At 48.3% G+C, this 69,866-nt stretch overlaps 3 protein-coding genes across 4 annotated transcripts; 1 reads left to right on the top strand and 2 right to left on the bottom strand.

Annotated features, from left to right (window-relative positions):
• Positions 1-295: 295 nt before the first annotated feature.
• Positions 296-7,944, bottom strand: PPP1R14D (protein phosphatase 1 regulatory inhibitor subunit 14D). Its single transcript, XM_050897703.1, has 4 exons — positions 7,762-7,944; positions 3,367-3,462; positions 3,098-3,130; positions 296-435 (listed from the first exon to the last, which is right to left on the bottom strand). The coding sequence occupies exons 1-4, from the start codon at positions 7,942-7,944 to the stop codon at positions 367-369; spliced, it is 381 nt and encodes a 126-aa protein (XP_050753660.1). The 3' UTR covers positions 296-366.
• A 9,618-nt stretch (positions 7,945-17,562) lies between these two features.
• Positions 17,563-37,688, top strand: SPINT1 (serine peptidase inhibitor, Kunitz type 1). Of its 2 annotated transcripts, XM_050897598.1 has the most exons (11): positions 17,563-17,582; positions 17,766-18,238; positions 26,908-27,059; positions 28,566-28,704; positions 29,827-29,997; positions 30,705-30,731; positions 31,697-31,822; positions 32,738-32,788; positions 33,603-33,773; positions 34,495-34,551; positions 35,705-37,688. In XM_050897598.1, exons 2-11 carry the CDS (start codon positions 17,809-17,811, stop codon positions 35,899-35,901), a joined length of 1,521 nt encoding a protein of 506 aa, XP_050753555.1. In that variant the 5' UTR covers positions 17,563-17,582; positions 17,766-17,808; the 3' UTR covers positions 35,902-37,688. The 2 variants fall into 2 exon arrangements, with proteins under 2 accessions (XP_050753555.1, XP_050753554.1); XM_050897597.1 differs by lacking the exon at positions 17,563-17,582 and having other exon boundaries at positions 17,713-18,238.
• Positions 37,689-56,699: 19,011 nt separating this feature from the next.
• RHOV (ras homolog family member V) lies at positions 56,700-64,158 on the bottom strand. Its single transcript, XM_050897052.1, has 4 exons — positions 64,059-64,158; positions 63,279-63,500; positions 59,814-59,872; positions 56,700-59,603 (listed from the first exon to the last, which is right to left on the bottom strand). The coding sequence occupies exons 1-4, from the start codon at positions 64,156-64,158 to the stop codon at positions 59,163-59,165; spliced, it is 822 nt and encodes a 273-aa protein (XP_050753009.1). The 3' UTR covers positions 56,700-59,162.
• Positions 64,159-69,866: the final 5,708 nt, after the last annotated feature.

Raw genomic sequence — 69,866 nt, forward strand, 5'->3', positions numbered from 1 at the left:
TGTTTTCCTTGCAGTGGATGGAAAGAAAGAAGTCTTGATGAGCTCCTGAGAATTGTATTCAGTACTCCTCAGCCAGCATGGAAATTCCTAGAAGAAACTAAAGGAAGGACATCTTGTCCTGTTCCCCAGGTTAACATGCCCTTTAAGAATCAGGAAAATGTACAATCTAGCTCCCTGCTGTGTGTGTAGATGTGGAAGGAGTGGAGACTTCAAACCACTGGTACAAAGTTCACAAACTTGGTGATGTTTCTCAGTAACAGTAAGTCCTAAACATATTCTGAAGTGATGTTTCTGATCCTGGTTTTTATGGGGAAGATAGATACACATTTCCTTGTGACCAGAGCTGGGTGTTCCATGTGGGCAAGGTCATTTCTTCTGAGGATTGGTGACTCTCCGGAGACCTTTCAACCGACTAAGCAATTCCGTAATGAAGTCCTACAATGAGAATTGGTTGAAGAAGGATGTCATGTTAATTCCAGTGCTCACCAGCACACAGAGTACTATGGCACTTGTATCATTCCCACATTTGCCTTCATGTTGAGCAGAAACCAGAATTTTGACATGTATTGAGCAAACCTATCTTTTAGCTTAGGAAAGAAGCCCTTTTGGTGGATGAGAAGGGTCTAAACGCCCCTCTGCTTCCCTTCCCCTGTCTCCCTCTGGAGCAGCCATGTTTACATTCTCCCCAGGAGCCAGCCTGCCCCTCTTCATCCCAGATACCTGCTTTTTTCACCTTGAGATGACCTCAGGATGCTGTTGTTCTCTGTTAGGTTCCAGTGCTTCCTGTTGCCACCATAACCTCCTGCCCACTTCTGCTGCCCTCCCGATCTGGGGCAAAGCAAGCTGTCCCTCTTGTTGAACCTGTAAAGCTCCATGTTGTGGATTGCAAATCATCTCAGAGCTGTGCCAGTTCTACAAGGAAGTGGCTGGCAGAGAAGAGGTGGAGCAAAACACACATAGGACTAATGATAACCTGGAGCAGGGGTTGAGGACAGGCAGAGCAGATAGATAGAGGAGCAGTTAATGGAGATAAACCCCGACTACTTTGCTGACACAGCCAAGGACTATGAACTAAACTGGACCATCTGGTTATTCCAAACAGAAGTCAGTGTGACTAGTGCAAACTTTACCCTCTGCATGACGAGTAACATCACCATAAAGGAGTGTGCAGCCTTTCTTCACCCAAAGATATAGCTACATGTCCTTGTAATCAGGCAAGGTCACTGGAAGTATTGCAGCTTGTTACCATTTGTGCTGTGTGGAAGCCCAGCTTCCTCACTTGGGTGGTCACAGGTTGCCTGCCACAGCATGCTCTGGAAGTAAATGCCTAGGATCATACATACCTTTTTAGTCAGTCCCTTCAAGAGGAAACCAGTTTGTTTCCTCTGTCTGCTTTCTGCAAATAAGCTGCTGTGATCTTTCAAGGGAACTGGATTCAAGATCACCAGGGTGAAAGTACATATTTTTGCCAATGGGGCAGCAGTATCTGTTTGTAGTTAGCAAGTACCGTGCTGTCCACAAGACACTTTCATGGCTTATGAATCACTAAAGCAAACTCTTTTCAGTTATCTCTCTGGGAATGTGAGGTTCTGGACTAAGATCTGAAATTCAGACACTGTGAAAACTATTTCCCTATTGCTAGCCTTGTCTGCTGAACCCCTGCTAGGAGACTATCTGTAATGATTGCTACAGCCAAGTTAACGTGTCCTGATTTCAGCTGGGACAGAGTTAACTCTCTTCTTAGTAGCTGGTGCAGTGCTGTGTTTTGGATTTAGTGTGAGAATGATGTTGATAACACACTGATGTTTTAGTTGCTGCTAAGTAGCGCTTATCTTAAGCCAAGGACTTTTCAGTTTCCCACGCTCTGCCAGCAAGCAGGTGTGCAAGAAGCTGGGAGGGAGCATAGCCGGGGCAGCTGACCTGAACTAGCCAAAGGGGTATTCCATACCATGGAACGTCATGCCCACTATATTAACAGGGGGGAGTTGGCCGGGAGGCGCGGATCGCAGCTCTGGCATTGGTCAGTGGGTGGTGAGCAATTGCATTGTGCATCACTGGTTTTTTCCCCCCCCCCCCCCCCCTTCCTTTTTTTTGTTATACTCCTTTTCATTACTATTATTATTATTATTATATTTCATTATTACTATTGTTAGTATTATATTTTACCTTAGTTATTAAACTGTTCTTATCTCAACCCACGAGTTTTACTTTTTTTTCCCTTTCCTCCTCCTCACCCCACTGGGAGGGGGGAGGGGGAAGTGGCTGCGTGGTGCTGAGTTGCTGACTGGGGTTAAACCACGACACAATGGTAGTCGTGCATCCACCTTATTTTCTGTATGTTCTTCACTGTACAACTACATAGGCTCGACAAGATATGGAGACTGATGAATGATGTCCAAGCACAATGTTCACATGCAATGCATGTGACTGAAGCAGTGATGGGGGACGCTATTTTGCACAGGTATGCAGTGCAGTGAAGGCAGTTGCTGTGTGCTGCATGCGCTACACCGCAAGTATTGGGCTCCACTCCTTCGGACATTGTGACAGCTTGCAGGATTTCTTTAACTCCGTAACTCAAAACCAGTACTTGCAAAGTTCATATGGGGAAAAAAAAACCGTGTAAAACTAACTTACGTGGCCACTGCTCAGAAATTATCCACCCAATCCAATCTGAGGGCCATCCTACATTCTTGTCACTCATAACACTAGAGCGGTTTAAGCTAAGAAGGCATTTAGTTAACAGTGTGCAAGATGGTTATGTGAGCTGTATCACTGTCTATGGCTTTTCTACACTGAGGACCAAATAGCAACTCAGCCTGGTCAGCTTAGGATGTCCAAAGCACGGAATGAACTTTCTTTGGTTGTAAAGCGTAATTCCTTATTTGCTCCACTGCTCTGGCTTCAGCTCACCCATGTAGATTTACGTGTATTTTTCTAACACAGCGGAATAAAGTGGCAAACAGCTCCCATTGGGAATTAAACAAATCTGTAGTGTCATGTTAGGCACAGTAATATCTTGACTATTCAGCCAAGCAGCAACAAAGACACACTCTTACAGCACAGTGTAACGTATATATTTTGATGGTGCTTCACTCACCTCTGTTGGGCTGGAGCACTCATGGAGGATTTCCTAAAAACCAAGGAGGAGTCATTTTAGTATTTTATGAGTTGACCTGTTCTCCCCTCCCTACAAAAAGGGTACATAATCTTACTACATTCGACAGGCTAAGACACTGGGAAGCACACTTCCCTAAGACAGGGAAGCACCATGCAACACTGTATACACATATTCTGTACCCCCCACACCACTACTTCCCTTTATGAAGGAAGTCTTGAACTTAAAGTTACCAAGTCCCTCTATCTGACCTGTAGTTTTAATTTCTGTTCTTCATTAGGGACCTCCAGGAGATCTTCAAGATCAATTTGTGGTTCAGGAGCTGCTGCCTCTGTTTCCTCTCTTAGCTAAAAAGAAAAAAAAACAAACCCATGGTTAATAAACCTTCAAACTTCTAAGAACTCTAGAGGCTATCTTTAAAGAACTGAGCAGCTGAGAAGGAACTAGTTACAATAAAAATATGCTGCAAAGTTGAGGTCAAGATATAAATCGTCTCAAAATAAGGAGGTTCTTATAAGGAGGGCATGGATTCCAGCCCCTCTGTGGTGTCTGCTACAGCCACGTATCCTGATGTACACATTCTTCATCTTTTCCCACCTCAACACTTGATACCACTGCGCAGGGATCGCCATCCATCATGGGAAGACCCTTTCAAGAATATCCAACTGTAATTGCCAACTGCAATGCAATGTAAGCCAGATTCGGACAACCCTCATCTATGAAGAGTGTGCACAAGTGTTCACCAAACAGAAATCCAGCGGGCTTAATCTTAGAGAGGCACAACTAATACAAGGAGATTTTAGGCTAAATACATTCACATAGTTGCTATTTATATTAAGGCTTTTTGCAGTAATGGAGAGAAAAACAATTACGCTTTTGAAAGGCCTAATGATACTTTGCCAGCTTTCTCTAACAGACATGAGAGGGATATAATAGTCTCCTTTAATGTAAGAGAGACCCCAAGCTTTGGTGATTGGAGTAATGATCTCGTAATGCACGGGGGTGTTAGTTGGAAACATTTGTAAACTTGATCAGAGACACATTTTAGCTCCACGTGTCTGTATAAGACTGTAAGGAAAACAGGCTGTGGTTTCCAATGTATTTGCAAAATGAATCTTGCAACACTAGTGATATTTTAACTTAGTAATCAGCAGAATAAGGATACTGAGTAAACAGCGCAGTACCTGATTGCTGCGTAGCATTTATGGATGTGTATGTAAAACATTAAACATTAAACAATAAAGGCAATACTTACGGGAAAAAAAAACTTGTTCTGAGCAATCTTTGACACCAAGCCAGAGAGGAAGTAGAAAACCTTTGTTCAGCTTTGTTACCCAGCTGACTTGACAATAAGTAATAAAACAGAGTTAAATATATTGTACTGTGACCCACACAGCATTTCTTCTTAAAAGTAATAGTTTTCATGTGACTGTTTAGACAACAGGTGTTGATCAAGCCTGACTTTGTCTCTGGCTAAGACGCTAAATAGGCCAGGCAGGTGAGACAGGGTAGGAACTCCCTTGGCTTTCTGGTCCTAGTATGGATGGTGCTCTGGCTTCCACGTGCAGGGAATCATCTTGAAAATCAAAATTGTCTCCTGAGTCTTAGTTTTGTTGTAAAAAGCCTCATGACAGTAAATAGCATAGCGTTCAGATTATCTGTACCAGGAGGCAATGTTTGAACTAACCTTGCTTGCATTTGAATCTGCAATGCTGTTTATTCTGACTCTGTCACATGGGTTTCTGGAAGACACTGAGGAACATTGCACTGCCAAGGGCAGGTGGAGCAAAGGAAAAAGCTGTCAGAGACCATGTAATGGAAGTTGATGGATCCAAGGAAGCCCAGACTAGCAGGGCTAACTAAATAGTCTTGCCACAATGCACAGAGGAGGGCAGGAGGACTTGCTGGACACCTGGGTGATTACAAATAATTTACTGTGGCACATGTATTTATTTGAAAAGATCCTATGTAACCCCCGTTGTACCCTATTAACAGTCTCTGACCTGGCACGGCATCATGTTATGTAGTTCCTGGTAGCAAATCTCTTAGGTTGGCCCAAATACACCAGGAAGCTGGGAAACCTGTTGTGCTGGAGAGGTGCTAGCAAAGGCAACCCAAGCTAGCAATCTGTTCCTGTAAGGGGCATGGCTGGATTTCTCACTTGTGCCTGCTTGGATTTTGTAGTAGGGAAAAAAATATCCCCTTTGGGCAGCTACGCTGATGACCATAAACAGCTCCTAATTCTCGGAAAACCAGAAGTGATAACGTGACCTGACTTATTTTTCTGACACCTTTACAAGTGTACATCTGTAGTCTTGGGCAAGTAAGAGTAGCACACAGGGAGCCTCATCTTGGGTCATGTTACTGGTAGTACCAAGTGCTTCTCATCTATCTCTCTCAAAAAAAACCCCCAAGCCTTCTCTTTAAAACTGCAATAATTCCCCAAAGGGCAAGATGTTCTGTTACTCAAAGCAGTAGCCATTCTCCTTGCTTATCTCTGGCAAATCTCAACAGTCAGGCTAAGGGCTCTCTGAACTGAGCTACCAACCCCAGAGACAGTCCCTTAAATGCCGGTGCCGGCATGGCTGGCAAGCGACACTGTCACTGCTGCTGTTCTTTTGAACAGCCTTTGCTCACCAGGACCACCACTCTAGCACTTCGCAGACACACTGAATTTTGCCTGTCTGACTAGGTCTAGTGATAACATCTGCTCCTATGTACACTATATAATATTTCATAATGCATTATCAAGAGGCCTAAGATACAGCTGAGAATTTATTACTATAATTTTATAAACCATAGAAAACAACTGGAAATTCTCAATTAAGTCTTGAAGAGATTATGAGTTTTTATCCTTTGTCATTTTTACTAAAAAAGCTACAAAATTGGGAAGTCTAAGAATGTTAAGTAACAGAACAGGAGCAGTAATATAATCATTTTCAGAGGAGCCATGCATTTGTGACAGAAGGAAAGACCTTTTTCTCCATATTTGTTTTCTGCTGCGTGTTCTTTGCATATGGCATAAATTAAAAGAGAAATTAACTATTTTTCTCTCCCAACATGGCATGAGAACCTGGTACGTTCCCACAAATATCAAATAGGAAACAGTCACACAGAAAATTATTATAATGATGATGATAATTAATGATAATAATAATAATAATAATAATAAACAGCAACAAGAATAATAAAGACAGCCTCAGAGACAGTTCCTGAAGTCTGGCTCTTCAGCCATGGAGCTGACACCATTCTATGGCTTCTCAGGCCCAGAAAATCAGCCTGGGCAGGCAAAAGCTTCTCTGTACCATCATGGCATATAGCACAAAAATCGCCTTTCGTGGCCTGTTCAAACATGTCCATTTCCACTGTTGATTGCAATTTGAAACTGCTGATGCTCAGAGTGGAAGACTCTAAGCAATCATCAGTGCTTTTTTCCTTGTATCTATCTCAAAAATGTGCTTAACACTGTGCTGGGGTGCAAATACAGAAAACAGGGCAGAAAGGGCTTGACAGTTCATTTAGTCCATCCCCATCCAGGACATGAATAAGCTGTTTTACACAATTTGTTAAACCCATCTGTGTCTTCTGTTGAAGGTGTACTGGGTTGTGAGTCAAGAAAGCTATGTTCTCTTACTGCATCAGCCATTGCCCTACAAATAAAAGCAAAACCCTTAGTCAAGGTATTTAAATGGCTTTAAGACCATGATGTATAATGTGGGAAATCCTTTCACCTTTTCCTGTACCACACTCCAAAGGAATTATCTCAAACATGGAAAAGCACTATCCCTTCTGAAAGCTCCCAGTGTAAGTGCCATCCATCTAAGCACAAAATATGAATAGAAGCGATACTACCAGGTTAGGATTTCAGTGTACCCAGCCAGTGCTGGAACTTGACTTAAGTGTCACATCACCCTGAAGAAAAAATGTCATGTACCCTGCAACAGCTCAAGTAAAGACTGGTACCATTCAGGTGCTGGACCTAGGCACTCCTGGATCTTTCTTAGTGGGACAGCTCTCAGACAGGCAGGAAGAATTTACGAGGGACTGTTCCTGGTGCAAAGGGAATTCAGGCAAGGAAGACAGCTCTGGTGATTTGTGAAGATGAAGGCTCTACATTTGAGCATGGTTTTGTTTTTTTCTCTCTTCCCCTGCTGCCAGTAGTGTGTCCAGACTCTGCAGCTACAGATACAGCATTATCTGGAGTGTCTCATTCAAACAGCAGCTACAGCTACGCTGTTGTGACCAAAAGGAACAAGGATACACTGATAACTCTAACCCAGCTGGCTTAGATACTGCTTGCAGCAAAGCCACTCACCGCATGGAGCTCAGCAACAAGAAGCATCCCGGGTTTGTTGTACATCTCTCTAGGTTCTGCTACTCGTGCTGAGCAATAGCTACACCCCCCCCAGCAGATGCAAGATCAGGCAGTTTAAAGCTACTTGGATTATATCGGTGCAAGCTTCTCTGACTGCAGACGCACTAGTCAGAGAGAGTGCTGTAGCAGGTGGCAATAAGATAACTAATGAAGACTGAAGATAAGAAGCTATTTCCAGTAAGGCAGAGCAAGCAAACTTCTGTCCCAGCACACAGGGCCCCTAGCCCCATTCACCTGACGAGTTAGGGGCTGATTTGCCCCAGCTACTCACCCGGCATTGGTACAGCTCCTGCAGCTGGGTGTTGATCCATTCCTCCAGGTCTAGCCAGCGCTGTAGGTCTTTGCGGTTGTACTTTATGGTTAACTTGCCTAGTTTCCTGTGTGATGATTCCTCCCCAGGTTTCTCTGGCGTCTGGAAAGTCACCCGAGGCAGTGCGCTGGAGTTGCTGGCCATGCTCACTGCTTCCTCCTCCTCCTCCGACAGCAGGAACTCGCCTTCCTGTGGGCTCCCTCACTCCTTTTCTCTGTCTCCTTTAACCAACGCCTCTCTGCAACTAGTGGCTCACAGCACAAGCTACTCACAGATGCCAGAGGCAGGCATCATTGGTGATCCCAGGGAGAGAAGTGGGGGAGACCACATGGCTGAGGCAGCAGCCAGGCTCTGCAGGCTGAGTTACAGCAGCAGATTCTTGGGTTTCACCATCCGCTGTGCTGACAGGAGCAGGGAGGCAGGCAGAGGAGTTGTTGTAATAACATCTGTTGTTAAAAGAAGCCAAGTGAACCAGGGAATGGATGAACCAAGTTTGTTAATATTTAACGCAAGTCAGCTCCAAGAGGTGGGGAAGAAGGAGGTTTTAAATGACTCTTTTCCTACAGGCATAACTTCCGTGCATATGCAATTCCAGAGGGCTGATCCATACATAATGCATTGAATCCTGCTGTGTTCAAGCTCCACCGGCCTCTGTAAACTACTTTGCCTGCAGCTACAGGGTTTAGCTCCCATTGAAATGCTGTATTTGGCATTTTCCGGCTAAAGCACTGGGCCCAGCACAGATAAGGACAAGTGGTCTGGAGTCAGGGGGCTACATCCACTATTTTACAAGAGTGGGAATACTAGGTCAGTGACACTGCAAGCCAAACTTGGGCTCAGCAGTCCCATTTTACATTGTTCTACAATCTGTAAATTTATTCCAGCTTTCTCAAAAATTTCTGTAGAAATCCCAGTGGCCTGAATTTGAGATCATTTGAGCAAGGCACTTCTGAGATAAAACAAAATATCTGTGCTTTTCTTAAAAAAACCCCTACAGTATTTGACATGATGACACTGGAGGGGAAGGCCTGTCTAGGGATACAGCACTATCTCCTTCCCACAGAAAAGTATTCATAGTAAACAGGTTCACCTCCCGCAGCATCATAAACTGTTATCGTACTATATATTATCATTGCTTGATTTACAATCTCTTTCTTACTGGAAGACAGGTTAAAAGTCTGCAGCATTATTGCCCTATGACATTTTAGAAGGATACGCATGAACAGCGCTGTTCAGGGGAACAGAAATCAGGCTGGCTGTGTTTACGGGGTGCCAGGGCATTGCAACACCTGCGTTCCTTCTAGACGCTGTATCACGCCTCTTTATTCATCTGTTCCCAGAGCCCTCCGGCGACCTGCCCAGGGAGCTGCCCTATCGAATGGACAAACCAGCTGAGACCCTCCATCATGAAGCAGATCCAACAACCCCAGTCCCATGATTTACGTGGAAAAAAAGCAAGTAAGTCTTTGCTGCTACTGGCAGCCAAGGTACTTCCAGTTTGGAGACCAAGAGCTAGATAAACCAAAGGAAAAGCAACCAACCCTCCTCCCACTGATAGCGGCTGCCGGGCAGCATGGGGCAGTCTGCAGGGGGACTGGTCTCCTCTGGAAGTCGTACCCAGTCCCCCTGCCAAAGCCACATTCCTATGCCCAGGGGGATGGTGGTACAGCCAGCCAGCAACATCTTGTACACAGGGTGATAGAAAAACAGGCAGGGCCATTCCAGCCCTTCTTTTCATCCTGAATTTGAGCAAAACATAGAAGCCTTTTCTGACGGAAAATTCCGCAAAATGCTGATCCTGAAACTTGCTTCCACATCAGTGAGGGATGAAGTATTAAAGTATACCTGAAACTGATATAATCTCCTCTGCTTTTCAGACAGCCTAAAATTTCTATTCAGAAGACAGCTGTCAGCTATTTAATTTAAGCAGCTTTACCCATTTTTCCTCACTGCTTGGCTGTATCCTCCCTCTAATCTCACTCCTAAAACTGTCTTATTTAGACAAAAATTTCCCAGAAAAATCCATGTTGTGAGAGGCTCAGAGCATACTCAGTGAGTGCAGATTCTTCAGAGATTCTTAACTGTTAGAAACCTTGCAAAACCCATTGAACATCCTATAATGTGTTTACAGCTATTGACTTTTCAAAGGTTAATATGCTAGCCCAACACAGGCAGATTTTTACAAGGTAACTCTGGATGAAAGGACACACACTGCCAGGTGTCAAGTTCCCCTCTCCAAATAGAAGTGCTCTATTTTGGTGTTCAAGGACTGACATTTTTTAACAGGGGAAAACAACCTGTATTTTCTTTGGTCCCAAGGAACTCCAGACAGGCTGGCATTAAGACCAGAGAAAGAGGACCAGACTTACAAGAGAAGTTACCTGGCATCCCTGAGTCAGTTAAAAAATTTGCAGCGGCTGAAGGGCTGGCAGGGAAGTTGCCCCCTTCCTCCATCCCCTGTGCTGACTCTGGTGCTCTTCGTTGAGCAGTTCAGTTCAACTCTATATGAAAGATGGGGGTTGCCCTGTTAATCTTCTGCCAGCATAGTTGAATTTATGAAGCACAGGATCCAGAGGTCACAGGATAGGCGTGAGGAAGAGGGAAAGGGGAATATAACCTGCTCTAATGGCTCTTCAAACAGCTTGAGCCGCTGTTGACTTGTAACTTCACTTGAGTGTGAGCAATGTGCTGAGATACCACAACTGAAAAGGTCCACAGGCAGACTCACCCCACCGTCGGTACTCTATCGACAAAGTAATAACCAGACCCTGGTGCCCTCATGCTGCTCTGTCAGTGTCACCCTACAATGGAATAAGACATTCAGAGGGGGATGTCAGAGGCCCTCTCAGGAAAGCTGTAAGCCAGAACGAGCCAGATTACAGGATGTTCCTCATACTACTTTGGTTTATATGAGCTTAGTCATGAATTCTTTGTAATGAGAAGGTGGCAATATAGAAATAAATGTTTACAGATAAAGTAGGCCTACTCCAGTAATAAACTATTGAAATCTATCATTAAAGCAAGAGGAAGAAGCAAAAAGTGTGCAAGATCACTCCGTGAGGGTGTGGTAGAAGTTTCTGCAGGCACAGGATTGGGTGCCTCATACAGGGTAAGTGGTATCGTCCCCTTTGAACGAGGCAGCACCTCCTACGGGTGCACCAGCCACCTGCCAGTGCTGGTAAGTGCCAGCTGCCACCAAACAAGAAGCAGCTGCATGACTCTTTTCACAGTGCTGCACCCCATCCTGTCCTTTCCTCGCATCACAGCAGATTCAGGTGGCCAAAGGGACAGAAGGACGTTCACCATTTTGTTTGGACATGCACAGCAGGGGGATCTCGGAGATCTCAGGCATGACTGGGACGTAAGATCTTATTTTCAACCTAGTTATCTCTCATAGCCTTGGGCATACAACCTGGACCAAAATTTCAGAAGTGAACACACATACTTAGGCAACTAAGTCATCTAATCAACCTGGTTTTTCACAAGAGCTGCGCACATGTAAGCTCCAATGGACCTCCTGCTGCAGTTGCTGGTGAACATGTCCTCTGCAAATCTGCTTATCATTTATGTAGGTGAATAAAGGGGGTTTAAATGTGGCCAACACATCTGAGCGTTAGACTGAAACACTGCGCCTCAGTTTCCACGTGTGTGACCTGGGGTTGCTGTTGTTCCAGGCCTGCCCTAAGAGTGAGGTTTTGCCTCTGAAAGGAGGGGAGGATTCGATACTGTGGAGTTGGGCTTTTGTGATTGTCTATGGCCCCAGAGAGGGCCACCAAACCAAGCTGAGCATCTGTGTCGTAGTGCCAAGCAGCTGTGACACTGATCCAGGCAGCAGAGCAGCCAAGTGCATGAGGCAGATCCGGTTACGCTCCTCTGTTCTTGAAGCTAATAATCTCCATCCCACACCTGTGACCTAAGCTGGTGTGTCTCTTTCTCTCCGAGCTGATGACTGTGGTGCATGCTCAATAATTCAGCAGGGCCCCAGCTCATCTTTCCAGAGAACCAGGCCGGTCCCTTTCCCTTGAGTCCCAGCCTAGAGAGGAACGTTTCCCTTCAAGACAGCCAGAAGCCACTCTCCACCTGTTTTAGAAAATAATCACTTTCCCTGTGGTTGCAAACATGATAGTTAACACAAATTAAACCAGAGAAGACAGCAGAGGTGACTGTATCCATACTATGTTGACACCACAAGGTAAAGAGGTTCTGCACCCTCCTGTGAGCAGGAACAGGCACAGAAAAAAGTTGTGTGGAGCAGAAAATGTAGCCAGAGCTGGAGATTTAAAAAATCCAGAGACCTAAGTGAGCAACCCGAGTACATCCAGCATCTTGATGTCCATCATCCATTTCCCTCATCCTCCAGTGTCTCCACAGGAGCATGGAAACTAAAAAGGCTGCACCATTGCCCCAGAGCACTAGCAAGAAGAGGGAGAGCGCATCATCTCTCGCCTTCAGCTCCTGGAGACTTAAGGAAGCAGCCAGGGGTTTCCAGCTCACACAGTCCCCACCTCTCACCTGAGCAGTACTGCTGCCTTCCCACCAGCACGCGGAGAGGAGTCTATGTATTCTTCAGTCAGGTGATCAGTAATCAGTCTTACTCCTCTCCCCTGATAGTCTCGCCTTTCACAAGGCAATGAAAAGGCAGTGAGAAGGAAGAATGGTGAGAGACAGAGGAAAACATTTCCCAACTTAGTATTTGGCTGTTCAACCCAAAATTGCACTGTTTAGCACTGCCTCAGAAAACAGACAGGTCTCAGCAATAAAGATAAGAGGTCAGATGAGCTAACCTGCCTGCCTGCCTGCCTTCCCTCCTGCCTCTGTTGCTGGCAGCCAAGTGAAGCGTAAAGGCTAATGGCTCATCAGCAGCTGAGAAGGGTAAATGAGAAATAGTTGTACTTACTGCTTTGGCACACCAGAGGAGCAACAAGTCCTGGACTCTTTCCTTATTTACGCAATTAACTCTGCCTATCTGTGTCCATCCTCAGACATCCCGTAGGTAGTGGGGTGAGTAAGCATCTCCATTGAGGAGGAAGCCCCCCCTCCCCTTGAATACTTAGGTGAAGCTGACAACAGGAATTAGATGCCACATGGATTATTTGGGGATCTTTGAAAACCTGTCCATGTTGTTTTGTTGCCCTCCCTCTTGTATTGCTTTGCTGTTTCCCTACAGAAAGAGGCCTGCGGCACTGAAAGCATTATCAGAGTTTTCCTGTGGCACAGAGGTTTCAGCACGTCCTTGAATGGTAGAGTTGGAGACAAGAGAAGCACTGGCTGAATAGATGAAGGGGATCTTCCTTGTTTTCCAGTCTGCTTTCAACATTTCAGGCTTGCAGAGGCCACCTGTGTAGTTCTTGCACTAAGAAATTTATTGTGACCCCATCCCCTTGAAAGGGTGCAATTACACTTGTAGGGACTGTACTGCTCACACCTGCAGGGAAATCGCCACCTACAAACACAGGGGAGAGCAGCCTTTCATGGGAGGCACTGGCAGCTGGCCTGAAGGTGTGGAAAGTCAGAAGGTTCCCGGGGATGCAGTCACTGTAGGAAGTGACGGAGAAGGAGAGGCCGTGGGGAACCCCACGGCTGATCCTGTTGCACTCACAGGTGCCATAAAGAACAGCTCAGGTTGCCTATGGGGACTTCAATGGGAAATGTGAAGTTTATTCTAGTTCCTGCGAACTGAAGGTTCTTTGCTTCACATTTCCATACCTATCTCCCTGTAAAAGCCTAGCGTAGACAAGACAAAAATGCAGATACTTTCTTGGTGTAACTAGTCTCGTCACTATTTTCCCTTCTTCCTTTCCCAGGGCTCCTGCCCTTAAGGGTTTACCTTGATCAGCAACATTAAAATAAAAGCCAGTGCCATGCAGGACTGTAGACAAGAACTTCCCCAAAGAAACAATACACCTTTATTGTAACTCCCTTCCCCAAAGCTACCCTCGATGCAATGGGAACAGCTCTTGGGAGGACTCAGCAGCCTGTCATCCTTTCCCTTGCTTTGTTCCACAGGACCAGTGGTTAGTCACAGCCTGATGAAGTCCCTCCCCGTCTCCTTCCTTTGCCACATCTTTGTGCCGTCACTTGCATCCGGGTCTCACCCCTAAACCACACCAGGAGGTTTAACCTGAGGCAAATACAAAACAAACAAGCAAGCAAACCTGTCTCCCAAGTGTTAATTATACATGGAGCAGTTCCCAGGTAAAGCGCGGCAGAATGGATTCATCTGCAGCAGCCGGTGGGACAAGCTGCTGTCAGGAAGTCATTGCAGACGGTGATGCCATGGAGCTGGGCTGCACAGCAGGGCAAAGGGACCTGGATCAAGTCTTCCTTATTCTTCTGCCTGTTGGGGTCACTTCCTTCTCGAAGGTGGGCATCCACCTGCCAATGGGTGCTGGGGTCTCCACAGCAATCACAAGAAGGCAGGCGACGCAGGCTCCTGCACCAAGTTCGTTACAAGCCATGTGTGTCTAAGAGCTCTTATAATCTTAGTCAAATATTAAACTATGGTGCGGTTTACCCGCCCTGAGTCATCTCCTGAATAGTTATTGCCAGACTGAGAGCAGATACTTCTCAAAGACAGACAAACGTTAATGATGACTCACTATTTCAGGACCCCTTAAAAACACTCCCGAGTCATAAAATCACACACCCTACTTTCCCTTCACGCTAATATGAATAACACACGGCTCAGCTGAAGTCGTGTGAAATTATTCATTTGGCAGAAGATGAGGGCTGCGATGGGATTTCTAGGTTAGGAGGGCAAAGAGTAAGTTACTGAGTTGGAAGGAAAGCTGCTGCAACAGAGAGGTTCCTAGTAGAAGTCCTTGATCTAAGGACTAATCTCAACTAAAATTTTAATTACTGAACCTCTCCAGAAGAAACTGGACATATTTAGAAACTGTGCTACTGGCACAGAGGTGGGATGCATCCCTGCTACAGTGGAGGGCCAAAAATGTGATCTTTAAAGGTCAAATAAACAAGCCAGACCCATCTGCTAAGCAGAAAAAAATGCGTCAAATTTAAGAACATGGAGAATATAAAAAGTAAGATCACATACTTAGGAAATTGTCACAAAAACATTTAGCTGGGGGCTGATCAGCTGAAAATGGCAGAGAGAACAAGACCAAGATCCATAAAATGTACTGTTCATAAGATGGCTCTGCAATGAGCTTATGAATGATACTAATATGATCCCAAGATGTATTTAGCAACTTATGTCCAGCACAGAGAGAGAAGATTAAATACTTGGTAATGGTGATCCATTCTTTAGACTGTGGCATAGAATTCTGTAACACATATTTAATAATAAAAAACCTGAAACCGGAAAATGTGCAGAAAAAAGGCCATTAGGATAACAGAGGGGAAATGGAGACTCTACCATAAAAGAAGTGATTGAAAGATCATGGCTTGCTTGCACTAGCAAACTGAAGACTGAGTTAGGATATGATTTCACTAAAATAAATACAGCTGAAGAAGACAAAAGGAGAGAAGATTTTGAAATGAAAGAACAGTACTGTACAAGAAAACTGAATATAAAGTAACTGAATACATCAGAAAACCTTGCAGCGGGACATTAGCACAGCCTTCTGCTGAGAGCAAAAGCTATTAAAACCCCCTACTCTAAAGGCTAGGCTTGATCTGCTTATGAAGGGCCTCATCCCTTCATAAACATTTTTTTAAAAGGGGGGGGGGGGAGGGGAGGGGCTAGAGATGCCAATCAAGGAGTCCTCCCAGCTCTGCATTTGTAGGAGTTATGTTACCTGGCACAAGCAGAAAAGACGTCATGTCCTTCAGGTTTGCAGGAAACCCTTGACAGAGATTTTGTAACACAACACTACTGCTGAGGTAGATTGGGTTATTGCCAGTGAGACAAAAATACCAAACCAGACTGTTTAGAGGCAGTTCTGCCAGTGCGGATATCCAAGCACAGTCGCTGGTTTGCCAAGGGGATGAGGCCAACTGCTCCCTGAGCAGCACGCGCCTGTGTCGGGGAACTGCACTGAGTCTCATGTGGATCCAGACTGAAGGCTTTAAATATTTATCCAGGAAAAAAATCTCGTCCAGGTTGAATACAAGAGAAAGCCCCCAGCAGAGTGCCTCAGGCAGTGCAGAATAAAAGGAGACAACCTTGTTGTCATTTTTATTTGTCCTGCATGTGTTTAGAAGATATGGAGGACAGCGAGGACAGCTCTCACTTTACCACTGGCACGCTCTGGAGGCAGGTCCCAAAGACCTGGTATAGAGATGGGTCTGAGTGTGGAGTGGGAGACATCCATGCTTCTCTGACAAAGCTTTGTATAGCCAATAAGGAAAACAAGTATCTCTCTGCTCTGCAGACATGCTTGTTTCCTATGCCCTACCATCTGTTTTCATGGTTTAGGCTTTACCTATTTTTTTTTTATACCCTACCATAGCCAGATCAAAGCGATTCCCTTTTCCAAACAGAAGTCAGTACTACACACAAATGTCAGCATCAAGCCATAGAAAGTCATGAGAGGTATTGAAAAATAATATTCCCACAACGTTATGTTCCCATAGTGTTTGTGACAGCCAGGAGGGCGAAACATGTGTCTAAGGACTCTCAATAAATCCCGTGAGGCTACATGAGGCTGGATCAAAGGTACAGGAAGAAGCAGCAAGAATTGAAACACTGGACACCAGAATGGTCCCCAAAACCGCAAAGCCAGCTGCTCTTCAAGGCACAGCTGCTGTCCACCATCTCTTTTTGAAGATGTGACACTCAATACCGTCTCACATTTACTGCTGTTGTTTTAAGTGATGCAATATTTCATTACAAATAATATCCAAGCAAATTATAAGCACTCCCTGCTCTCCTAAGAACTGTGACGGAGGGATAAGAACAGTTTACCGAAGGGCTTTAGGACTGTTTCCAGACAGAGGCGGTGGATGACACTGGTGAATCTGTTGAACAGAGGAACTTGATCATGGATCTGCAAGTAGAAGCAGGAAGGGAGAAAACACATGGAAATTATGGCAGGCAGCCTTTGTGTTCCCGTGGCCCCAAACAGCACCGTCCTGTGAGGCGAGGGCACTAGAAATGGACTGCGACTGACCTATATGAGATTGAGGAGAGTAGTGAAACGTTGCTCATCAGTGGGGGGTGATTACTAAAATTTTTCACTGCTGTGGTGGTGGGGCTCCCGCCACGCAGGCAGCCTCCAGGCATACTACCAAGTGCTTTCACTCAAAAGGAATATTGTGTCCTAAGAGCAGGGAATTCATGATGTCGAGATGCCTGCACTGAGCACGAAACCTCTCGCAGCAGCGATGGCAGCGGGCGCTGTAGATGCGGCTGCAAGTTTGACTCATTCGGGTTAGCGAGACCTGGGCTAATGGTGCTCCGCACCACGCAGCTGGCCACGCTGGAACACGAGGGCTACTGCCGGAGGACACAGACCACATGCTCCCCGGCTTTCGGTTCCTTCAAAGCATCCTAAGCACGGGTATGGTGGGTGCCCTTGCACCTGCGCGAGCGAGGGTACCGCTCCAGGCTCCCACGGGGAGGGAGCCTTCGCTCCCTTCTCCAGAGGAGTGGAAGATGGTATCAGCCCAGCTCTCCTCCCCTTCCTCTTACGCAATTCAGCACGCAGGGGAGTGACTTGATTTTTTTTTTTCCCTCTCTGAGGGAGTTGGTTTTCACTTCCTGCACTCTCTGTGCCTTTGTCTCCGCTGGACGCAGCTGAAGGCACACCTGAGGGGTGAAGGCACGGGGGGACGAGGGGGACACTCCACTCTCAGCATTGGTTTCACCAGAGACCACCCAGGTGGGGGACTGAGAGCGCGTGCCTGGGGATGAATTGCAGGGTGGGGGGACACATTGGCCACCCCGGGGCGAACGGGGACCCGGAGTGTGGCCTTGGCCTCTGTCTGGGTCCCCGCTCACCCCGGGGTGGCATGCACCTGGACACCGTCCCTCTCAGCTTCATCTACCTTCTCCCTTCCTTTAGGAAAGGATTAAGGTCTCAAGGCGGTGAGGATCAGGGCGCCAAGATGGCCAGAGGGAGTTCGGGTCCATGGTTTGTGCTCTGGGTCTGCTTGGTGCTGGCGGTGGACTTCGGCGAAGGGCAGGAGAAAAAACCATTCGGTGAAACGTGCCTGGAGGACTTTACGGCAGGGATGCCAGATTTGGTGCTGGATACAGACGCCTCCGTCCAGAATGGAGCCACCTTCTTGTCATCCCCCATGGTCCATCGGAGTAGGGACTGCATGAGAGCCTGCTGTAAGGACCCTGCTTGTAACTTGGCTCTCGTGGAGCAGGTCCCGGGCACAGAGGAAGACCACATCCAGGGCTGCTTTCTCCTCAACTGCCTCTACGAGCAGGCTTTCGTCTGCAGATTTGCCAGGAAGATCGGCTTTCTCAACTTCTTGAGGAAGGATGTGTACGATTCCTACCTGGCGATGCAGGATCACAGATCTAGTGGTAAGGTGCCCATAATGGATCTGTGCAAACCAGGGCTGGAAGAGCACGAATGGCCACTGGTGCCAGCTCCTCCAGCTGTCATTTGTGCCGCTGTGCTGCCGAACAGTCAGGATAAAGCAATGTTAAAGATGGGGTTTCTATATGTCCCTCTGCTGCAAAGGTTTTCCCTAAGTTTGATAAACTCACGTAAGATCTGTGCCTCAGTTTACCTATTAGCAAATAGAGAGGGAATCATTCTCTAACCTATTTGAAGCAGGTGGAGCGAGTGTTTACCAAATGCAGGCTGAGTTTTTTATATTTGACAATGTAGAGAAAAAGGTATTGTTTTTCTTCTCCCTCCCCTCAGGCCTTTGAGGTTGGAAAGTGAAATCCTCTAAAAATCTACACATCACCGCGTTTTAAAGGGCTGCATTAATCTCTTAATTGCTCAGGGGCTGGAGGCAGGACGCAATCCACTTACCTTTCATTTTGCCACAGCCTGAATCTTGTGAGCAGCAGCCTGGATGGTGAGGTGTCTCGGTATCGCTCTGCTTGTTGGGGCTGGTCCTTGCTGCTGGGGGAGGAAGAGGGAGCGGCTAGGGGAGGCTGATTAGAAAAATCCCCTTTTGGAGGTGGGTTTCTCTTCCCCACTCCCTGGTTCCCTGCTCTGAAAGATTGCACCTGGACCCAGGTGGAAAACAAACTAATCTGGAGCTGGCCGCCTGCCACACGCTCTGCTGTCTCCAAAGGAATGCAGTGTGTTCAGAAACACTGGAAACACGGCAATTCCTCCTTTTGCCTCCTTCTTCCATGTTTTGGAGGAAGCCTAATGAGGCTGGGACATCCCTAGCCTGGCTGGGTCTTTGGGAACCATAACCAGTTTATTATATGTTGATGCCTGGGCAGGACTGTTAGTGGATATCTGTACGTGTAATCCTCCTCACCCCCCCTCCCAGTCCACCCGTGGCGGGGAAGGAAAGGATCTGTGAAGATGACAAGGGGAGCGTGCAGGTGGGCGCGTGGGCTTGGGCTCAATGGCGTGAACTGAATAGGTCTTTGATCTTCTGCTGGGATGTGCCAGCCTGTGAGCCTTGTCGGTGCTGGAGGTGTGAAATGGTACCAAACCCCACACTGACCACTTTTGTCCATCCTAAGTAGCAGTGCGGGGGTTTCGGAGCAGGGCACGGCTCCTCTGGAGCAGGCCTTGGGTGTCGCTGGTTTGAACAGCGATGTGGCAGAAGTGGTCCTCCTGTCCTCTGTCCCTCCTGGTCGCTTCCCACTGCATTTTAGGGCCTTCTGGTAAATCTCTATCTCACTGTTGCAGTAGTTGTCCTGCGTCTCCATTCTAGGCTCAAAATCCTTTCCGCGGGAGCTGCAGTTAGCAAGGAACTGAAGCCCACATCACCAGGACTGGAGGTGACATGCTGGCAGCTCTCTGAACTCCTACATGCTTTGTTGTAGGAGGAAAAGGGAATGCATCATCTCCAGTACATCCTGATTTCACAAGATTAGATTAAAATACAAGGTACTGTTGAGCAATTCGGTCTCTTCACCTCTGTGGACCAGCGCCCCATACAAGGAGACTGCAACCCCCTCCTCCCTGGGCTGGTGGCAGGCCCTGGCATTGCATGTGTGCGGGTCTCTAGAAAGTGTCCCTGGGTCACTGAGCTCTCTGTGCCACCAGCAGTGCTGTGTTTGCCACTCCATGGCACCTAGCTGGAGCATCCCAGCCACCCATACGCAGGTGCTGCCTTGCAAACCATCCCTAATGCTACTTTCACAGATGCTGGGATGGCTGCGGTGGAGCAGGAAGACCCAGGAGGGCTTATCAGTGAGAAGTGAAAAACATGCCAGAAATGCTGTTAGGGATACTCTGCCTGGTGAAGCGGGCATGCCCCTCCTTGCTCATGTGGGGCTTGCGCCATGATACCACTGCGGGTGTTGGAAGGGCTCAGTCCCTTCTACACGCTGTGTTTGCACTCTCGGGGGGTGCAGCGTGGCGGGCAGGTCTCCAGCTGTAGCGACAGACACTGGGAAGCTCGCTACTTCGTGTTTGCATCAGGCTGCAATGTTAATGCTGTGCTTTGATAGAAAACGTGTTTCCCTCCTCTCCTGAAATTTTTAGGCATTGTCTTTTGACTGATAGCAAAAGCTTTCTGAATCACCGTGAATGATATCAGAGGGCTGGCAGGAAAAGAGATGAAGGACTATTACTATTTATTAATCCAAGCTGAAAAGGAGTTATTTTACTGGAGAAATAGCAAATAATAACAAGGGCTAAATCAGACCATACAAGCTGGGCCCTCCTCCCCACAGCAGCTGATGAGACACTTAAGAATGCAGATCTTGATTTGGTTCAGATCCAAACAAAAAAATCCAAAACAAAACTCCAAGCCCCTCCAGCCATGATGCTGGAATTGTGGTGCCTGGCTGCCACCAAGGGGGACTGGGGAAGGGCGCAAAGGTGCAGGTGCAGCAGGCCAAATGAAGGAGCCCCTGGGCACCGAGCATGTCCGCCTGGCAACATAAGGAAGCTCTACAGCATTTTTGCTTCCAGGCCTTTGGAGGATGCCTGAAGAGGCCAGATGAACCAAGTGTTAAGGAAGCTGTTTTCAGCATGTCAGGTTTTCCTCTCAAATGTTTATAGGCAGAAAATCTTGGCCCAGGTTTTGCACTGGAGACAAAACTGTCTAGTCCCCTGTTGTGCTGTACCGCTGTATCGCTGTGAAAAGGCTCTGTGGCTGCTTTGAAGCCCAGGTTATTGTCAGCCCCCTGAGACTGGCTCTAAAGGTCTGCAGGAAGCTTATATGCTGCTTTATCATCCATCCCTTTCCTTTATGTGCTGCTGTCAGGTGTCCTAGGAGCCTCTAGCGTATGCCCATGTGGCAATCTTCAGACATTCTCTGCAATAATGAGGATTAAAAGCATGTTTTGTCTGGTGAATAGTGAAATATATATTTAGTGATCCCAGTGGGTGACATTAAACAAAAAAGCCACATGTTGCAAGACCCACACTACTACTACAGGGAGCAGACCTGTTGAATTAAGAGGTTTGTATATGTTCAGGAGGAGACTAGATAACACTTGAAAGAGAGAGCACAGCTCGGGGCTGCTGAATGGGCAAATTTCATCTTGGAGTGTTTCCGGAGCCTGATGGAGGTAGCTGAAAGCTGGGAGAGTATTACAGGGGAAGCACTGTGTATGCTTGCCCTGTTCGTGCCCTTGCTCGAGCATCCACAGTGAGACTGTTGGCAACTGAACACACGGACAGAGGTGCCCTTGCTCTAACCCACTGCGGCCACTCTTATGGTGTTATGACTTCAGAACAACCTGTGGGTACAGGCAACAATGAATACAGCTGAAATCCAGCTTCTGCACATCATCTGAGTATATTTTCAGTATTTTGGAGAACAAGAGCTTCTGAGTCCTTTATAAGCTGGTGACAACGGCTTGGCTCTGTCTCTCGCCTGTTCCAGCTAACGTACAGCCCGAAGTCTCTGATGTTATTGTTAAAAGGCAGTATCCTCTTAAATGATTCCCCAGCCTGAACTTTGGTGCGAGTTTTCTGCCTGGCTCATTCGGGAGGGGCAGGCTCACCATGCACTTTATTGGTAATAATGGAGCCCAGTGTTTAAGTAACTACCCCGAGCTTATTCTGGTCTAGGCAAACCAGTTCTGGGTGTGAAACTGGAAAATAACCTCCCTGAACCTTTGTCCGTTTCTTGAACTGAATCTTTTGTGGTGGTTGTGAAATGCTCGGTGACACTCTCCTCCTCCTGTTGAATTCAGGGCTTGTGAGTGGGAGACGGGAAGCACTGGGGAACCGCAGGGTTCAGGATGTGTCTGCTCCTGCCTCACCGTGGAGAGAGATTTGCAGGTTAAAACTTCGGTAATGCATTCAACAAGAAGAGCTCCCCAAGTTTGAAGCTCATCCATCTTCAAATGTTTGGTCCTGCACTGGTTTCCGTACTGCAGGCACAGTGCAACTAAAATAAGCGGTGCTGGGATCCCGTGCGGGGCTGAGACGGGTCCAGTCACTGGTGTCCCCTTGGCTGATGCTGCTCAGCCCTGAGCCAGCTGCTGATCCTCCAGCGCCCAGGTCAGGCCAGGAGAGGGGGAATTGCGTGTTCAGTACCTGCATCACAGATTCAGAGGCCAATATATACTGGCAGGGCCCTCGGAGACCAGCTCAGCAGGCAATGAGCAGCTTCCACTCACTGTGAAACTACTGTTTGTCATGCAGAATTTACTGAAGTGCCACGTGTCGTGGCTACCTCATGTCGTGGCTACCTCATGTCGGGGCTCTGGAGCTATCTAAGGAGACTGGAGTAACAAACTGATCTTTATCAAAATGGCACAAAGACCCGTGGGAGACTCTTTCCCCCTGCCCGCTAAAGCAAATCAGACTGGTTTCCCACAGCCTGAGGAAGGATGGAAGGAACCTGGGGCAGCAGCAGATTGCATTAATCTGAAAATATAATCCTTTCAGTCGTGCTGTATTGTTTTAGAGAGGTTAAGTTGACCTGCTGTGTGCACCTCTTAGAAACCACTACAGAAACCTCTAGAAATTAATGCTGAGAGCTGCTTGGCTCTGCATGAGTTGTCCATAAACTATATGGCTTTATCATGACTGCATTTGCTGCCTAGCCAGAATGAATCCCTACAGAAAGAGCCTGTATTTCTCTTTCTCCAGGCAGTGTGTTGCATTGCCTTGTTCTCTTCTCCCTCTCCCCCTCCTCACGCAAATTAACACTGTGGCAGCAGCATCTTCCTTCCTTACCTTTGCCTGTTACTATGGAGAGTTTTCTAGTGTCGATAGGCGAGATCTGAATGAACCCTCCCTGAAAGCTGTTCACTTTTGAATGACTTCCCTGGAAGCAAGGTTAGAGCAAAGCTTTAGCGTTTGTGGGGAGAGCTGCGCTGCTGCCCACCCCTGCCCACCTGCTTTTGCAGCAGGCAGGCTCAGCTGGCTTCTGACGCTTGAAATCTCCAAGGTTGCGTGTCTCATGGACGCTGGAATCTGGGTGGCCTCATTTCTGCTCCTGTCTCTGCTACTGGCCTGCGCAGTGGCTTTGAGCAGTGACTTCTGTCCTCAGCGAGGTCCTTCCCTTCGCAGTGCCTCAGTGTCCCCAGCACAAGCCGCACTTGACTCATTTGTAAGCTGCTCCTGCCACTGCAGACAACAGCAGGCTGTAAGAGCCCCTCCGTGACCATGAGAAATCTTTCCAGCTCTTTCTAGTGGCAACCTCAAATCATTCTGAGGTATTTTCAAGCATTGCTTTATAGTCTCAAGTACTCAGGCTGTATCTGCATGAGTGCTGGAATGGAGGAAATCTGGTTTTCTGTGAATTTGTGTCTCCAGGGCAAGAGCTGATATCTGAGCTTGAAAAGAGAAATCCCCAAACTGGGATCTTTGCAAGTGCTTTCTGCTACAGGATTTCACTGGTGCCTGCATGTTCGGATAGCGAGGTCCCTAGTGGGGTCTCTCCTCCCACCTAGACGCTTACTTTTGCAGCCTTGTAGGAATTTTGTGTCTTTTAGACTCCTGTTCCCCCATCAACTTTGGTTCAAGTTTACTCATTGTTAGAGGTGAATCCAGACGAACCACTGACTGCATAAGCCTTAAAATTAGATGAAATTTTTGAAAAAGCAAGAAACAGGGACTGAGGCATGAATACACTGTGAGCCATATAAATTTGTTTTTAAGCATTTTGGATTTACTCTATCAAGCTTTTCTCCAGGATCATAAAGAAAAGATATTTCACTTTCCGACGTATTTTATAAATGGAAGCAGAAGTTGTCACTTAATGATGTGACTCCAGGAGCATGTATTCCACAGTAAAGAGTACGACACAAACCAGCATCATAAAGCTTTAATCTCCCTGTTAATTACAGAGTTTTACAGCAGAAACTTTCCATAGTCAAAGCAGAAACTTTCCATTATAGCAAAGGCAACTTTCATTTTTCAAACAGACTTTCAGAGCAAAACAAACTGAATGGAGAATCTCCCTTCTACGAGCAGTTTGTTGATAGTCACTCTGGGTCCACTTGGTTATGAAGCTCAGGTGGAGAAAAGCCATGTTGCCACTGAAGGCTTCATATAGTCAGTGTAGCAGAAATACTCCAAAGTCACTGAGCTTTCAAACATCCTAAGGAGAAAAGGGAGAGACTTGAAAATGAAGTCCTTAATTTCTAGTGGGAGTTCCTCCTTGGCAGTCACCGCAGATAAGCAAATACTCTGACTATTTCTCTGGAGGTGAGGAGGCTCAGGGAATTTGGCTAATCAGAGATGGGGTCTGGAGAAGTTGCTGACCCATTGATCAGAACTGAGCTTTTACTTCACCATGCAATCCACAACCCAAAGTAACTAAATTGACCTGTGGAGAAATGTTTGGCCTGCAATTTTTTTTTTTTAAGTGTACGTGCTTAAAAATGTCAAAGAAAAATATGATTTGGAGTTGTGAATTAATGATCAGCCTCTGTGTTGCTGAAGAACTGGTCTTTCCCTTGTGCAGTTGCACCCATCTACTGGGCTCATCCTGGCAGGAGGGTGGCAGGGAGCAGGCTGCATTTCTCCCTGGGAGGCCCATGGCATTTGCCTGGCAGGAATGGCAGGAACATGCCCCCTTTCCAGAGCTTGTAGTGCCGTGTACAATGTGCTTGTGGGGCTGTTTTTCCCTGTTTGGTTTGGAAGGTGTTGCCAGCTCCAGTCATGGCTTTTGCCTATGAATGTTCTCATGGCACGACCACTTGAAAATAAAGCAAAACTTCATTTATTTGTTCTACTGGCCCTGCTCAAAACCAAAAGGTGCCAGGCTCTCTTGGCCCTGCTTGGTGTCTTTCAGCAGTCCTTGTGCCTGAGACAGGACCCATCACTCTGGCATGCAGCCCTGAGGAAGGAGTGGCAGGGAGGTGTGCCTCATCCAAAGGTGAGAGGACACCAGGGTGGGCATCTCTGCTTGCGTCGTCTTCCTGGCCTCTTTCAGTCCAGCTGGGTCTCCTCTGCCTATTTTGGTGGTTGGATCAAGCTCAACAATGTGAGCTTGACCCCTATTGTTCCCACCCAATACTTACATGAAAAGATGGAATAAAAGGTAAAACCGGTGACAGACTGCAGAGAGCACACAGACTGGTGCGGTAAATGTAACCAGAAGCCCTGCAGCTCCACAAGCTAGAAGTGGCTGACCTTTTCTCATACAGTAAAACAGCAGCCCCGTCAGCCCGGCGATGAGGGAGGTAAGCTGCAGGGCTGCAGCTGGGGAGCAGGCTGCAGGGGGAACCTCAGAGGGCTGGTATGCACACACCCTCCCCGATTCTGCAGCCGAACAGGCTGAGCGCAATGCTCGGACATGTAAACAAGGGAAGGTTTGTTTCCCCTGTGACTTTCTGGTGGCAGCAGCATTTGTAAGACTGGGATAGAATGAATATGTCTCGATTTGGTAAAAGATACTAGAAAATAGAAGACTCTGGGTGGATTTGTGGTAACTGATCTGGAATACGTGTTGCAAAGCCCTCTATCCCACTGAATTTAGTGATGAAAGAACTAAAAAGTAGCTTGTTTTGAATGTCAGGTTTGTTTGTATATATAACCTATATTAAATAGGTCCCTTCAGTAGTCTCTAGCAAGAGTCAGCAGCTGGGACCTGAATCCAGAAACACTCAAGCAGGAGATTAGGAGCAAGTCTACAACAGGGAAAATAATTAGCTGATGGAGTAGTTTTCTAAGGGGTTTGGGCACTAATCTTCTTCTTCAGTCACAGTCGATATAACAGTGTAATGGTAGAGTGATTTATATCTAGCTTATAAATGACGATCAATGCCTTTACAAAAGACTCAGGTTGAACTTGAACATTGAGTCTTGGACTTGGTACAGGCGCTACCAGGTGGTGTTTTATGGGCTGAGCTATGCAGGAAGCCTGTGATCAGAGACGTTCAGGCTGAAAGGAGTTATGAGTCATATGAGTCAATGGTGTCATTGTATAGGCTGTTCTTGCTGGCACGGGCAGGGATCAGTTTTCATCTCTTACACTTACAGTCTGGAAAAGTGTTTAATGGATTGTGGAGGCTGCTGGTAAGCTAATCCATGGAATGGCACAAAAATAATGATCTCATGACTGGCATTTGTGTGCTTTTTTTAAGGCATGCGTGTCAGAGAGTGGGGTGGAAGATGAGGTGGAGGAGGGATATTTCCCATCCAAATCCTGCATTGCATAGCTCTGGTTAAGTACGCTAACATAGTGCTTAGAGATGGTGGTAGGAATGATGAGAGTCCTTTCCACATTCTTCAACACCTACACAGGTCACCTCCTTAAGTGAAGGGTGGAGATTGCTCTGTGCTGTTTTGCGAGGATGTGGTCTGACGGTCAGAAGCACAATGGCTGTAGCCACAGGGACACCCTCTTACAGTGGTTCCTGTGGGCAGAAGTGGCCAGGGAGCCAACTGGCTCAAAGGCACTGCCCGAGTGGGTTGCAGAGTTACCAAATTAGTGAAGGCAGTAATAACGGTATTAATTGCCTGTTGCCTGCTCGAGCTGCAAGAAGCACAGCTGTATAAAAGTGTTTTCCTTTCAGTGGTTGAAGTCTGTATTGATTTAGCCTGGAAGAATCCCCCTCCCTGTCTTCCTGTAATGGAGACAAGGACTGGACCCTTCAGCCTCTTACCCAAGCTTTGTTCTGCATTTCTTCTGCAGATGACCATCCTCCAACAGCCCGCACTGGCATGGACATGAGGGTACAGCCAGGGGAGCCAGTGATGCTGAGAGGCACAGAGAGCACGGATGACCGAGGGATAGTCAGCTATGAATGGAAACAGATCCTTGGCGACCCCTCCGTGGAGATGAAGGTAGGGAGCTGCAGGAAGGAAGCAGCTTGCTCAGTGTCACCTGTGGTCTGCACTAGGTTGGGCTCTCGCAGCCACTGACTGAGAGGTCACCTTGTCCTTCCCTCCTCGAGCCAGTCCACCCACGAGCCTGTTCCCAAAAGCTATGGAGCACTCCTTGTGGTTGCCCCGACCCTCTCGCACACTACTGGGACGTGGCATTTCTTGGCCTCATCAGGTCTCAGGCTCCCTGCACCAGGACACCATCTCAGACCTTCCTGAGCAACACCTGATGTGCCTGGGTGGGAACACCCGAGAGGGCAGCAGCTTCGGTGCAAGAGCTGCCTCTGCTCCCAAGCTCCCGTAGTTCAGTGAAGGGCCTGCCCTTAGTTTTGCTCGGCTCCACTTTGGTGCTTCGCCTCCTCTGACTCTGAATAATCCAGTCTCAGGCTCTGCTTCTGTACTCCTGGGGCTTTTCCTGGACTTTGCCTCTCTTTAGAGCATAGGTTCCTCCTCCTGTTTTATCTGAGCTGGAGCAGAAGTCATGTCTCCTGACTGGCTCCCAAGATCTCTGGGGTGTGAACACTGCCTATCTGATAGATGTTAAACGCGAATTGTGGCTTTAGAAGAGCAAATGATCACTGTCAAACTTCTGCAAAATGCTCTGGAAAGTCTTGTTGCTCCTATGGAGCTCTTGTGGCACCTTTTGGAAGAATTAGCAAATGAGTGCATCAGGCCCACAGCTGATTTTGAAGACCAGCAATGACTAGCTCTAGGGTGCTGAGGGGGCTGTGGAAATCTGGAAGTGCTCCTTTCCTTTTCCCTTCCCCCTAGCCAAACCAAAGCAACTTTCGGGGCCCAGGGGGGGCGGAATCCTCTAGTATTACGCTGTGTTAACTACATTAAGATGATATATGGCAACACTGTGTTCTCTTGAAACCTAACCAAAAAGGCAGATAGCATGGAAATGGAGGCCCAATATTGTTAGCAAATATAGGGAAAAAGTTTGTATCAATAACATCACAGCTTTCTATTCTGAAAAAATAATTTACTCTCTTTTAGAAAACTCTCAGCAGGCAAAGAAATAGGCACTCATTTCCATCTCTAAAACTAAATACACTTGTCCTATTCAAAATGAAAGAGTACATATTTCTTAAACACACCTAGCTTATTCCCTATGTACTAAGTAAATGATTCATAATAGGTTTTATTTTTAAAAAAGTAAAATAAAAGCTACAGGTATTTTAGTCCTTTCCAAAGATTTTTATTTTCTCTTGTGCCTTCACAATGCCCCAAAATATGAAATATCTAATTACACTTGTGGTACTCTTTCTCTCTGCTATTCCAGCTGGGTGCCAGCCCATGGATTTGGGGGGATTGTATAGCACTTTTTTCATGCCAGACATCTGCTTGGGGGTTTCCAGCCAAGCTCCTTTCTTCCTAATGCAGGAACATGGGCGTTGCATGGCTTCACTCACTCCCTCATTAGAGGTACCTTCTTCTGCATAAGCCTTTCTTTTGCATTCTCAGAAGCACGAAGAAGATCAGGTAGAAATCTCCAACCTACAGGCGGGGACTTACGTCTTCCAGCTTACTGTCACAGACACTGCACAACAGCAAGACTTCACCAACATCACCATCATGGTGCTGAATTCTGAGCAGACTGAAGGTGAGTCTTAGCCCACGGATGTCTAGCTGGAGTCCCCAAGCCTGGGTACTGCTCTGGCATTACTGGTGCTCTTCTCAGAGGGGTAGATGGGAAAAGAGCACAACCAAGAGACCGGACTTGCATGTCAACTTTTCCCAGTAAAAGCCTGCACTTGATCAGTAGTAGAAGGTCTCCGCATTCATAGTGGTCTATGTTAGGGTTTTCGCATCCTCTTGCAGAAGAGTTGGCCTGCAATAACCCCATCCTCTCTGCATGTCATTGCCCTCTGCTGGGTGACGCCAGAGTGGCTGAAGCCCGGGGTGCAACTGAGGGTGTAAGACAGGAGAACCTGAAAGGTCTTGTTGACTCCATGGTTTTGCTGTGAAGGCCCTAATTCCCTTAAGCTGCAGGATAGGTGGAGCCATCTGCATGACATTCAAAGTGTCTCTGGCTTTATTTATATGTTTTACTTTAATGGCCTTGTTTAATGATCAAAATGTTCAGCATTACAAGTGCATTAGGAGCAAGGAGTTCTTGGACAAATGGTTGACTAGTAGCGAAGCAGGGAATTTCTCCTCCTACCACAGGTACCATAAAAATATAAGAATAGCCATGTCAAGTGACGCTAATGGTCTGTCCAAAATCCAGTACACTGCATCCAACAGTGTCCAGCAGTTGACACTTTGGAAAGAGTACAAGAACATGACATGCTATCAGTAAATCCCTACTATGCTTGGCTAGTCCCCAAGGAATTTGCAGCTGGGAGATTTTTTTAAGCAGAAGACAGTATCTTTGTATTTAATAGCCATGGATGAATCCCTTTTTGACCTCATGTAATTTTTGCATAGCAGCAACATCCTCACGCAAGGAGTTTCACAGCTTAACTATGTGCTGTGTGGAGAAGCAGCTCCTTTTGTTTTATGGATGTGGCACCTTCTAATTTGATTTTGTGACCCTGCCTTTCATGTAAGAAAATATATACTATGATTCCCTACTCACCTTCTCCATGCCGCTCAAGATTCTATAAATCTTTCAGACAAGTGTCCACACTGTTGACAAACTTCCCTTTGGCAGATTTTCTCCTTTGTATATGTGAAGGCAAAGCAAGCTGACCAGAGCCTTTTATGTTAACTTTCTTGATAGAGCATTGTTTGACTCCTAAGAAGGTGGGTTGGTGTCGGGGATCTTTTCCACGTTGGTTTTACAACCCAAGCCTTCAGCAGTGTGAGGAGTTCATTTTTGGCGGCTGCAAGCCCAACAAGAATAACTACTTGCAGGAAGAGGAGTGTAAACTCGCCTGCAAGAATGTTAGAGGTGAGCCTTCTTCGAAAATCAGCCCCTTCTTTCTCATAGAATTGGGATGACCATGTGGGCGGTACTGCAGCTTCTTGGCTGGCAGCTAGTTAGAGCCCAGAGAGCTGAGGAGACCGGGCTAATTATGGATGGGGAGTGCTAGTCTTACACTGCCAACATATCTGACCCAGCTCCTGGAGCACTGCTCCCCTGGTCAGTGTCCCTGGTGTGTCTCTGGCTGCAGAAACCCTCACCAAATCTTCCTGTCACATCTCAAACCTAAATTCAGAGGGTAGCGTTGTGCTGTGGGGTAGCCAGAAGTGCTTCACTCCCAAAATGAAATTAATCTTCCTCGTGGCACCCTCTTAGCCAAGTCTGAGAATGACTTAGCGCTGCCTCAGATAAATGGGCTGAGCCTCTGCCAGGCCCTTTGTGGCGCACAGCTTAAGGAAGAGGCAAAAGCCTTGGAAAAGAAAGACCATTTAGGAATGGTCTAGCTAGTGGTGGGAAGTTCCCCTGTGCTCCTCCAGGCCTGCCTCACATGGGTACTACTCATCTGGGGTCTCTGGGTGGTGGGCATCCATATTTCCCCTCCCTAATCCCTACAGGGCTTGCTTCCAGAAAATACACACTTCTTAGGTGAGATATGAAGGCAAGATAAAGCTGATCTTGAGCTGACAAAATGATGTGGTGGTAAATTTATTTTATTTTTCCCCTTGTCTCTTCAGGCTCTGTTGGTGGGCGACAACAGCCAGGTAAGCCTCCTGTACCACTGTGTAATCCTGCTGTGAGCTCAGGTTCAGTGTCTCACGTCCATTCCTGTGGCTTTTGATTAGCACTCAGTCAGTGTGGAAAGTGAGGCACTGGAGACTAATTTCTTTACTAAGCCTTTCACTTCCATGTCATAGGATAATTCAGGTTGGGGATTACCTGTGGAGGTCATCTGGTCCAACCCACTACTCAAAGCAGGGCCAGCTTTGAGTCATATTGAGTTGCTCAGGACTGCATCCAGTCCAGTTTTGGGTATCTCTGATGAAGAAGATTTTACATTTTTTCTGGTCAAACTGTGCCAGTGTTTGATGACCCTTGTTATAATTTTTTTCCCCTTATATTGAATCACTTTCCCTTGTTGCAACTCATGTCTGTTCCTGCTCATCTTATTACTGTGCACCTCCAAAATGAGTCTGTCTCTGTCTTTTCCATAACCTCACGCTACATCTTGTGCTCCAGCCCCTTGCTGAGTGTCTGCTGGATTCGCTCCAGTATGCCAATGTCTTTTGTGCACTGGGGAGCTCAGAACTGGGCACAGTACTCAGCACTTAGGACCACCTCTGGAGCAGGGGGGAATAACTGCTCTTCTCCATTGGCTCTCGTAGCCCAGTGTGCAGGTTTCAGTTTGGCTTTCCTAATTTAATCCCCCATGCTTGGGCAATGTCTCCATATTCTTCCTGAGTAGCTCATTCTTGCTTCTACCTTCTGTGTACTTCTTTTTTGAGAGGAAGCACAGCTGTTCCCAGAACAAGGTTTTGTTTATAAGCAAGAAATTACTTTTTTTTTCTTTTTTTTGAGTCCAAGGTGGCACTGAAGAAAGACCTTAGCCAATCTGCCTTGTTTCTTGTTTGCCAGCCCTATCAGCAGCTTTTAAGTCCTTCATAAAGCATCTGTGTGGCAGGGAGAAACAATGACTTCTAATGAGCTATCTGAACTGTTTCTGATGCAGTGTGCAATGGGAACTGTCAGTCCCCCTTCTTCAGATGCAAGGATGGCTGCTGCATTGATGCTTATCTGGAGTGTGATGAAACTCTCGACTGTGCTGATGGATCAGACGAGATGTATTGTGAACAATGTAAGTACTTCAAATTCTAGTTTAGACAACTTAGTATCTGCCCAGGGATGAGTGCAGTGTAAGTTACAGGTGTTGACTCAATGCTTTTTGGTGCCTTCTGTTCTTATCTTCTGACACTGCGTTATCTCCTTCCGCAGTATTATATTTGCAGGTTCTGCCATCTCCCATATCTCTGCTGACTGCAAGAGCTAATCTTCCTTCTGGGATGTTTCCTGCCTCTTAAATACTCTTCGACTCGCTTCTCTGCACCTGTCTGTAAGACTTCAGAGGCTATCCTCCCCTCCCCTTCCAATATTTTTCTCACTGAATGACCTTACCTGCTCTCCTAGAGTTGTGAGATGGGAAATGAAACCATTTCTCCCAGTCTGTTCAGTGTCACAGTCCCCTTAACATCCTCACATTATGCTAATGTAAATGGACAGTGGCAAGCTGCCCAAGTCCGCAATTGCTCCTCCCTCCCTCCTTCTGACAGAATTCCCATAATTTTTTTCCTGTATGTGGGTGTTTTGTTGCCTTTTTAGGTTGCAAGCATACAATTCATCTCTCTTGCCCTCTCTTATATCCTACGCTAGTGCTCTTTCACACTTCTTAAAACCTGTAGTGACAGCAGTTTCCCCATACTTCTTGATGGGGAAGAAAAAAAAAGGCAAGCAGCCTTTGTTTTCCTTAATTTTGTCTCTGTATCTGTGGAACAGAAATTGGGAATAGTTTCTTGTTATTACATTTTATTTTTCCCACGTTCCTCTCATAGCTTTGAGATATTTAAGAACCTCAAATTATATTTCCCTTTCCCTGGCTTGTGATAGCAAAGGAATGTGCAGGAAAGCCCTGTCTGTCCATGTCTGCATGGATGGAGGCATTTCTTTTGTATTCAACTGGTGAGAGAAGTTTTAACATGAAATGTTTCTCTCGCAGATGCTCGTGAGTTCAACAGACTGCAGAAAATCAATGTCACACGTAAACAAGGTACGTACCGTCCAGAGCACCTAGGCTGACATCTACCAGCTTTGGTTTTTTTCTTCAGTCTGTTGTTTCATGGTAAAACTGCTTCCCTGTATAATTCAAAAAATGGGTGTAGCATCTGGGTAGTCCCTGTACTAAAAATGAGCAAGGGCCTGTTCTCTGACCTTGAAGACAGCTGTTTATAGCAGGCTTTCACTCTCCTGCCTAAACTTTTTCCACCCAAGCAGGTCTCATGCATATTGCCTGGTGGGCACAGTACCTGGCCTGTATAAAACTCTGCAGCACTTTTTTGGAAATAGTGCAAACCAAAGCAGTGTGGAGGACACAAGAATGGCATAATACGAGTAATCATATGCCTGTGCTCCATCCCATACCTTTGCCTTGTTTGTACTAGTGTAGACAGTGGCACTATCACTGAGCTAAAAGAGTATATCCCCAGTCAGCATAAATGCAGCCTGCTTGTGGAGGAGACCTGAGCCAAACTGTGGTTTCTGTGTGTCCAGGCTCTTCATGTTCTCTTCTGCCTCCCGAGGAGGGCAGGTCGTTTCTGTAGGGGATTGAAACCAAGGTCTAGCATGATTGCACGCTCTGATATTCCCTTTTCCTCCTTGCTAGTTGGGTTTATGGGCAGGTGGCAGCTCACCTTGGCAATGCCAATTTGAGCAGCTGGCAATTGGGCAGTGGGGACCCGAGAGCCACTGCTGTGGCCATGGATTCCCTCTGCCACGGTGCTTGTGCTCTTCTGTTGAGAGCAGAAAATGTTGCTGCTCTGGGAACACACTGCTTGCGCTAGAGCACCTCTCCCTTGCTTTACCAGATCACTGTGTGGACTTGCCTGATACTGGACAGTGCACCGAGAGCATCCCCCGCTGGTACTATAACCCATTCTCTGAGAAATGTGACCCCTTCACCTATGGGGGCTGTGGTGGCAACGACAACAACTTTGAAGAAGAGGAAGAGTGCATGAAATCATGTTCAGGCATCACAAGTAAGCAGGCATAGTGGGGGATGGAGTTTTACTGATCAAACTATGAAAATCACTTCAGATTAAATTCTTTGGTCCCAAAGAGGCAGTGCCTTGGGAGCTTTCAGCCAAAGCAGCTCTGCTCTCAAACCCTGGCCATGCCTCACAGCGTTCTTCAACATGACCGATGGCTTACAGGGAACCGTGTATATCTACCGCATCTTTCTGCAATGCAGCCTGTCATTTCTCAGAGCTGGAAAACATTTTGGGTGCTGATGTTGAAAAAGGGACAGAGGAGGATGACAAAACTAACCAGAGATATTGTATGGCCTCTCTAAAGAGAATCTAACTTTCTAGCTTGGGTCCAGTTCTCCCCAAGTGGGAGGGGAGAAATTAAGAAAATCCTTAATGACACATACTAGGCAGAAGTTTTAAACAGAGGGAAAGGTTTACACTGTAGAGCTTTGTACGTGTTGCTGTGGAGGCCAACAGCTGAAACAGGAGGAATTCTGCCAAACTGTATCTGTTAAGAGGCAAACTGTTGCTGCTTTTCTGATGTGCCTCCCTCAGCTACACTGTGCCTCACAGCCTGCCCTGAGAGCTCAGTACCATGGCTGTCAAGAAGGATGCTGTATGCATTCAGTCACTTCAGAGACCTTGAAATATGCTCCTCAGAAACCTGTCTTACCCCTTGTTCCCAGCCTTCTTTGTAAAACTTTTTTCCCCCTCTCTGCTCCCAATTCAGAAGCAGATGCCATTGGCCGCAGATGGGAATCATTTGAGTCTCAAAGTGCTATCTTAAGTGAGTAACAGTTTTTCCTACAGATCTCGCTTGTTGCTTTTACCCTGTCCTGAAAAAGATTTTGTCTTTCGTTGCAAATAGTAGCGTTCTCTCCCACCCCGCTTTTGAAGCTGAGGGAGCAATGTGGGATTTGTGGGATGCTAGCAGTGGCAAGAGATGCTTCTGTGCACTGTGCGTGTGTGGTCCAATTTCTCCTTTGTCTGTGACTCAGTAGCTCATATCAGAGGCTCCTGATTTTCCTTCCATCAACTTGCATTAACGTTCCACTGTTCAACATGAAAAAATGGCAAGTAAAATTATTCCTAAGGGCCAAGTTCACATAAGGACCACTAACTTCTGCAAGAAAGAAGGCCCAAGTGGGTATGTGAATAATGTTGGGTGCTAGACTGTGGGGAAATCTGATGACCCTATACACCCTCTCTACAACTGTAAAGAACTCCAAAGCTATTGAATTACAAGTTCTTAAAAGAATATCACATTAAGGTTGGTGTCCTTTCACCGCAGAGCTGTAAGGCCTCTTTCTTCAGTAGAGAACTCCTGAAATTATACACTTCTGTTCTTCAACCCTAGAGATCGATTTAATCTTCAAATTCACACCAGCTTTCAAATGCATCATGTTTGACTGTCTCCACTGATGATGCAGGAGTTTGGTTGGCTGTAGAAGACGAAGTGCTCACAGCACTGCTACGAGCTCTTTCCCCACAAACTTAGCCTATCCACCATAGCTCACTCCGACAGCGTTATCCCAACCAGGAGGTGCTTTCTGCAACCACCCCTTGGTGGCCTCCCTGTTGACATATGAAGCAAGGCCAGCATTGCAGAAGGGCTTGATATTCATAGGGGTGTCAAATGGCCAAGCCTGCAGAAGTCACCAAGTAGCCTTTAGAGGGCGTGGTGCATCTGGGAAATGATGGGAACCATAGTTGCGGAGAGGCAGGCTGGATATACCCTGGCCGTCCCTTTATGCCATGCGGTTGCCTTCTTTCTTCTTTCCCAGTTGTGCAGTGACGACCCTGCTGTGAGGTCAGCTATTGCCCACCTCTTTACCAGCACAACTTCTGCAGTGGCTTTTGTGCTTGCTTCTTCCTGACTGCTCCTGTTGCATCAGAGGTCATGGAGCAGCCCTTCTAACGTGTTCGCGTATCCCCCGCAGGTGCCTTTGAGGTCGTGATTGCCGTGCTCCTCGGGATCTGCATCATGGTGGTCCTGGCGATCATCGGCTACTTCTTCCTGAAGAACAGGAAGAAGAACAGCCGCCGCCGTCAGCCGACCACTGCTACCAACTCAACCCTCTCCACCACAGAGGACACTGAGCATCTGTTTTACAGCAGTGCCACAAAACCAGTCTGACCTACAGCCTCTCTCTCTCCAGCCCAGCACTGGGCCACTCCCCAAAGCTTCTGGAGTTCTGTTTTTAGACACGGGCCTGTGCCTGAAGGACTCTTTCTCTTCGAAGACATTTGTAGCACCAGGCCAAGATCTAGCCATGATTTGGCAGTACTAGTGTTTGTGATTGTCTTGGCTAAATGGCTGCTCTGGAAAGTGAGGATCTGGGAGCATTTTGATGCGCTCTGATGTCTATCCCTTCCTAACCTCAAACAACCCAGTGAACCTCTGAATTACATCTTTCTTCCTGCTCAAACCCAGAGCACAACTCCACTCAACTTACTGAAGGACCCTGGGACTGGATCTGTGTAGCATTCACATTGGTGAATGGTGCAAGCTGACCAGAGCCAGCAATTTTTTATTTGCAGTGCCACTTTCTTCTACCCAACCTCGTATTTTTCTCCGTTTCCCCCAGTCCTCTGCAAGGTGGCCCTGCCTCCCAGCAGTCCTCCTGGTCATGGTGAGCCTCTTGAGGACTGTGAGATTCACATAACCATCCAGACCTGTTCCAAGGGCTCTGTGACACCCTCCGGTGGTTCCTGTTTTCGAGATGGAAGGAAACAGAAATACCTGCTTTAATCACTAGGCTTTGCTTTTTAACAGAAAAGCACACCTAGTTTTTTTTCTGCCTGGCTGACATGTTACAGCCTCCTATGTACAGTACGTGTCCACCATTTTCTCTCTGTGAGTTGCCCTGGTTGCTTTTCCAGTGCTCAGTCTGAACCCAAACACATTGAGAAAATATCTATTTATTCTCACATGAAAGGAAAGGAAATGTCCCTACTTTCCCTGCTGATGGTGAGGGGAGGGTGGAAGGACCCAGCTCCCTCACAGTTGGACCTTTGCTGCAGCTTTGATTTTACTGCGCTCTCCTCCACGCACGCAGCCTGACCTGAGTCCCTGGCATCTCCCAGAGCACAGGAGTGGGCTGGATACCACCAGCTAATGTCCTCGGGCTTCCTTGCTCCTGCTGGCCCGTCCCTCCCGGTGCAAGATGAGCCCAGCCCTGGGAGGCCCAGAGCTCATCCCTGGCCCCATGGCAGTGTGTGACATCCCCACTTCGATGAGGTCCCCTGTGTTCCCCTGTAGGCTGTTTGCAGTGAGGTGCTTCCCAGATCTGTACTGCTGCATCTCTGTTGTCCAGGCTTGTACCTCTGGGAGCTGAGGACTTCTGTTGGGGGCAAAAGCTGCTATTTCTGAAGTGCCTGGTACGCTTTGTCGGCTGTGGGGTTGGCACCAATCCCCAAACTCCCAGTGCCTGCTGCTCTTGGAAAACTGCTGCTGTGAAGAGAGAGGAAATCAGTGCATGTGTGTTTGCGCGTGTGTGCGCGCGTATGTGCGTGTGTGTAAGAAGCATAAATCTATGTACAGACTTCAGTTTAAATGCTTGGACCCTTTCAGGGCCGAGGGCAGAGTGGCTCTGGAAGGCTCTGGTGAAGCCATGCCCAGCTCAGGGCACGGCTCAGGTCCTCTCAAGTGCAGCTCCAGGACAGCTGCCTCGTTGGGCTGATGCCTGGGCTGGAAGGGAAGAAACTGCTGCCCACAGCCTGCTGGCAATCTGACTGCACACTTCTCCCCATCATGGGCATCTGCCTCAGTATCCCTGGGGCTGGTCAGATTCCTCCATGGCTTTTCATGATCTGTCTCGTATCATTTCTTCCATCTCTTTGTTTTTCCCACAGCCTACCATGGCCTATGCAATAAACCTAACATCTTGATTTATTTTTTTGTGCGGTCACTCTGATAATAAAAAGGAATTGTTTGTCTTATCTGACTTGGGAGTGGTGTCTGAGGAGCAATGACCCGCAGAGGGGGCAGGTACCGTTCCCATGCCTGCTATCTCACACCCTTTCATCTGCCCAGACTGCGGTAACTCAGGGGAGAGCGCTTGGGTGTTGCTGCAGCAGCAGCGGTCCCATGGCTTGGGGAGGGCTGGGAGTGGGGGATGCAACGTGTGTGGATATCTGGAGAGGCACCTACCGCGTGAGGTGTGCTGGGAGTGAGATCATTACCCACTAAGTCACCCAGAGAGCAAGGCAGGGTGTAACCTGAAACTGGGTTCCAGCTGGTCAGACTGGTTTGGGGTTTGGGCCTGAAACCAAAAGCAGACACTATTCTTCAAACAGGAGTTGCTCTAGCTGTGTCTCCAGGCTGATGATCGCTCAGGCACTGCAATGTAAAGTTAGCTAAATGTAAATTTGGCTAATTGGCAATGGATATGTATGGGAACCAGGCAAACCTGCCCCTGCATCACTGATCTGGCAGCGCTGGGCCTCCAAATGCTGCTCCACAGCGGGAAGACTTTCTCCCTGCGCTCTGCTCTGGACTGTGGGGTTTGCTCTGTCACTACCACTTCTCTCTTCCCCTACTCTACACCAGCTCTCCTGTCCTGCCGTTTCCAGCTACTTATCTCTACGTTATCCCCCATGTCCCCTGAAGAGCTGCCCCAGGAGCAGCTCTCTGCTCGACCGATGGGGTCACCAGTCCCAGCACAGTGCGGGTAACCCCTGGCATGAGACTGCTATTTGAAACCAAGGCTGCTTCTCTTGATAGTCTCCAAAGAGAGGTGGCTATGTGTATTACAGTCTCTTTCACTTAAAGCACATCTTTGCGTCTCCTGGTGTTAGACGGGGCCCTGGTGGAGTCCGGCCTGAGCCCTCTCCTTTGCTTTGCAGCTTGCAAAGCACTTTATCCTTCTGCCCCAAAAGCCAGAGGGCAATGAGAGGGGGCGTAGCGGCAGGTGAAGGGGCCAGACCCTGCTCCCGCTTGGCACCCGGCGGGCACCCTGTGCTGCAAAGGGAGCTGCTGCTCCTGCTGCTCCCGGGTGTGGGGGAATGGGGGCTGTGAGGAGTGCCACCATTTCGGTACAATGCGACCCAGGGAGGCTCAGACACGCAGCTGGCACCGGGGCCAGACCCAGGCAGCGACAGTCGTGCCGCACACCCACACCTGTAACCGCGCACACCGGGCGTCTGCATTCCCCAGGTTTTACCATGTGGGGTCACCCGGGCTGCGCCAGCAGCTCCTGCGTGGGGCGACTGGGGAAAGGCCCTGCACCCCTGCGCCCCGGGGCGTCCCACCCGCCTTCAGCCTTCGCACCCCCTCCGCGGGGGGCGGCTTGCCCCCCGCCAGAAACAAGGGTTTCTGCTCTCCGGGAAATCCCACCTCTTTAAAATGGGTTTGTTTTTCAGACGGGAACGGGAGCCCAGATTTTGAAACTTTCTGCAAAATGAAAATCCCCCTCTTCAAAAAGCAGAACTGAAGACTGCCTTGCTGTCACCTGATTAAGAAGCATTTTTCAGTGAAAACTGAGCTGCCTCGTTTCACTGGCTGTGCCTGACAGTGAGCAAATCCTTGCTATTCCCCTGGCTGTGGCCAGAAACAAGCAGTTACGTGAAGCGTTGGTCCTTTTTGGGCAGAGCTGCTCCTCCTGGTGTGGAGCTCCCCAGCATGTCCCCCCTGAGCCCATCGCTCCAGTGCAGCCGCTCTGTGGTATGGGAGGCTCCTGGGGGTCTGAGGTTGGCCCCGTGCCCTTGCAGTGGGTGCTGGCAATGTCTTCCCCACCGAGGTCAGTGTTTTTGAGGGGGTTGTTTGTACGGTTTACACAGCTCCTGCCAGGTCCTGGGAGCTGCTGCCCACTGTGCTGCTCCACCGAGGGAAACCAGCTGCCTGTTCACAAGTGCCTGGTCTGATTTGGTGGTGGGCTCCACCTCTGCAGAAGGAAGACCATCAAGCCTCTCATCCCTTCCTGACCAGCAAAGCTTTTGACTCAAGTTGTTCCGACCATCAGGAAGGACGGCTTGCCCGAGCTTTTGGCTGAGTTAATCCCAGCAGGCTGGAGGGGACCTCTCAGGCTTTGTGTGGCTGCCGGGCTGAATGCAGGAAGCATTAGCTCACAGCTAAATATCGGGTGTCTCCGACTTCCCCGTGGCACAATGGCTCTGCAAATAAACACAGCAGCCGCCCCAGCACGACAAGGGATGGCTCCACAGTGGCAGGCCAGAATATTGTCCCCTGCACAAAAGCCATGGTGATGTAATTCTTTCTGATAAGTTACTTTAGCTCTCCAGCCTAATTTATTGCTTAAGGAAGAAATTATTTTGGCTTTGAGGTCAAAGAGTTCATTCAGGTTAGAAAGAAAGCTCTAAAGCTAGGGGAAGGAGGAATGGGGCTGTCTGCAAGCTCTGCATAATGTAAAGAGAAATCCTGAATGTTGTTTCCCCCCCGCTTACTGCAAGCATTAGGAATGACCAGACTTGCTCCTGCTGAAGTGTGCTTTGAGCTCCCAAACGGAGCAGATGCAGATTTGAAGTGCCATGGCTAGGCCAGAACGTAGTAAGCAAACATTGCTCACTAAAGTAGTACCCATGTGGGAAACAGGCTGTGAAAACTTTCCAGACACTCTTTTTTTCTCCTTGAAGAAATGGAGAGAGAAATTGTAAATACTCTCCCTTGGTCATCAAGCACAGAACTGGATGTTACTGTAATAGCTTATAGTCACAGAAAAACGCAGCCAGCTAGAAAAATTATAGCAGATCCGATCTCTTCTGCGGCATGTAAAAGGGCATGGAGGAACCTTTCTGCAAGGCAGCTTGGCTAACCAGTGTCATGGGGAAATGTGTGTTTCCTGGGCAAGGTGCCACCTGAGGCGTGACAGAGTTTCTGTGGCCCTTAGTCAATGGTTGCCTCTCTGAGATGTCCTCATCTCCTGCTGTGTCAGGAGTTTTGAAACTCACCATCAGTTCCTGTAACAGCTCTAGGAGATTTTTGTGGAGACCAGACCAACATTTAATTACCATCTTTGCTAAGTTGCCCAGAGCCAGCCTACATGAGAGGATATACAAGATGACAGCGAGCATTTGACAGGAGCTGCAGAGGCCAGGAGCCCTGCTGGAGCCAGCCAGGCGCTCCAGCAAGAAGACGGGAAATTTTCCACAAGTCTCGGTGCAGACAAAGTGTCTGTGTCTTTGTTCTCTGCCCTGACACACCTGACCCACATGCCAGCTGCTTCAGGATTGTTAAAAAATATCTGTGACCGGTCTCCAAGTGAAGCACTGGCCCAGGAATTTGAGCTGCCGGGACTCCCCCAGCCAGAAACTCTTCTTTAAGTTAAATGATAGCGTCCCTCTCACTTAAGCATCGTGAGAGCCCTTCCCTCCCCCAGCTGCACCCCCAGGGGGGACCCGAGCTCTGCTGCCTGCCTCCTGCCTGTGCCTCCACCACCGGCTGCGGGCTGCACTGCTGCATTTTTCACTTGTTATGGGCTTATTGTTCAGCCAGAGCAGCTGCCCAGTGTGGTTTGCCAACTCCTTTGAGATGTCCACAAGAGGGGGCAGCAACATCTTAATATCCCACCCGGTGTTGCCTTGGACACTGTACCGTCAAACCAGCAGGGACATTGTGCACTCTTGGAGTTGGGTGCTAAGATGTGACATGCTCTAGGCCTCTATGAGCTCCATAAGATGTGAGGTACTGTTCCCTTCCTCCCTGTCTATGGTAATGTTGTGGTCCATATTACCATACTCCCTCTGGTCTTGAAGCCTCATAGCCACCTGCAAGGCAGGGGAGAGCTGGTACAACCTTCAGAAGAACAGAGAATTGACCTCAGGTCTCCCAAGCCTCTTGTGAGTCCTCTGTGCCCTGGGTCTGCTTCCCCTTTGTTTTTTATGGGTTATACAGAGCCAGCCCCAGCTCCTGGGGTTACTAGTCCAGCAGCAAAAACTTGTCAGTGAGACTTTAAAAAAAATGCATGTGGGTGCTTCTCCCTCTTGTTTTTTATCTATTTGGATCAGTTTCCCGGATTTTTTTGCTGACTTCTACTCCTCCCCCCAACACACACACTACGTTTTGAAAGAAATAAGAGATTTTTTTCCTGTAATCAGAGGACTTCAGGCAGTAGAGCCTTCATTAAAACCAAAGCAAGCCAAAACAGTCCTTTCGTAGAGTGTCATCAAATTCGGAAGGTCGTAGCCGTGTCTTCCAAGCCTTGCCACACAACCCTTTTCTCTGCCTTGGAGGTGGCTGCAAATCTATATTAGAGGATGAAGGGGCATTTGTGACACAGTCGAGGAGACTTAACGACAGAGGCAGATGCTTCGGGGAGCTGTGGGGTTGTTGCATGAACCTTGTGGCTCCGCAGCTGAGCAGACGGGAGCTGCTGCTGAGGATGCAACGCTCTTATTCTAATGTCCTTGCTAGAGGTTTTTCGTGCATGAAGTTTCTGTTAAACCAGTTTGAACTGGTTGTCTCTCATATTTAGAAACTATCCCTGCTTATGCTGTAGAATTACACCCTGTCAACAAATCTTCCTTTCCCTCTCATCCTAGTATTTTGGGAGAGGGGGAAGTCTTTTCCCCTTTACCCCAGAGCCTGGGCCAATCTGTTTCAAATGGAAAACAGATTTGCCCAGGTATTGCCTCTTGCCTGCCATGTCTTCTGCTAACTGATCCTTCCACCACCCCTCTGCTGCTCAGCCATGCAATTTCCACCCTCCTTCCGCTTATCTCACTGTTCAGCTGCTAAGGGACCGATCAGAGACAGGATCTGCTCAGAGCACAACCCTGTAGATAAAGGGAAGAGCTGGCGCAATGTGTGTGCCCAGTATCATTCTTCCCATCACCTTGTATACGCACATTCTCAGCCAGCAAGGCTTTATCTTCTTCCTTTTCTGTTGCATTCCCGTCACATTACTGTCTTAAGCACGCAAGGCTGTAAAACTCATGCCATCACGAAAATGAGTAAGCATCTGAAGGACTCTGCTTGGAAATAGTCAATGTAACCAGACACTGCCATTTGAATACTAAAAGCGTTGTGTACTGGGGAAACTTCCACTGTTGGCCAACCCTGGGGCAACTGGGTGAGGTCCAGAAGGAAGCCCAAGTACCAAGAAAATAGCTATTTGTTTTCATCAGTATTTTTTCACCACTAGGCTCCTCTTCCTCCGCAAGGCCCTGGATGCAAGGAACTGATCTAAGATCTCACGTGCTGTACCTCACAGCTGATGTTTCACAATCCACTGCAGCTTCTCCCAGACTGCCAGACGTGTTTGTCTCCATGCACTGGAGGCGACCTGGGCTCCTTCGCGTGGGTGCTGGTCTTCATATTGCCAAGCACCGGCCAGGTCCGCTTGGTGGGACAGGCTGGAAGGGATGCTCTGATTTTCTGCTGGGTGAACTTTCAGCTGGGCTGTTCCTCTGGGTTGGTGAGAGCCTCCAGCCAAGGGTACAAGACAGGGCAGGACCCCTGGGTGAGCAGCAGCCTGCAGAGCTGATGGTGAAAATTCAGCCCAAAGGAGCAGCTCAGCATTACAACTCAGCCCGTCCTACAGGTAGCCCCTGCTGAAGGGGCAGGCCCACACTCCGGCTGCTTTCTTCACATTAGCACTGCCCCCCTGAAACATCCTGGCAAAAAGCTATTTGCTTTTCAGGGATTTGTTTTCTGCTAGTGCAGCTGCTTGAACCAACTCCCCAGGGCGTCAGCTGAGCACCAGCGCTGGCAGGAGAAAACCTACAGGAGCGTGCCCTGGAGAGCATCTCTGAGGGAAGCTAACCTAGAAACGTCAAACTATACCCATCAGCCCTGACATCTCCCCTAGCCCTGTATGCCCCGGCTCTACAGCACCGGACTGAGGCTCTAGAAAACTGCGTCCAGCGTCTGCTTGTTGTCCTGCAAGTCACATCCCTGCTCGGTGTATCTCTTCATTGGCAGCTTGGGAGTAACATTGCCACCTGGCCTCTCAGCCCTCCCTGTGGTTTGGGGAGCTTTCGCCTGCACCGTTTGCAGGGGGGCTGGTGTCTGGGGCAGGTGGCTCATCTGCTGTCCTGCCCTTGGCCCACAGCGCTGGGGCTGAGGGGACCAGGAGTGCTGCCCCAAACTGCCCTCGTCTGCCCTTTCACATGGACCGGCAACCTCATGAAAGGCTCCTTCTTCCCAATGCCTCCAGGCTTTCTGTAAATTGCCTCATCCAGCTGCTGAGAAAAGGGGGCTTTCCCAGCTTTCATTTATTCCCCACTGCATTCAGTTCAGGTTTATGTTAATTGTGCGTGATTAACCGGCTGTGGGCTGGAAACTCTTCTGACAGCCTGTTCCAAGGAGGCCGTGAGGAAAGAACCAGGAAACGGCAGTGGTGAAACCCGCATGTAAAGCTGCAGAAGCTTCTCCCTTGAGCCTGGATTTCGGCAGCAGGAGGAGCGGGCTGCAACAGCCCGGGAGCGCAGGCTCAAGCAGAACCTGCATTTGGGGCAAAAGCAGCCACTTACTATGCATAAGTCACCCGAAGACAGCAGGCCGAGGACTGCCGGGCAGGGTTGCGTGTGTGGCCATCAGTAGGTCAGGAGAAAAGCCCCTCCCAGAGCCAGGAAGGGATGCCCTGAGCCCTGGCTCGCAGGGTCTGCATGCCTGGAAGCATGTGCTCCAACGTTTCGTCCACGCAGTCATTGCATCGTACATAAAGCTGGTACAAAAGGCCACTCGGTCATCATTTCCCTCTGGGTGAAAAGAAAGTGGTGGTAGCACTTTTTTTTTTTTTTTTTTTTTTGGTAGCTCTGAAGAGCTAAGCAGGTTTCTAGGCTGGAGGGAACCAAGCCCTGTGTCCCTGCTCCACTCCCTGCACTCCAGTGAAGTTCCTCCAGAAGGTTTTTGTAGCTGAGGTGCTCGCAAATCTCAGACGACCTGCAGATCAGGTACTCAAGCCTCCCCTTGCTTGCTCTCTTCAGCGGGAACAACGCAGAAATGCACAGTCATTGTCTCCAGACCTTGAGAAGTAACTGGGGAAATGAGGATGGTGGGGAGCACAGGATGCTTGTCCTTCCCTGGGAGATAACTGTCTTACCTGACTCCATCCAACTAATGCCCTTTCTAGTCCATAGCTCCTAATGACTTTTTCTCCTGGGATGGCCTAACTGGTACAAAACTAATGAAATCCAGAACAGTTAATCTCAGCTTGCAATTGGCTTTGGAGTATGCTGCTTCTGTTTCAAAATGGAGAAGGGATCGTGTGCCCTTGAGTGCTGCCTCTTCTCACCAAGCTCAGATCTTAGCCAGATTCTTATACTCTGTAGGGTAGGAGACAGGCAGATGTTCTGGATAGGGGGGGTTGTTTCTCTTCTGTAAAGAGGGGATGATGCTAAGCTGCAATGACTTGTGAATATACCTGGTCCTGTCACCAGGGCCTCCTCTGCCACCCTTTTCAGCAACCAGATGCACCCCGAGGCCAGCTGCAGAGATCACCGAAGCCTCCTCTGTCACCGTCCCACAACCAGTCGCTTCCCAAGCCCTGCAACGGAGACGTCACACGTGAACAAGTGTTTCCTCTCCAGAGCCGCTTCTGGTGCCTGCACATGGGCCTTTGGCAAGGGCTGCCAGCTGACTGATGCGCTCATCGCATCATGTCTCAGCCACCTCCCCTCCACAGGAACACCACCAGCAAACAAACCCCGCTCGCTCGGTGCTGCTCCGCGCCCCAGTTCCCACTGCAGTCACTGGGCAGACTGGGCTGTGGTCAGGCGGCGGGCAGGTAGAACCAGTACCCGAGGCATGACTGGGCTTGTTCAAAGTCTAACTTCCTATTGCTCTTGTTTGCCCCCCTCCCCTTCACTTTCCCATAAACTCTACCTTTGTTTGACTCTCAGCACACCCTTCTTTGCTGTCTTATTTTTTTTCCCCAGAGACTTCTGATATGCATTGCAAGATGTCAGGAACCACCAGACCGTGTGGCACAATCCAAATATCACAGCATCAGGCAGGAGATAGCATCTTTCTCCAGTCACAGAAGCACCGTATCTCTCTGTTCCTGGGACCCTGTAAACTTTCTGCAGCAGACGTAATGGTGTCAGGAAAGGAAGTGGTAATAAATTTTTCCAGTTTGAACCACTGAGGAAATTTTTGGCACTGTGCAAAGCACTCCTATAGCAGTCTGGGTGGGACACTTGCAAACCTTGCAGAAGGCACCATGGGAACCCTTATGATTGAAAATGTGCCTTGGCTGTAAAAAACAGTGCCTCTGATTCCAAGAAAGCTAACTTCAGTTGAGTGTCCTACAGCAAAATTCAGGATAAGGAAATGTTCACCCCAGTGTATCTACATGAGACCCACACTCCAGCTCCTATCCGTGGGGGATCTCCAGCAACTGTGTGGAGGTAAAAATGACCTGGCTGTCTTCTCACCCAGCTTAATAGTGCTTTTCAGCAAAGCTGAACCAAACTGTCCTTTCCAGGGTGCCTTTCATCTCCTTGGAGCAAAGGACAAAATAAGTCCTCCTTGATACATTCAGAGCTTGACTAGCCACCTCCTTGTGACCAGACTGCTGCCTCCACGACATGGGTTCGGGGCTGTCTGCTGAGGTGCTGTGATCCCATCCCCGGTGTCTTGGGTTAATTTTTGGGAGCCCAAACCTGTGCGTGGCTGATGGGGGCAGAGTCCTTGTCCCAGCCCAGCCAGTAAGGAAATCAGCTCTCTGCCCAGTTGTCCCAGGAAAAAAGGGATGGTTGGGAGGCCAGGCTCCCTCTGTTATGAGGGAAGAGCCAATGCATGGGTGCTTCTTAAAACTGGCCACTGAAAGCAATGAGACAAACCATGTTCGGTTCCTAACCAAGTCTATGCTTGTCTGTGCTGCAATTAGAGTGGAGTAATACATGTTGCACATAGTATGGTCCAAATTTCTCATAGAGATGAGTGTTGTGGAGCTGGGCAAAGCTCAGGAGCCATCCCTAGCATGATCGTAATTGTAAGGTATGGCAGTCCTTTGAAACTGCTTTTGAACGCAGGGCTGGAAAGGGCCTCATGACTCATGTCCACTTATTTCTATTTTAGACAACTTTGTCATCTAGTAGTTTTCATAAACAAGACATGCTTGGTCTTCAAGGGGAGGGGTTTGTTCTCACACTGTTCCAGCTGAAAGCCTCTCCAGAACCTCTGGGCTCCGTGACTAAAAAAACATCTTCTTCTTTCCAACCTGTCTTGAATTTTGTCCAGTTTGCACCCACTTAATTTGTGTCAAAAATTGTTCTTTTGCTTAAAAAGTTCCTTTTCTACTGCTAGCATGAGCAAGCTGAGAATCTCATGAGGAGGCTAGCCAGTGGCTATGTCTCAACCTCTCCTTGCCGTTCGTCCCAAACTGCAATAATTCACGTATCTGATGGTTAGAGCACTGGATCTTCTAGCTCCATAGGATTAGTAATAAATCTCACAAAATAAGAGAGATTTCAGAAATCCTTAGGGTGTCTGATGAAGCTGAGACTTGCTGATTCACCCTAGGACAAATCAGAGGGACTGCCCTGCTGCCCAAGCATCCCTGTTCCTCCCAGGTAAGGGTAGATGTCAAAAAGAATCCTGCCGTGGCCAGTGACTGTTTCTAAGAAGTCACTTGTTTGCCAGCAGTGCTCAGCCAAAGTTCAGACAGGGTGAGAGGAAAGCAAACCTTTGTGTTTTCATGACAAAATGTATTTTAGCATAGCAAGATCTGTTTGTTCATTTAGTTTAAAAGCCCCTCTGTTTTCAACCTCCCGAAACTGTCAGGAAGCACCCCTGCACCTTTGCAATGCCCCTCCAGTCCCCAAGCTTTAAAGCCTTACACATTGTCATTGCTGAATTGAGGCAGCTATTTAAATCAGGGATGGGGACTCCATTGATGCTGTCTGCTTCACAGATACAAAAGAAAGAGATCATGCCAGCTCTGAGGAGTTTATTAGCTGATGCAAGCATGACCCCATGCCATCTAAACCTCCTGGAAGCAAGTCAGGTTGATGCTCCACTGATAAACATATCAGCAGCTGAGGAGCTCTGCACAGTGCGGCTCCCATAATTACTAACTCCGGTTCAAAGGCTTTTATGCAAAGGAACAATGGGCACCAAAACAGTGTTGCAGCCTGTTATGCACCACAGTGTTTTGCTGTGATGGAAAGGCTTGCCCTGTCAGACAAGCCTGCTTTTCATGTCCCTGTCCCCTTCATAACACAGAGGTAATTCCTACCGGTAAGGAGGCTATTGTCCACCCTTTAAGAAGAGGAGCCAGAGATGTACACGCTGGCTAAGAAAATGAAAAGAGGTTTTAGCAAAAAGGGAAGTGCCAGTCAAAAAAAGGGCTGTTTTCCTCATTGGAAATCTGTCCCTATTATCAGAAGATTTCCCTGTCACAAGCAGTGCCCGAGATGGAAGTGACAGCTCATTTGTTTTGCCTTCACTGCCAACAGTTGAGCACATCTGTGTGTGTCATGAAGCAGCGTGCAGAAGACATTTGCATTTTTGCCTCATGTCCATTTTCCCTCTCTGCTCACCGAGTTGAGGTTCGGCCTTTGAAAATAAGCCTGCATTCAGCATGGTCTGGAAAACTCTGTGGGACGTGAGCTGCTGCCAGGCCAGCCCCTGCCATTTCAAGGTGCTCACTGGGCTGCTCTTGCTGACTTCAGAACCAGCTGCTTCTTGTGCAACTGTGCAATCAGCGATGCATATTATGACTGGGCAGCTTCCTTACACCCAGAGCAGTATTTATTTTGCAGGGAAATGCTTTACGTAAAGCATTCATACCCTGCTCAGTCAGCACTGATGAGGCAGGACTCTGCGGGCAGCACCCCACGTGTGGGGTGAGTCCCCCCCAGGAGCTTCCCAGCCCTTGCGAGAGGCAGGCCCTTTTCCAGCTCCCTGGGTTTTTGAGGGCAGTGCATCCAAATTATTGCAGAACAGCAGAAATCTCTCCTAGCTGGTGGGCTGCTTGGAGGGGAAGGGAAGAAATAGAAGGGGAGTGATTCTCACGGAGTTATCCCAGCAGGCTCCCATCACTTGTACTTCTCCAACCTCATTTCATAGCATGGCAGGTGCGATGTGAAATGCTTTGCTTCCTGACCAGCCAGAGAGGTTGTGCTGCAAGTTTGTGCACTTTTAAACTACCAGATTTCTTTTGCTCTCCTGCAAATGCTTCCTTGGAGCACTGGAGGTACGTGCAGGTCAGTGGGCCAGGGCCACCTGAGTGTTTTTTTGCAGAGTCAGGATCTCTACAAGGTTGATGCAGGCTTCAGTGGGGAGGATGCCTACAGCCAACACTCACAGAGAGTCTGTGTTGGCAGGCTGAGCTTAATAACAAAAACATTTATTAGTAAGTAATAATAATGTTAATGGTAACAAAGTATCTACTTCATATTGTGCGTAATATCAATAGATTTCACTTTCTTTCCAAGTGCTACAGCTTGCTGAAACTCCATTTCTTCTCTGTGGCATATATTTCTGCTACTTTGGAATATTTCTGGCAAATGTGATGACCCACACTGAACCCTGGGATTTGTCGGACATAAAACTTTCCCTCTAGGAAACCATGAGTCCTTTCTCTCCTAAATGAAAGAAGCAGCATGGTCTGTTCACCTCTGAGGGATCTCCCTTCCCACAGAGCCAAGGGACCTCAAAAGGGATCTCCTTCCAGCCAGGGCTCTTAGGGCATCAGAGCTGCAAGGGCTGAAGGTGCAACTTGTTTCTTCTCAGCAGGAAGGTGGGAATCCTGGAGATGTCCAAGTCAGGAGTGGTCAGTGTGGTTGGGTTACTCTAAGGTTCATCCAGACCCACTGCTGAGAACAGGCCTGTGGTCCAGCAGCCCTGGCTGCATTGCAGTGGGTGGTCACCAAAACAGGACTGTTCCACCCAAAAATCCATTGGAAAAAGCTAATCTATCAAAATGTGAAAATGTTGGTTAGATAATTCCTGGCCAGCACCAGCCTGTAACCCTCTTATCGGTTCCACCAGGTGAGGTGAGAAGATAGGGATGTGGAGTACACGGGGCTGGGTAGTAGTTGGGGCTTGCTCCTTGCCAGGAGAGTTTCCCAGGCGTGGAATGACCAAAGGCAGCTGAGGTCTCCAGGCAAAGGAGATGTCTGGAAGAACCTTGCAGGGAGAAGCGATCCTGTGATGAGTCACCCTAGGCTCAGGTCTGATATCCCTGCCTAAAGAGGCAGAGGTAATTGCCTCTGATTAATGCTGGCAAACCTCTGTGAACTCCAGTGAGGATATGAAAGGACTGACATGCCTCTTTGAGATGGGGGTAAGATAGAGTACAGCCAAGTGTGGGAAGAAAATTAAGCTGAGATGTAGTTTTTAATTACCAATAAAGCCATGCTCTAGGATGGAGGGTTGAGAGCAGGACTCGGTCTCTTCCTACTCTTTTATGCTCCTTGATGTATAGAAAGGAGTTTAGGGAAGAGCAACCAGTGCTTGCTGTAGAGTCTCATTTGTAACATTTAAATGCTCGTGCTGCCCCCTCATCCTTTCTTGCTGGGAGGCTGTAATTATTTAGACCACAGATGTGGCCAGAGATTTCCAGCAGGTGCCCATAAAACACGGAAGGGTAGCATCAATGAAGTCAGCACTGATATTTAGCAGAAGCAAAACTACCCCTTTACTGGCTGACTATTCGTCTGGACGAGACAGGAGGAAGGCTGGACTCCGGAGTGTGCCGTTCCCTCTCGGCGAACACCCCGGGTGCTCAAGCCCCACTCCGGTCTCACCTCTGGAAGAGGGAGGGGGAAATGGGCCAACCTATGCCTGACAGCAAGTGGCAGCAGGAGGCTTTCAAGCCCCTCGGGTGCGTCTTTTTGCACCTGAGAGTCTGTCTGCACCTCAGTTAGGAAGCGTGATCAGAGCTTGGTGGCAGTAAGCTAGCTTCATCCATGTCAGGTACCATGACAGCCCAGCAGCACAGACTTCAGCATGGGCTCAGGCATGCCTGCCCAGGCCATCGGCTGCTTAGCCAGAGAGCTGGCCTTCTTGGAAACGTGTGCTGCTTTCATCTGGCTGATCTTCTCTACTAAACTACGCAGAGGTGTCTCAATATTCAGAACACCTCTTTCTCCTCTCCCCATCCTACAACATGATAGACTCAGGGCGGGATGCTGTTTCTCCACCCATAAGTAAAGCTAGTTCTGAGTCTTGTTCGGGAACGGTTCCTGCTGCTGGGCTCCCAGACCTCCTGCGTCGTGGCCTCTCATCCACCTGGGCTGTGACTGTGCTCAGATAGTTAAGCCTGTGCTACAGGCACCAGGTGGAAGCAGTGGAGCCAGACACAAATGTCCCACATTCTGCATTTTGGGTCCATCTCTTTATTTTTCTCTGGGAACTTGATAGTACTAGCTATATGAAGACACCACATTTCATTCTTCCTCCTCTCCTGCCACACCACCAAGGTGGCATATGTACCATTTAAGTAGCAATATGTATAGGGCTTCCTTTTAATCATCTCCTAATTTTCCAGACCATGGGGTTTCATGTTTCCTTCAATAGCTCTGGAGGTTGGAGACATTTGCTCTAAATGAATACTGAATTTCTCCCTTAATTGCCTGAACCCCAGAGCTGGAGCTATAATCACAGAGTTTGGTTTTCCAGATATCTCTGGAAACTCACAGAAGACAATAATAGAGACTGGTGTCTGGACACATCTCAGGACTTTTGTCCCATTTTGAGGACCATGAGAAGCGCTGTGAGTTCCTGGCAACAACCCTTTCCCTGCTATGGCACCCTGTGAATACCAGTTAATAAATGTGTATCACACCCCATGGAGGGGAGGGAGCTCCCTTTTGCAAATGGAAAAGGGAAAGTCATTCACCCAAAACCACACAGGGAAATGATATTAAAGCCTGGGTTAGCACTTCCAGGTTTCTGGTGACCTAAACTGTATTTAGACTTACCCTCTCTCGCAGCACCTAATGCAGTGTCTTTATCATCTGAAAAGAGATGTTTGGAGATAGTGGATAAATGCACTGCATGGAAAGGTAGGACACTGCTGTTACTGGTACTCATAAGGCAGCCAACCAGGTGCTGCAGGATGTCCTGTTCCTCCCAAGGTATGGTTGTATTTTATTGGTTAGCATGGAGTCCCTGTATTTCAGGCTTAGCATCCTTTGATAGGAGTCTCATACATGCAAGACTTTACTGTTAGATGCTAGTAACTCTTGTTATTCTACAAATCTATTTGGCTTACAAGAAATAAACTCAATCATCCTATAGAAGATATCACAACATTAGATATTGTCTCCTACCCTCCCTTCAGATTATACACTGCTGCCCAGATAATATTCCAGGGTGGCTGACATCTTTCATCTGCTCCATGTTATTAAAACCCCTTAGCAAGAGGAATGAATATTCATCTGTGCTATATATAGCACCATGCGTATTACTATCCACAGCTGGGAGTACAGCTTGGGTACCCACACTCAGATCTTTACAGTTTGGTTTTTGCAAGCCTTTTTTTCTCTGCGGCCGACGAGTCTCTCGCTGGCTGGTGGCATTGGCGCTCTGCGAGGAGCCTGCTGCTCTTCTTTCCTGGCAGAGGTTTCACAGGGTTTCAAAGCCTCCCTCCAGTGCGGTTATTAAAGGCTTTTGTTTATCTTGTGAAATCTGCCCCGTGAATGCTGACACTGACTGAAGTGCTGGGAGAGTTTCCCTGACTCTTCCTCTCGCTGTCTCTCACGGGTCTATTCCCATGAAAATGATCTCAGGTGTGCCGTGTGTCATCAGTCCGCCCCGGGCGCTCTCCGGCTTACTGGCAGGGAAGATGAATGCGCAGTTTCTGAAGCTCTGCCCGTAGCCGGGTGCTCCTCCTGCCTCCCGGCCTGCCTCAGCGCTGCAGAGAGCCGTCCCAGCCGTCCCAGCGGCTCTGGCAGTGGCAGGCCCCAGCCATCCCCAGGCACACGCTGCTCCCCGGGCAGGCAGCCCAGCAAAGGGCTCGCTGCAGGAGAGCAGCTAGGGCTCTGCAATACTGCCTGAAACCCATTTTCACTGCTCAGGCAGCATTTTCCCAGCCTCTCTCCTGTCTAGCCCCGCAGGGATGCAGCCTCTGCCGGGAGAACCGAATCCTCCCACGAGGGGCCCCACTGCAGCACGTGATGCTGACTTTCCCCTTTGGATGAGAAAGCACCTCAGTCTGCAGGGCTGGGGTGTTGACGCTCGCTGCCAGCGAGATCCCAGCTACATCCCTGGCTTCTCCCTGTGTCCCTGTTGCCACTGAGCTATGTAACCAGGTGGTCACCTGGAGAAGCAGAGGGTTAAGCTCAGTGGCAGGGTGAGGCGCTTATGGGGATGGTGGAGAAAGGGAAGGCCCATGACTTGAGTGCCCTGAGCACCCCCAGGGTTTAACAGCGGTGATGGCTCCACCAGCACAAGCGTTCACATGTGGGTAGCCGCTTGGAAATCACCAGCGCTGTCCCCACCAGCAAGCTCCACCGTGCCACCAGCACAAAGGCGGCAGCGCAGCCGCCGGGGTGCCACGGGAAGGGGGCTTTGCTGTCCATGCTTGACTCACTAACCCGCGCCCTCCCATCCATCCTCCTCTGCAGGACTGTAGAGGTTCCTCCACGGGCGGTTGAGCTCTTCCACCCTCACTGCCAGCAGAGCCAGGTCCCGTGGGTGGGCCCCTGCTGCCAGCCGGGGACTGGGGGGAGCAGCGGGCACCATCCCCTGGCCAGAAAGCCAGGCCTGGCTCCGAGGCTGCCGCTGCAGCACTGCCCTCTGCGCTGCAAGCCTGGGGAAGGTTTCAGCACTGCCTGGCTCGCTTTCTGAGAAAACAAGGAAAGAGATTTACCCTAAACCCTGGGAAGCCCGTGTATTTTCATTGTGTTTTAATTTTAAGAGATTGTCTGCCCTGCCCAAGATTATCTCATGGGAAAGAAAAGCCTGGCTCAGTGACTCGTGGTGAAACTTGTCCCCGAGCCAAATTTCCCCGCACCTGATGTTCCTCCATAGCAGCAGAAACCAGAGTATTTTAGTTCACAACACTGCCCCAGGGGCAGCGCTGGGGATAAGGGGATGGAGGGGGAGGATGGGACCCACATCTCCTCCTGCTCTTCCAGAACAAGTCCAGCAAGTTTGGGTGCCGAGCAGCTCAGTACGGGAGCTGGAAAGGGCATGGTGTCACCCTGGGAACAGGGATCACGTGGGGCTGCAGCAGAGGGAACCTGTCTCAGGGATACGTTGAAACATACCCTGCTCTCTTGTGCAATAGGTCTTTGCAAGTACAATGCTGTATTTATACGGTGGGAACGGAGAGCCCAGGGCTGGACTCCACAGGGGCATGAGTAAGCAGCTTCCAGGAGGCCCAGGTGCCGGCTGGGCCAGCTCTTTGATTCCTCTTCTGCGAGCAGCTGCAGACTGGGAGCTGGGTCTTGACCAGCATCCTCCAGTACAGGGAGGACAGTCTTGGAGCCATATTGTAAAATTCGAGTGGTTTCTTTGTACAAATGATTTATCTCCAGGGCCCACTACAGAGTGATTTAGCATGGCTCCCAGAGAGGCAACGATGTAAAGGAGAGCCAAGGTGTTTAAGCAGACCAGGCGGGCCAAGGACAGCCTCCTGGGCACAGAGGACTCCCGGCAAGGTTGGAAGAGCAGCAGTCCGATTGAAGCACAGGCTGCAAGAGGACAAAATTTTCTTGTGGTGCCAGTGCCTGTTTGAGCAGTGCCTCTGCTCACTCCCGCTCCTCCGGTGTTCCCACGCCGCTCTTTGCGAGGCCACAGAGAGGACCATGGGAGGGGACCAATCTAGCCCAAACCAGGGGCAGGAAGGCATTAGGAGCAAAGTTGAAGCAGACTACTTAGCTGCCACTACAGCTAAGAAAAGTCAAACCAGACCCTGCTTCCAAGCTGGAAATGGCTGCCTAATTGATAAGTAGCATTAAACGTGGAACAATCTGAAGAAAAAAGCCAGTTAGCACCTAAGGATTAAATTGGGGGGTGTTAAGAAAGTGATAAGGTTGTTAAGGCAATCATACCCCTCTCAGGAAATGGGGGAGGATGCCATTCCCAGGTAATTGCATTTCAGCAGGGTTCAAGCACAGCCAGGTTCCTGCTGCTGGACTCATGTCGGCTCCTGACCTGGTAATAATTCAGCCTGTCCCTTCAAAGTAAATAGGATGTAACCTACAGGGCATAAAGATCTCCTGAAGGGACCTTTCAGACTTGCCCTTCTGGTGCTGGAAGGAGGCTGTGTTGAGTCAGACGAAACTTGGTATTATTTTGGGGATTAATTCCCAGTCAGGGTTCAGTGGAGGCTCGGGAAAGCTTTGCCAGCTGGGAACCTTCTTGGCACAGCTAAGCCCATTTAGGGTGTGCTGCCTACAGAGAAAGGAAACAAAAGGGTCCTTTCCACACCATGTTCCTACCGTTGCTGACACCTGAGCTCAGCTCCTTTGGAGATGGCAGCTGAGAGCGGCAGTTAGCACACTGGCTTCATGCAGAATTACACAACATGGTACGTACCTGTACTGAAGTACTTGTAGTGTTGCTTATGCTGGTGGGAAAGCCCTGATGAGTGACTCTGCTGGATGGAGGACTGTGCAGCAGTCTGCTGACCAGGATCCAAGTCAGAGACCTGAGCAAGAAAGAAGGTACTAGAGAGTTTCTACCCTATAGGCACATTGGGTTTTTTAGCATTTGATGCTGAGCTTTGCACTATGGAGCAAGTCAGATCAACTAATCATGAGGATCCTTTCTGGCACTGAACTAAGTGGCATTCATGTGGAATTGTGCTGGCCTAGTAATGGGCTTGGCTAGCTTCATCCAGCCTGGTGGGGTGGTTTGTGTTAGCAACAGTTTCCCAGGAACTCTCCTGTGCTTTCAGCATCATCTGAAAATACAGGTTGGTCAAGCAGCCACTGCAAGGCAAAAACGAGCCCAAACTGTACCAGAGCCAGGTAGTAGCACACATCCAGTACTGCACCATGGAGAGGACTAGAGTAAGGCTTTAAAGATGCCTCCGGTGGCTTTGGTAGGACACTCCATTTAATGAGATAGATTCACCCCCACCCCCAGGAGCTCAGCTTTGTTCGTGAGTTTCAGGGAGTTTTAGGGTGTTTATTGTGCACATGACAGGATATGGCTCAGTGGGATGACTCATGCCCTGTAAAGTTAATTCACACCTTGCTGCTATTTCCATTCACAGGTTCTTCTGTCAGCTTTAATGCCGGGAAGCTGCAAAGCTGGGAGCCAGCTCCTAATAATCCCACAGGTTGCTTTACAACTAGCAAACAGCAGACTGCAGGAGGACAGTGTGGTCTCAGACTTTGTCAAAAAAACCAAAAAAACAGGTTCCCAAATCACGTTTTATCGGCATAATTTCCTATTCCCTTCTAGTTTCTGAATCACATTTGCTCATTACCTCTGCTACACTGTGGCTTTTGTCCATTTTCTTTCCTGCCTCTCTGCCGAATTCCCCCAGCAGCCTCACTTCCCAGCCCTCTGCCTTTGGAGCAGCTATGGGGCCCCACATGTGGACAGATAGGAGCCCTGACCTACCTGTGATGCTGATGATAAGGCTAAAAGGATGAGTCCTGTGAGCTATCTTGGCCAGAGCCTTTGTGTCCTGTGTGGCATGGACAAAATTTTTCAGCACCTGAGCAGTGTTTAACTACCATGGTAAGTTAAATAAAGCTGGTTGCTAAATTACCCACCAGCCTAATGAGAGCACAGCATGCTGTTATTAAGGCTCCAAATGCAAGTCCTACATGGGCTTGTCTCAGTGAGTGCTGGGAGAGCCTCCTGACTGGTGCCTGGATGGTAGCTTCTGGGGAGAGGCACTGAAAGCCTTGGATGTTTGCTACTCCATCCCCCTCAGCAGCCTCCACCCTGAGCAGCTGCTGAAGAAGAGGAAAATTAACTGAGGCAACAGAAGGATCTTGGAAGGTTTCAGCTATGAGGGGATTTTTACCATTGCTAGTGGGGGTTAGGACATGGAGAGAGAAGTGGGGCAATATTTCCCTCTTATGCTACTGTCAGTAAAATGGAATAACTCCTCCTCCATCTTAAAGCCCAGCTTATTTTGCACTGACAAAATTACAAACGCAAATTGTGGACATCATTAAAAAAATTTATTTGAACAAATATTAGACACAATCACAGAGGAAGAAAGCAGCTCTCAGTAAAGTTTCTCTTCCAGAATGAAATAATCCCTGTTTCATACCAAGCTACTGCAGGACAACCCTTGCTCTCCTCAGCAGGAGGGAGGCTGGTGTTCTTTCCACCTGTGGATTTGCTCCATAGGGGTATGGCGTGCTCCTTAGCAGGTCACACCATGGCCCTCGGTCTCACACGCTAAAGAAATGCGTGAAGACCCAACAGAAAACTGAACTAGTGATACAGCAAAGGTGCCTGTACAGGTAGGAAATACATGCAGGGATGCACTGCTGAGTGAGAGCTTTGTTCGGGAAATGGTGTCCTGCCTACAGGCATGCAGGACATGTCACTTGTAGCTACTGCCTCTGTACTCTCCATCTCTTAGGACTCCTCACCGGACCCAGATGGCATTTCAGCTGGGGGAGTCCTTTTAACATTCAGCTCATTTTGACACACCATCCTTTCGGGTCTCTAAGCCTTACCCTACAAGCAGCTCTAAGGCTGTGGGCCACATCCCTTTGCAAGACCTGCCCGCCTCTTTCATACTGTGATACCGCCCAGGGAGAGAGCAGGCTCGTCTCACGTCCTGGGGCCTACACGAGCTGCGCCACAAAGAGAGATGGTTGTGAGTGATTTTTGCAGGCATGTGTTTGGATCCAGAGCCATGCTGCGTTACTTGCATTTGGTTTTTTACAGGCCACTAGCTCAGGTATGCTTGTTTTTGGTGCAGGGCAAACAATCCACAGCTATATTCCCTTCTGTCACGTTACTCCAGAGCGTCCCCAAAGTGATGGGCCGTGGCCAGATGCAGAGAACCCCCTGAGTATTGAAAGCATTGCTTGACAGACCTGTCATGCTCTCTGCTACATAAACTAGAACGAAATGTCTCTGTGAAAGAAGTTTTAGAAATTGATGCAAGTTCTGTAATAAAATGTGAATAGACTCACCGGGAAATTAATCCCCTGAGAAACAGGTCAGAGGGGAATGGAGCAAACATAGTGAATGTTTTTGTCTGGCAGGAACTTCATGGATTTCCTTTGCTTTTGATTTCAGCAGATCAAGCAGTGACTTTCACGAAAAGGAAGCACAACAGAAAGAAGCCCTGAGCCCTCCATTCCTGTTCTGCAGCGTCAGGAAGAACAGTACAAAGTAAATTCTGTTCTCCTGCGCAGATCTGAAACTGAGGATTTTACTGACCAAGAGGAACTCTCTCTCTCTCTCACTACAACCCCCTCCTTTTGATTCAGAACTTAATGTATGGACAATATTACTTTGAAATTGAGATCACTAGCAAATTTTCCAGGTCCCTAGAAGATTCCCTGAATATTAGCATCTCAACTAAGTAGAATCAAAACTTTCATCTAACAATGTTCATTCTACTTTCCTTCTCCATCTCCTTTTCTTCCTTCCATCTCTCTTTCCTTTTTATTCCCTTCCTTTTCTTCCTTCTCTCTTCTCCTTCATTACATGCATGGCTCTCCATCCACATTTCATCCCTTGGTAGTGTTACAAACCCTTCGCTGACAGAGTTTTGTCTCTGCTAGACAGACAGAGCCACTCATCACTGTTCCTCACCTGTTCTTTCTCTTAAAACACCACACACACAAAAGGCCTTTCAAAATAGGTCCCCAAGTTCATGCCTACCTCTTAAGATAGGACTATAGCACTGGCACCCACTGGACTACAGAGTCCTCTCAGAGAATTACTGTAGCTCCCAGTGCATTTTCTCTTCAGCCTCCTAATGGCCTTTATTTAGGAAAAACCTTCTCGAGGGTACTCACAATACAGGGCCTTTAAGAAAGAGCACTGCTTTTTCACAGCCAAGTGACTTCTACCTATTTTGGCAAGCAGAATCAGAGAGGGAACCCAAGTCTCACGTTACAGACTCGGCAGCCCATGTCTGACCACGCTGCAGTCACCTGTAACTGCCCCTGCCCTACTCTCTGCCAAGCCTGTAAATCAGCTAAAACATAGGCAGACTTCAGAAGTCCCTCACGTTTATTATGCTTCATCGGGAGTCCGAAGGTGTGTTAGCTTCAGACAGAAAACTGGTCATTTTGAACAATGTAAGGAACCTGCCTGTTCTGGGGTACCGAGTCTTGGTGTATTAAAGGCTCCCATTAGTCTGGGACACTACAGACATGCCCGGCAGGTACTTATAGCTGCCTGGACCATTCCACATCCCAGCACAATGGAAATCCAGTTCATGTCTCCTAGGCATCTGATACTGTAACCCAGCAAGAGCCAGGTTTCCAAGCCCAGCAGCTTATCATACCCTCCTCGCTGGGGCCATAGGAGCAGTCACTCCAAGAAGGTGCAGAGCCAATACTGGCATCGGGTGTTTCTTTTTTCCTCCCCTCAAAGCAGCTTCAGACAAAGCAGAAGAACTTCTTCCAGCGGCACTTGGAGAGAGTTTTGATGCCTTTGGCAGTCATCTTCTTTTCCTGCCGTGCTTTGTGCTCAACACCGCTGACAATGGCCATGTCGAAAACTTCTTTGAGGTTCTTCTGGGTCAGTGCTGAGCATTCCAGGTAGGCTTCAGCCCGGATTTTGTCAGCTAGACCTTCTGCCTGAGGCCGGGGCACAGGCTTCACGTGGTAGCGATCCAGGCTGATGAGGACATTGACATCGTCCCGCAGGTCTGCCTGCGTCCCCACCAGCAGCACCGGTGCCCGGGGGTTGTGAGTTCGTATCTCAGGGATCCATTTCTCAGTAATGTTTTGGAAGGAACTTGGGTTTACCACGCTGAAGCAGACAAGGAAGACGTCAGTGTCGGGGTAACAAAGCGAGCGCAAACAGTCAAAGTCCTCCTGTAGAAAATGGAGGGGGGGAAAAAAGAAGTCTTCACTGGACTGATCTCCTAACAGCATGACGCTGCAGTGGCTTTTTCACATTAACTAGGACAGCAACACCCTCAGAGGCAGGGCATGGTGCAGCGTTAAACACTGCCTTCCTCAGAAGCCTGCAAACAGTCTCTGTCCCACAGGACCAGAGCTAACAGTTGCTCTGATAGAGCTTACCTGTCCAGCAGTGTCCCACAGCTGGATCCGGACTGGGGCTCCATCCACCAGGACCTGCACTGTAGCAGAAAGAGAATAAGGATGAGTCTAAGGGAGTTGCCCAGCATACACACATACAGTCATACAGGTTTTTCCCCAGAGCACTCTGTTTTGTATCCCACTGAACAGACTTGCTGAAGTCACTCAAGTCTGTCCTCCTTGCTAAGCATCCTCCCAAACCTCAGTAAAACAGCTGAAGCTTGCACTGGGAACATTAAGAGACCTGCAATAGACTTTCTGATTTGGTTATCCCTCAGGTGTTTTGGGCTCTTCTCCAGTATTTTGAAAGAATTGTTCCATATTACTGGACAATTGCTTCTCTAAAGAAGAGCCCTTACGCAACGGTGCCCTGAGAACAACTTGTTCTTCTTCCACAACCCAAGAAAGCAGATAAGGATAAACACAAACTGAGAACTTCAGCAACTTGTGCCTAGCTTTTTGGCCCAGAATGGAAATTCAAATCAGTCTTCATTAAACAAGCTACTGGAGATTTTTCCCATCCAGGCCAGAAATTTGGCCTTAAAAAAAAAAGTGTTTCTGTGAGTGTCCTAGCTAAGGAAAAACGAAGACCTAAATCCAACTTTGAAATGAAGAAGCTATTAAGGAAACAGTGATGAGTGAAATCCCCCTCAGAGACTACCCATACACTGAAAAACTGCTGAGTTACACATGTAAGGTCTGCTCCCACTTCACTCCCTAATCACAGTAAGCCTTCATGTGGTATCAGCTGACTCAGACTGAGGGCTGGCAGGACCTCTGATGGAAATCTGGAATGAAACTGTTAGATGTTTAAGCGCATAGACACCACAGAGACTGGCTAGGAACCGAGGAAAAGGAGAAAGGGGTTGGGGGAGCTGGAAAGTCCTGACAATGTGGATGGGGCTGTGCTCTGGTGAACAGAGGAAGGCATCCTGGCTAAGGTGACAATGGCTGCCACTTGACACAAGCTAGCTAAATGCCCTCGCTGTGCCCAGGAGGAGGCTTTATTGTCCTTTTTGTTAAAAAACAACAACAAAACCAAAACCAAAACAGCAGCAGGATCAATCTTTTGTGATTCTTGAATTAGCCAGGTGAGAAAAGTGACAGAAACAACTGACTTGGAGAGTTTAACACAAGCTCTTGGAGAAGAGTACTCCTTCTCCCTGAAAGCAGTCTGGGGAGGAGGAGGGAGACACAGACAAAAGATGAACTGAAGTTTGGTGGGAGACTGAGATTGAAGGAAAAACGAAGGGGTGGGTGCGCCCACCACAGTGCCACTCCTCGCAGCACAGCTGAAAGTCATGGCTTCCTTGTGACTGGGAAACGGTTGGGTTGTTACCATATCTTTGCCCCAGAGGAGGAAGAGAAACCTGTTCCTGATCAAAGAACCTGCTAGATCCTGACTTGATCTTCAAGGCACTGGGCATTTGCCTTTCTAGTATCTGGTTTCTTCTGTCTCCCAAGTGCCTTGAGAGAAGGAATTAGCATGAGATGTTTTACAGTCTTCAGAAGAAAGGCACCACATATATTACCTGCTGCTCCAGTGCTTGCACAAGGTTTTTTTGTACCTGCTGCTAGCCTAAGCTACGCTAGCAACTCTGCGACAGCCCTCCAAATACCGCCCTTGCAAGGTCCACACCCTCAGGATGAGGCTGGATTTCGGTACAATAGCGAAGGGGCTGGCAGAACAGGATAGCCTGGTGGAGAAAGGTCACTGGGTACATGTTTCACTCAAGGCTGCTCTCCCTGGCAGTGACACCCAGCAGGAGGTAGCACCCAGACACATGCGGCTGGGTCACAGTCCCAGAGCCGTTCCCCTGATAACACAATACTTTCTCCTATGTTGTTATTGGCATTACAGTCCATTGACCAGAATTAGGGTTAGGATGTAAACTGTGAAGCTCAGTTCTGCTGGCAATTTCAACTGCAAGTATTCCCCAAGAGTGGAGAGAATTGGGCTGAAATTTCTGAAATGGATCTTGAACTGTGCTTCGTGAATCCAGGGAGGGACTTTCTTCAAGTTTATCCAGGTTAAGAGTAGGAGTGGGAAGGGAAACATCTCTATTCTCCCATTTCCTCCCAATAAGCAGAACGTGAACTTTGGAAGACCCTTTTTTAATGTTTTTGATTTCTATCAGTTGCAAATGCCATGCACTTCTGGAAATCAGGCTCGGTACTCGGACATTCAGAGTGGGGCTAATCCCGTGTGCAGCTGTCTTCAAATTACTTGCTGCTAATCGGGAGTGTCTGAACCCATACTGCCTCCACCCTTCTGGATCGTTTTACTATGGATTTGCCCTTTCCAAAAATGTGGAGGCTAATAACTACAGTAATTTCCAGCCTCTCTTAGCCCAAACTGTACACATCAGTGTAAAGGGAGCAGAGAGAGCAGTGATCTTTCCCTTGGAGAACTAGAGGGCTCCTTACCTCTGTTCCCAAAGGGCTGCTGGACCCTGAACAGCAGCATGTTCCCAGTTCATTTCCCCCAAGTGACAGTGGAAGAGCTTGGAGAGGGCCAAGACAAATCAACAACTCCCAGTGCAAGAGTGAGCAACTGGGGGGACATTCAGACAAACAAAACGCTCCCTCTAAGAACCCCTGAGACTATGACACATTAGAAGTCTCGTTCCTGGTCTGACTTGAGCCCATCTCTAATCTACCGATCTATACTGTCACGTACTATTGCGTTTCTTCATATCAGACGAAGATCAGAAATCCTTCAAAGGGCTTTGTACTTTCCTTTGGTTTATATTAGAAATTGGAGCCCAAAAGAAGAGGAGTGGAGAACAAGAACAAAGATGGCATTTACAAAAGTGGAAACTAAAGAGAGCTCATCAGCTGACAGGGAAGGCAATTGTAGCCAGATTTATAAAGCTCTTCAACTTTTTGGCAACCTCTGTTCAATGCCAACTTCAGTGGACACGTGGTGAAAAGGATGTTTTTGCTGAATGTCAGTTGAAGCTAGAAAGCCTACAGTGCAATGCTGTGATATTTCTGAAGCTAAAAACCAACAACAACAAAAAACTAAGCCCCCTTCTATTTAGTCATAGTAACACCACAAAACCAGGAAGGTGCCCAATTTCATAGAACTTGCAAGCCAACTTGACACATGCCCTGTTGACACACAAGGCTGCAAAATGCAGGACTGCCACCTGCTAAACCTCACTAAACGCCTGAGGAACTCAGTCCGAGCTGCAGAAAACGCCCTCGGGCTTTGTCTCCCCCAGGCTGTGCTCACCCTACACCCCCAAAGCCCCCCTGGTGCGGTGTCCCGGCGGCAGCCCGGCTCACCGGGAAAGCTCACCCCCGCCCCGCGGGCTGCGCTGGCCAGTTCCCCCCGGGAACACCGCGGCCCCAGGAGGGTTTCGTTGCGCCCGGCGGGATCACCCGCCGCCGCCCCCCGAACCCGGCCGGCCGAGGCACCGCGGAGCCCGGGCGGGCGCCTACCGGAGAAGGTGTCGAGGGCGGTGGGCTGGTACTCGTCGGGGTACCCGTTGGTGGTGTAGCTGACGACCAGGCTGGTCTTGCCCACGGCGCCATCGCCCACCAGCACGCACTTGATGCCCAGCTCCGGGCCGCTGCCCCGGGGGGGGCTGTGTCTCCGCAGGGCAGGCGAGTAGTCCAGGAGCTCCTGGGGGGCATGGCACCGGCACCGGGGGCTCGGCGGGGCTCAGCGCGGGGAGCGGCGCGGCGAGGCCGCTGCCATGCCCGAGCGGGCGGGCTGCTGTCGGGGCTGCGCGCTGCCGTGCGGGGCCACCCTCTCCGGCCCGCCTAGCACCGCTCCTCATCGCTACACCTGCCGCCCTGCGCCCAAAACCGGCCCCCATTTCCCTAGGCCCGCCCCGGCCCGCCCCGCCGGGAGGGCGGCCCGGCCCGGCCGCCCTCCGCCGCCACCGCCCCCCCCCCGCAGGCGAGAGCGCCGGTGCTGCATCGCCCCCTCCGCCGCGATGGACCCCCAGCAGCGCTTGCTCTCGGGATTTCGGCCGGTGCCACGCCGTACTCCGTGTTGTGCACACACCGGAAAGCCGCGGTCCGCTCCCCGCCTCTTCTTTCCAAAAGAAGCAGCGCTGTTGCATTTATTTCCATTGACCAGCAGCCCCACCTGGGGCATCTGTGATTTCTGGCATGACAGGAATAAAATCAATAGTGCTGGTCAATATTGTGAGGGACAATAGAAAACAAATGACAGAAATACATCACATTTGTTAACTATGTGATTGCCATTACCGAGTTCCTCTGACCCAACCAAGCTGTTGCTACATGCTGGCAAAAGCCACAAAGCGTATTTTCCCAGCTGCACGGACATGCGCAGGGGTTCCCAGTCCATTGCCTTTTTTCATATTCACCTCTGGTAGCTCACACGCTACACTGTGCCCTTGGCAGCTAAGAAGATGGCTCCATCCCTGCCCTGAGGAGCTCACTGTCTAAAGAAGTACGACTAAACAAACAGAAGAGTGGGAGCACACCACTTAAAAGGAGAGATGTGGCCACGCTATCGCAGCAACCATTGCACCCCAATGCAACACCACCAAGTGACTGAAAACACTGGAGGGAAAGTATTAATGCATGCAACACCTAGTATTGCAACATCAGCTTTGAAAGTGGAGCCGTTTCCTCATGGAGGAGCTAAACTCCGGCTGTCGATGAATGCCACCAATTTAGTTACATGATGCCCTTCATCGTGCTCTCAGCAAGGGAGACCTGTCTGCACTAGGCGGGTTCATGCTGCAAGGAGCCGTTGATTAGCAGTTCCTGAGCTTGTCTCCCTGCAGTTTGCATCCACACTGAGAAGCTACCCAGGTGTTTCACCTTTATTAACGCTAAATTTGAGAAGATATCTTTAGGTCAGGCACAGTCTAAAATGCTTTTCCCTATGGTTGACAGAAGGTCACAAGCACTGCAGCCCCTCAGGTTCAAGAGTCTTGGCTGGACAAAGCATGTCCGCTCTTTGGAGAAAGCCCACAAGCTTCCTGGGAACAGCAAGAAGGCTTTTTCTCTGCAGTTTTCTCTAGCAGTTTGCTTTAATCAACCTCTTCTGTGTTTCTATTAGCACAACCTTAAATCTCTATAGCTACAAAAAATGGGGATGGTATTATAAACTAGGCTGCTGCTAAAACGTGTGCCAGATAGCCTTGCTACAGCAAGCGGCTGCTAACTCAAGTGGCTGGCTTGCGTTAGACTGGCTTTTTCCAGTGCCACGCTCTTCAGTGCTAGTTCAGAGCCAGGTGGCAGCTGACCTGCTCCAGAAGAGGCAGAAAGCGCTGGGACAGGCGATACTCCGTGATGTGTGAGGTGTGGCTGTGCCTCTGACAGGGCTGGCAAGGACACACTACACCGCAGCCGGGGCAGGCAGCACAGCAAGTGAGGATCTTGCAGGGGTTTTTCAGTGCATGTCAGGCACAGGCTGACATTCTGTGAACTATGACATTTCCATTTAATCGGAAGAAATGAATGTAAATGAGGGATTATTCACCAAATTATTCACTGTTGGCAAGTATGAGCAGCAGCAGGGGGAAGAGCTGAAGAGAAGCTCGCAGCTCTTGTTTCCTATACGCTGTTTACTTAGGAATGGATGTCCCTTAAGAAGATACACTGTTGCCCCACTCCAAGGATTGACTCCCTTTTTCTCTCATTCGTTTCCTAAAACCTCTTCCTTCTGTGACTATGTTCTGTTTTCCTTGCAGTTTCTGACAGCCGTTGGTTGACGCACACTTAACTTGTGGATGAGCTTAAGTGATTTTTAATCTATATTTAAACTAAGCCATTAAGCAAACAAACAGGGCAGCTCCCACGGGTTCATTTCTCAGGTCTTGCCTCGCTCCTGACAGCTAACAGAAGATGCAGGTTTAGTTTCACAACGCAGCGAGGAGTCAGACATTTTGGTTTTGCAAGATTTTTGTACAGTTTTGTTTTTTGCAGTGAAAGTCTGTCCCATTCCTAGAGCTGCTGAACCGACAGCCACGGGGACAGGCTCTGCACGCGTAGGTAGCAGGTACAGCAGGAAAGCCCCATTACACACTGCCTCCCTGACATGCTCCTCTGCCAAAATCGGCTCTCTGGCTGAGTGGGAAATACGCAGTCTGCAAAGCTACATTTGGCCTCTCTCCCGGGAATTATAATTAGTACCAATTATGACGGTATTCCTCATGATGTGAATTCCCATCCACTGAGAATTAAGTGCAGAAGATCAAACTCTTTTCAGGCAGACCAAATATAGATTTCAGGTACTGTTAGCGTTCAGCTGTTATTCAGCTGGGCTGCACTATCATATGTAGCTTCTTAAATTAAACAGGAAAGCTGCTCCATTAGAATACACAGTGATTTACAGTGGAAATCAATTTATACATTTAGGCAGTGTGTGATTGTCACCACTGAACAAACTTTATACATCTGTACAAAGTCCTATTATTAAAAAAGCACAGTTATTTAGAAGACAACACTTCCTTTTCTGCCTGTTTCTATTAATTATAGCCACCTTTCTCAGTGGAGCTGTGGCAGAAGTCCACCCACGGACCAAGTTAAAAACAGTAACTAAGCCAATTTGGATGAGGAGGAAACGGGGGCTTGTCTCTTGCTGTGGGGGCAAAGGTATGGATCTGCTCAAACTATTCCATATAATTTCCCCTCTGAAGTGCACTGTTACAATATTGGGAAATTGTGATGCTGGGATTTTTTGAGCTAGTGGTCCTGACTTTCACTGCCTCCTGAGCAATACTGCACCTCTGACAACATCATATTCTGCCTCCCTGGCTGATGTCATTTGTAACTTCATAATTATGTGTGGCCACAGACCAGTCTGCCTGAAAGTCACAGAGTGGGAGCCACTATCATAGTCTTTTGCAAAGCCTACCGAACTATTCACATTGCCTCAGAAAAAGCTTTGCCTGTTGTGGGAGTTGGCAGACCTGAGTTTTAAAAATAGCAGGGCTCCCTTCTTACCAAGGGAGAGAGAAAAATTTATCAGCCATTCTTAACACAGTAGTGAGCAAACTTGGCCTTCAGCTTTACCTGCGTTTGTACAAGTGGGCTGTGTATGTCAATACACTCCCTTTGCAAACGATGCCCTTGGATCACATTTCTGAATCCTTTCACAGTGCTACGTGTGAGGAAACACAAAACAATGAGAAATGCGGGGGGATGATGAAAACAGGCGACAATGCCATCACACACCAGGGCAGGTGGGTGGGGATCTAGATTGAGAGAGGGGCTAAACTGGAGTGCAGGCGCCAGAGCAAACCGGATCCCATGATGGCAAGAGATACGCTGAAGAAGTTGAGATACAGCCACTGCCCGGCCAGTCGCCTTCATAATCGCAAGCAATGAGACAACCAGTGCTGAGTCACCCGGCGTTTTGTCATGCACCTGAGTGTGCATCCTCCCTGGGAAAAATCAAGCGTAATTACCACTTAAAAGAAGTGACAGACAAAAGGGTGAAGACAAGAGCCTGAGTCTGGTTTTCCCTTGCGGTGTGCCTCGTCTAGTCACTGCAAGCTGCAGGAAGTGATGTCAAATGCTTCTTCGTATCATTTTCTATCAACCTTGCAGAGGCAGAAATAGCCACAACGCACAACTCAGTGGAAAATCAGGCTTCGGCTATTCACGGAAAAATTACTACAGCTGAAATCAAAGGAAGAAAGATCCTAGTATTTGCTTTCCCATGTAGAGCTCTTGATTGATAGGAGCTCCGTAGTTTCTGAGTCCACAGCAATAAAAATACTTTACAATTCTATAGCAGCTAATGGGTATCTCTGGTGTGCACTGGAGATGTGTGATTTTGAAATGCCTTTTAGGAAAATAAAAAAAGGAGAGAAACAACGTGAGAATACAGCTCCCACTATCCTGGCCTCTAAACTACATTATTGCTCCCTGGAAAGAAAAGCAATGCCATTGGGGATGCACAGAGATGTTCTGGTTCATCTGTTCACTGCCACTCTAGTTAAATGCGGAGGCAAAGAGCTACAACAATATGATACTACATTTTAAGATTACAGAATAATAAGTTTAAATGAAATGACAACGCCACTAGCTTCAAAAATATTTTCTTAAATGTTCCAAGGAAAGATAAGCACCTATGTTGTGCTCAGCCCCCCTCTCAAAGACAAATTCATCTCCTATCTGACTTGCACAGGAATGAGTCCTACCTCTCAGATGTTCTATACATAATTTAGAAGTATGTTGCCATCTGCTGGAGAAAGTACATCTTTTAATAAATCAACTGATAACTGTGAAAAAGTGGGCAAGGTTTAAGGCACTCAAAGCCCTTGAAATCTGAAACAGAAACAGCAAACTTCAGACTAAGGATAGGTTGGGAGACAATGCTCCGAGCTTAATTTAATTATGTCAATCAATTAGACACTTTACACGAAAAGAGGAGTTAACACTTAACTGGAAGGGGTGAGAGAATTAGCAAGAGGAAGGTGATAAGGTTCATATCCCCCAGGCAGGCAGTTAACACCGAACAGCAAGGGGCTGGGTTGAAGAGGGATCGCTAGGAAAACCATAAAATGCTGTAAGACCACTGTCTCTGCTAATTTACCAGTTTCAGTTCTCAAGCTTATCATTTATAGATCTTCCTTGAGGATCAGTACTGAGGGATTAGCCACAGGGTGCTGGTGATGGGAAAAGGTTTTCTCACTGTAAAAGCATGTTTCTGTCCTTTCTCTCTGGTGCTTGTATGCTCATTTTAGGACTGATGGGTTATGCCCGTAGAGTTTCCATGAGGGCACTCGGTGTGCTTACTGAAGGGCAGCATGCTCTGGAGTGCACGTATAGCATCAACAGACCTTGATAGTTCACTTGTGGGAAAACTTCCTAAGGTGTCAGAGGAGCTGTGGTATGCAGGTCTGCGATTGCTGCTCTGGCATAATACGGTTCCACCCAGCGTTTGCTGGTCTGCAGGAAGTCTGCTTCTGACAATGAGTTTGGAGAGCTTGGGAGGTTGGTTAATGGTTAGGAGGTGGACTCTGGCAAACTCATTTCGAGCTTTGATCTCTTCCAGTGTAAATTATAATTGTTGTATGGCTTCCCACGTAGGTTCCAGTTCAGGTTCTCATGGGTAACTGTGATACCCATGGGTACACAGCCACGGCACTTTCTTTTACTGCAGTAAATTTGTACATAGAATTCAAGTGGTCACTCAAAGACACTGTCTGTGTCACTGGGGAAGTGTCACTCTTGGGAGAAGGTCTCTTGATTGGGTGGGGGACACAGATATCTGCAGCACTCTCCTCAAAGCAGGTACGAGGGTGTCTCAGAGCCTGGCTGTATATTACATCTTTGTTAGTATCTTATGGAGGCTGTTGCGTTTGGCGAAATACACCTATTTGCCTATGGCTTTTACGAATGCAGTGTATTTTTTATGTTGATCACAGTGAAGGAATATTCTATATACAGTGAGGTGGAGTGATGATCAGTACCACGTCTGTAATCTGTGAGGAAGTCCAGTGTTTAATGCAAATTATAATTGTGTCACTAGGTTATCTCAGGGGCAGTTCAAGTCATTTAAATCTGAGCTGCCTTTATTCTGCCCTTACCTCTTCCCACAGCCATGTCTTCCTGCCCTCTCTTCTGCACCAGCACTCGTGTTTAGATCGTGGATCACACAGTCATCTGCTGCAGGGCAATGAACTGGCTCACTCTGCAATCATACATGCCCTAATACTGGCACAAAGTGTGGGCCGGACAGGGCAACCAGGAATGACAGTGTTGTGGAAGCCCAGATTTAGACAGGCTTAATCTGCTGGGAATCCGGACCTTGGACACAGTATATGTTTGTCAATGCCATTATCTAGAATCTGTTCCTCAAGGCAGCTGAAGAGATTAGCATGTCATACAGCATCTAGATGTTGATAGCTGTGTCCATAGCTTGGAGAAAATGTTAACTGCTTAAGCCAAAATTACTGCAAGTGTGACCACAGCCATACAAAAACAAGACCAGACTTTAGGTTTCCAATCCAAACATATCACTGAAATCACTCACTTAATTCTCTCCCACAAGTCCCTCTTATAGACTTATACCACTACTACACACAAAAT

The sequence above is a fragment of the Gymnogyps californianus genome, chromosome 5 (assembly GCF_018139145.2).
Source record: "Gymnogyps californianus isolate 813 chromosome 5, ASM1813914v2, whole genome shotgun sequence".
Lineage (NCBI taxonomy): Eukaryota > Metazoa > Chordata > Aves > Accipitriformes > Cathartidae > Gymnogyps > Gymnogyps californianus.

Bases quoted from the DNA above. Each gene is read 5' to 3' on its own strand.
- RHOV (XM_050897052.1), bottom strand. From the start codon at position 64,158: ATGGACTGGGAACCCCTGCGCATGTCCGTGCAGCTGGGAAAATACGCT. The intron at 63,501-64,058 runs GTAATGGCAATC...CCCCGCGCTGAG, and splicing joins GGTTGGGTCAGAGGAACTCG to CCCCGCCGAGCCCCCGGTGC. The intron at 59,604-59,813 runs GTAAGCTCTATC...CATTTTCTACAG, and splicing joins TGTGGGACACTGCTGGACAG to GAGGACTTTGACTGTTTGCG.
- PPP1R14D (XM_050897703.1), bottom strand. From the start codon at position 7,944: ATGGCCAGCAACTCCAGCGCACTGCCTCGGGTGACTTTCCAGACGCCA. The intron at 3,131-3,366 runs GTCAGATAGAGG...CTTGGTTTTTAG, and splicing joins AACAGAAATTAAAACTACAG to GAAATCCTCCATGAGTGCTC. The intron at 436-3,097 runs GTGAGTGAAGCA...TTCTCATTGTAG, and splicing joins AGTGCTCCAGCCCAACAGAG to GACTTCATTACGGAATTGCT.
- SPINT1 (XM_050897597.1), top strand. From the start codon at position 17,713: ATGCACCTGGACACCGTCCCTCTCAGCTTCATCTACCTTCTCCCTTCC. The intron at 18,239-26,907 runs GTAAGGTGCCCA...TTTCTTCTGCAG, and splicing joins GCAGGATCACAGATCTAGTG to ATGACCATCCTCCAACAGCC. The intron at 34,552-35,704 runs GTGAGTAACAGT...TATCCCCCGCAG, and splicing joins GTCTCAAAGTGCTATCTTAA to GTGCCTTTGAGGTCGTGATT.